The sequence below is a fragment of the Lampetra fluviatilis genome, chromosome 59 (genome assembly GCF_964198595.1).
Source record: "Lampetra fluviatilis chromosome 59, kcLamFluv1.1, whole genome shotgun sequence".
NCBI classification, from domain to species: Eukaryota; Metazoa; Chordata; class Hyperoartia; order Petromyzontiformes; family Petromyzontidae; genus Lampetra; species Lampetra fluviatilis.
This window is the reverse complement of record NC_136333.1, coordinates 3715676-3787764: the sequence shown is the minus strand read 5'-3', so window position 1 is coordinate 3787764 and position 72089 is coordinate 3715676. Positions and strand designations below refer to the sequence as shown.

Sequence of the window (72089 nt, the reverse complement as noted above, 5' to 3'; positions counted from 1 at the left end):
TTATTCAACATCGCCTTGCTAGGCATGCTGAGGAGAGGCTTGCGGAGCCCCAATGTGGTTTCAGGAAAGGGCGGTCCTGCACAGATGCCATATTTTCTGTCCGTCTGCTACAGCAGAGGTGTAGGGAATTCCAAAAAGACCTACATCTCTGCTTTATTGACCTGGTCAAGGCCTATGATACCATCAGTAGGACTGGGCTCTGGGTTGTTCTTCGTGCTTTCGGAGTCCCTGACCCTCTGCTCACGATCATTAAGGACCTTCATGATGGTGAGCGGGCCCGGGTAAAACTACGTGGCCGGGAGTCGGAGCCTTTCCCTGTACACCTTGGGGTGCGACAGGGATGTCCTCTGGCTCCCACATTATTTAACATCTATTTCGACTGCGTAGTTCGTGAAGCCTTCAATAGCTGTACCGGGGGAATTACCATTTGGTACAGATACAATGGGAGGCTGATCGACGCCCGGGTGCGATCAAGGGATGGCTCCCTATTGGTCAACCACGTTATGTATGCCGATGATTTGGTAATAGCTGCTCATTCAGAAGAGGAGTTGGAGACGCTGCTGCTGAGACTGGAGCGTGCCACTAAGAGGTGGGGCCTTACCATCAGCCCCACCAAAACTAAGCACCTGCCTGGGTATTTTGTACCATCGGGCACTCCGCCCCCACAACTCCCAATCGGTGATGGGGCAGTTGTGGAGAGAGTAGAGAGTTTCCCATACCTGGGCAGTGTGCTCATGACCGGCTCCAGTTTATCAGCAGAGGTCTCACTCCGAATCAGTCGAGCGGCAATATCTTTTCATCGGTTGCGTAACGCTGTGTGGAAGCTACCTGGTCTGTCGCTCCGCACGAAGCTTCAGGTCTTCTCGGCCACGGTCATTCCCTCCCTTCTCTATGCTTGCGAAACGTGGACCCCCCTAGTGGAGCATCTTCGCCGGTTGGAAACATTTAGGCTGGCCTGCCTACGATCCATCCTGGGTTTAACCAGGCTGGATTGTGTGAGGAGCTCACAAGTCCTTGAAAGATCTGGGCAAAGTCCCATCAGTGAGCTCCTCCGGCAGGCAAGGCTGCGTTGGCTGGGTCATGTAGCCCGCATGCCCAGCCACCGCATGCCTAAACAGCTTTTGTTCGGCCGGATCGAGGGGGCTAAACGGGCGCGGCACGGGCTAGAGAAGAGATGGAGTGATGTGGTACAGGAGGACGTGGAGCTGAGTGGACTTGCCGATGACTGGTACCAGCGGTGTCAAGATCGGCCTCAGTGGAGGAGGCTCGTGAAGGACGCTACTGGGCAGTTGGAGGCAGTCGCCCTCCAACAACAACGGAGGGCGGAGGAGCGACGCTCACAACAACGAGCGGAGCGCCGGGTGGCTAAAGCACAGCAAGTTGGCACAGTAGGGGGCACAGGTGGTGCATCAGCCAGTCATCTCGGTCATCTCGGTCAGTCGACCCGTGGCACCTGGGTCTGCCCCGTGACCTCCTGCCAGCGGGCGTTCGACACTTCACGTGGCCTCAAGGTGCACATGGCCTGGCACAAGCGTCGTGGTGACGTCACCGCCACTTAGTGGCGAATGGCGGTTGTTGTTGTCAGTGTGTGTGTGTCAATGTGTGTGTGTCAGTGTGTGTGTGTCAGTGTGTGTGTGTCAGTGTGTGTGTGTCAGTGTGTGTGTGTCAATGTGTGTGTGTCAGTGTGTGTGCGTCAGTGTGTGTGTGTGTCAGTGTGTGTGTCAGTGTGTGTGTGTCAGTGTGTGTGTGTCAGTGTGTGTGCGTCAGTGTGTGTGTGTGTCAGTGTGTGTGTGTCAGTGTGTGTGTGTCAGTGTGTGTGTCAGTGTGTGTGCGTCAGTGTGTGTGTGTGTCAGTGTGTGTGTGTCAGTGTGTGTGTGTCAGTGTGTGTGTGTCAGTGTGTGTGCGTCAGTGTGTGTGTGTGTCAGTGTGTGTGTGTCAGTGTGTGTGTGTCAGTGTGTGTGTGTGTCAGTGTGTGTGTGTCAGTGTGTGTGTGTCAGTGTGTGTGTGTCAGTGTGTGTGTGTCAATGTCTCAGTGTGTGTCAGTGTGTGTGTGTGTCAGTGTGTGTGTGTGTTAATGTCTCAGTGTGTGTCAGTGTGTGTGTGTGTCAGTGTGTGTGTGTGTCAATGTCTCAGTGTGTGTCAGTGTGTGTGTGTGTCAGTGTGTGTGTCAGTGTCTCAGTGTGTGTCAGTGTGTGTGTGTGTCAGTGTGTGTGTGTGTGTCAATGTCTCAGTGTGTGTCAGTGTGTGTGTGTGTCAGTGTGTGTGTGTGTCAATGTCTCAGTGTGTGTCAGTGTGTGTGTGTGTCAGTGTGTGTGTGTCAATGTCTCAGTGTGTGTCAGTGTGTGTGTGTGTCAGTGTGTGTGTGTGTCAATGTCTCAGTGTGTGTCAGTGTGTGTGTGTGTCAGTGTGTGTGTGTCAATGTCTCAGTGTGTGTCAGTGTGTGTGTGTGTCAGTGTGTGTGTGTGTCAATGTCTCAGTGTGTGTCAGTGTGTGTGTGTGTCAGTGTGTGTGTGTGTGTCAATGTCTCAGTGTGTGTCAGTGTGTGTGTGTGTCAGTGTGTGTGTGTGTCAATGTCTCAGTGTGTGTCAGTGTGTGTGTGTGTCAGTGTGTGTGTGTGTCAATGTCTCAGTGTGTGTCAGTGTGTGTGTGTCAGTGTGTGTGTGTCAATGTCTCAGTGTGTGTCAGTGTGTGTGTGTGTGTCATTATGTGTGTGTCAGTGTGTGTGTGTCAGTGTGTGTGTGTGTGTCAGTGTGTGTGTGTGTGTCAGTGTGTGTGTGTGTCAGTGTGTGTGTCAGTGTGTGTCAGTGTGTGTGTCACTACACGCACGGTCTACGTGCGATGTGGGGTAGTGGTGGTGGTGGGTGGGGAGAGCGGTGGCGCAGCGGTTAGCGCTACGCCGCTCACGGCCACCGACAGAACACCCGGTGACGATCGTCCGAACACAGTCCTGGGCCTCCCCTAGGTCGACTCGGCCTCAAATGAGTACCCGGTGCGATGTGCAGTAAGCATCGCCACTAGGAAGACAAAGGCGGCCGGGCGTGGGGTCGGCCACCCTCCCACCTCGTGTGGCGTGCCGGCCTTCATAGGCGCTCCCCGCTAGCAGCACTTGCACCCAACACTCTGTCTTGGCTACACGGGGAGTCTTGAGTTGAAGCTTTCGTGACTGCGGGAATCCACGCTCCTTGGTTCTTTCGGTAAAGTCCACGTAGGTAGAACAATACAATAACCTCTTGTTGTGACAGCTCTCTCGCTGTGTTTCTTCCCGGTTCAGCAATTCAACTGCTGGATTATTATTTTTCCCGTCTGAGAACGACCGCTTGTGTTGCGATCGAAACTTTGTGATTTGTAATTTTGTATTTTTTTTTTCTACCTACGTGACTTTACCGAAAGAACCAAGGAGTATACACGGGGAATGTTTCGTCTCGATCGCTCTGGTGGTGCATCTGTCGGCCGTGTCAATCAGTCAACCCGTGGCACCTGACCGGTTCTTCTCTCCTTTGTACGCGTGGCAGAGGCTACGACCACGACCTTCACACTCAGCTGCTCAAGCCCAGGCAACCGCGTCGGGTGCAAGCGGAGAAGCAGTGGTGCATCGTCGTCATCATCATCATCGTCGTCATCATCATCGTCGTCATCATCGTCGTCATCATCATCGTCGTCATCGTCGTTATCATCGCCATCATCGTCATCGTCATTATCAGCATCGTCATCATCGTCGTCGTCATCATCGTCGTCGTCATCATCGTCGTCGTCATCATCGTCGTCGTCATCATCGTCGTCGTCATCATCATCGTCATCGTCGTCAGCATCATCATCATCGTCACCATCATAGCCGCGATGTCTCCTTCTCGTATTTGTGGACCGGGGCATCGCGTCGCTTGCGCGTTGCGCTCCGGTCTGCCCTGGACGATCACAGTCGCCACACCGCCACTGCTGGAGGATTCACAAAATAAGTCCACGTGTGCATCACCAGATATACGCATCTGCTGTTGCTGCTGCTGCTGCCATGGTTTGTGCCAAGGCCGTAGCCATGGAGTCATCATTGGTGGGGACCAAATCTTCCAGAGTGTCTGGGGTTCCCAATCCAGAAAAATATCTAAATTTGAAAACTCATTTCCTGCCTGAAAATATTAAAACATTCACTAACACACGGGATGGACGTTTTATTTACTTTTTACAATAATGTCTAATAGTGTATTGTATTACATTGCTCTGTTTCTACTTTTTTTTACCTTTTCTTGTTTCATTGTACGTAATGGCAGAGATTAGGGATTAATAAAGTACAACCATAACCACAATCATATAAACATAAATCTATGCATTGATTTATATGAAGTCCAGATATTGTGGCCAAGGTTTAGCAAATTGTTGTTTTTTATTTACATAGCATAGCAATTATTATTATTTTAATAGCAATATATTGGGTGGGACATTTTGAGCATGGGTTTCACACCTGATGACGATTGCTTGTGTTGCGATCGAAACGTCGTGATAATGTTATTGTTTTATAGTTTAATTATTTTATTACTTCCCTTCTACGTGACTTTACCGAAAGAACCAACGATAACAACCACAAGACAGTTTAGATTCAAGTTATCAGTCCAACTCTGTACAACAACAAACTTATATGGCCGAACCAAAACCTTTTCGAAATCACCAAAATAAAGGGATGAAAACAACGTGATCATAGGAACCGCGAGCGGGAGTCGAACTTGATATTGCCTTTGTCCGGTGTCTCGTGGCGCGGCGTCGCTAACCACTGGGCCACCGCTCCTCGCTTGCCACCCACGTGATACGCACCAAAGACAAAGATCCCCCGTGTAGCCTTCAACACGCTGTTGGGGGCAAGTGCCGTTAGCGAGTAGCCAAATAAAGACAAAAGGCACACGCGCACACGCGCGCACGCACCGTCGCTTACTGTTGAAACGAAGACAAATGAAAAAAAGAAAATCGAATTCACACAATTTTGTACTCAGAATTAATGACAATATCATTGAATTTCCATTTAAAGCTTTCGTGACCGCAGGGATTCATGTTCTTGGATCTTTCGGTAAAGTCACGTAGAAGGGAAATAATAAAATAATGAAAATAAAACGTAATACAATTCTCACGACGTTTCGGCCACAACACAAGCAGCCGTCCTCAGGTGAAGAAACAGAGATGTCGGAAAGACAGCGTCCTAATGAACGCTGTTTTCTTCTCCGTTTCTTCACCTGAGGACGGCTGCTTGCGTTGTGGCCGAAACGTCGTGAGAATTGTATTTTATTATGTTTTATTTTTTATTATTTTATGATTTCCCTTCCACGTGACTTTACCGAAAGATCCACGACTATCGTTGAAGTGGACCTAGCTTGGCACAAGCGCAGCGGTGACGTCACCGCCGGTACATATGCACAGGGCGCATGTATTGACTATTTAATAAATGTACATCGCGTGAAACTTCTCTCAAATCTTCTCTGTGAAAAATCATACACATACATGTAACATGCGTGTTATACATACACACACATTACAAATCATACACATACATGTAACATGCGTGTTGTACACACACATTACAAATCATACACGTACATGTAACATGCGTGTTGTACACACACATTACAAATCATACACATACATGTAACATGCGTGTTGTACACACACATTACAAATCATACACGTACATGTAACATGCGTGTTATACACACACATTACAAATCATACACAACATATAACATGCGTGTACACATTATATATCATACATATACCATGTGTGTTATACACACACGTTACATATAACATACGTGTTATAATTCGTTATGATTCATACACATACATATAACATGTGTACTATACACACATGATATATAATAGACATACATATAACATGCGTGCTATACACACATGATATATAATAGACATACATGTAACATGTGTGTTATGCGCGCCTTACACATAATACACGTGTTATGAATCGTTATTTATAATATATGTGCCTTATGTAACACGAGTGTTAGACACACATATACACATACTCTACACGTGGTAATAATGAATTATAATCTATCATGTGTGTGTGTGTGTGTTATGCACGCCTTATGCACGTGCTATAAACGCGTTGTGTATAACATCGGTATGTATCATACACATACATGTAACGCACGTGTCATAAATAGCTACGTATGGAATTTTTTGCACTTTCTTGGTATTTTTTGCACTTGCTTTTGTCTGCCGGATGTTATCGTTTACGTAATGCGACGTTCAGATTTGTGTACAATGCATTATAGGCGTATCTTGTAATTGTATTGTTCGTTGTGGTTGAACCCAAACCAAGAGCCGAATGGCTCACGGGGTAAATCCTAATAAATTAAACTGAAAACTGAAATCTGAAACGTATAACGCACGCGTTATGTACTCGTCACATACAACGCACATGCTACATGTGAGTGCCGTACAACGCACACACACACACACACGTGGACGGAGATGAACCCTCCACGTTACACACACATATATATAACGATTACAAATATATGATGAACGTGATGTCATATCTAAGGATGAGTGTATCGCGCGGAATTATTTGTGGACGGCTTAAAGGGCGCACTGATCATACACACAGAGTTGCTACTGCGTTCCGTTGTCTATGATCAGTAAGAAGGGCAGAGTTGTTGTCAGACGCGATTGTAATTCGTCGATGAATACGAGCGGCTCGATTGATGAATTATTTCGCGTCCTTGACGTGAATTTGTGAAATCGACATTCGCGTTCCACGATTCAAACCTCAAACTAACCAATTATAGTATTGGTTCTTTCGGTAAAGTCACGTAGAAGGGAAACAATAAAATGATAAAAATACAAAACAATAAAATTCTCACGACGTTTCGACTGCAACACAAACAATCATCATCAGGTGTGAAATCCACAGCTGATTATGATTGCTGTGGATTTCACACCTGATGATGATTGCTTGTGTTGCAGTCGAAACGTCGTGAGAATTTTATTGTTTTCTATTTTTATTATTTTATTGTTTCCCTTCTACGTGACTTTACCGAAAGAACCAAGAATATGAATCCCTGTGGTCACGAAAGCTTTAAATCAAAATGTAACAAATTGTAGTTGAGCAATGTCGGTGATTATGGGTGAATATATGATTCGTCTTTGTCGACCGCGACAGTTACTGCAGAAGACGACGGTGACGATCGTAAAGCTACTGCTGATGATGATAATGATGTTAGCAATGCTGCTGATGATGCTGCTGATGATGATAATGATGTTAGCAATGCTGCTGATGATGATAATGATGATAATGATGTTAGCAATGCTGCTGATGATGCTGCTGATGATGATAATGATGTTAGCAATGCTGCTGATGATGATAATGATGTTAGCAATGCTGCTGATGCTGCTGCTGATGATGATGATAATGATGTTAGCAATGCTGCTGATGATGATGCTGATGATGATGGTGTTAGTGATACTGCTGATGATGATAATGATGTTAGCAATGCTGCTGATGATGCTGCTGATGATGATAATGATGTTAGCAATGCTGCTGATGATGATAATGATGTTAGCAATGCTGCTGATGATGCTGCTGATGATGATAATGATGTTAGCAATGCTGCTGATGATGATAATGATGATAATGATGTTAGCAATGCTGCTGATGATGCTGCTGATGATGATAATGATGTTAGCAATGCTGCTGATGATGATAATGATGTTAGCAATGCTGCTGATGCTGCTGCTGATGATGATGATAATGATGTTAGCAATGCTGCTGATGATGATGCTGATGATGATGGTGTTAGTGATACTGCTGATGATGATAATGATGTTAGCAATGCTGCTGATGATGCTGCTGATGATGATAATGATGTTAGCAATGCTGCTGATGATGATAATGATGTTAGCAATGCTGCTGATGCTGCTGCTGATGATGATGATAATGATGTTAGCAATGCTGCTGATGATGATGCTGATGATGATGGTGTTAGTGATACTGCTGATGATGATAATGATGTTAGCAATGCTGCTGATGCTGCTCCTGATGATGATAATGATGTTAGCAATGCTGCTGCTGATGATGCTGATGATGATGGTGTTAGTGATACTGCTGATGATGATAATGATGTTAGCAATGCTGCTGATGCTGCTCCTGATGATGATAATGATGTTAGCAATGCTGCTGCTGATGATGCTGATGATGATGGTGTTAGTGATACTGCTGATGATGATAATGATGTTAGCAATGCTGCTGATGCTGCTCCTGATGATGATAATGATGTTAGCAATGCTGCTGCTGATGATGCTGATGATGATGGTGTTAGTAATGCTGCTGCTGATGATAATGATGTTAGCAATGCTTCTGCTGATGATAATGATGTTAGCAATGCTGCTGATGATGCTGATGATAATGATGTTAGCAATGCTTCTGCTGATGATAATGATGTTAGCAATGCTGCTGATGATGATGATGGTGTTAGTAATGCTTCTGCTGATGATAATGATGTTAGCAATGCTGCTGATGATGCTGATGATGATGGTGTTAGTAATGCTGCTGCTGATGATAATGATGTTAGCAATGCTGCTGATGATGATGATGATGTTAGCAATGCTGATGATGATAATGATATTAGTAATGCAACTGATGCTGCTGCTGATGATGACGATTACGGTTCTAGTGACGATGATCATGCAGCTGATGCTGCTAATGCTGCTGCTGATGATGCTGATGATTGTGGTTTTAGTCACGCTGATCATGCTGCTGATGCTGCTGCTGATGATGATTGTGGTTTTAGTCACGATGATCATGCTGCTGATGCTGCTGCTGATGATGATTGTGGTTTTAGTCACGCTGATCATGCTGCTGATGCTGCTGCTGATGATGATTGTGGTTTTAGTCACGATGATCATGCTGCTGCTGCTGCTGCTGATGATGATTGTGGTTTTAGTCACGCTGATCATGCTGCTGATGCTGCTGCTGCTGATGATTGTGATTCTAGTGACGACGATCTTCATGCTGCTGATGCTGCTGCTGATGATTGTGATTCTAGTGACGACGATCTTCATGCTGCTGATGCTGCTGCTGATTATTGTGATTCTAGTGACGACGATCTTCATGCTGCTGATGCTGCTGCTGATGATTGTGATTCTAGTGACGACGATCTTCATGCTGCTGATGCTGCTGATGCTGATGATTGTGATTCTAGTGACGACGATCTTCATGCTGCTGATGCCGCTGCTGATGCTGATGATTGTGATTCTAGTGACGACGATCTTCATGCTGCTGATGCTGCTGATGCTGATGATTGTGATTCTAGTGACGACGATCTTCATGCTGCTGATGCTGCTGATGCTGATGATTGTGATTCTAGTGACGACGATCTTCATGCTGCTGCTGCTGATGCTGATGATTGTGATTCTAGTGACGACGATCTTCATGCTGCTGCTGCTGATGCTGATGATTGTGATTCTAGTGACGACGATCTTCATGCTGCTGCTGATGCTGATTATTGTGATTCTAGTGACGACGATCTTCATGCTGCTGATGCTGCTGCTGATGATTGTGATTCTAGTGACGACGATCTTCATGCTGCTGATGCTGATGATTGTGATTCTAGTGACGACGATCTTCATGCTGCTGATGCTGATGCTGATTATTGTGATTCTAGTGACGACGATCTTCATGCTGCTGATGCTGCTGCTGATGATTGTGATTCTAGTGACGACGATCTTCATGCTGCTGCTGCTGATGCTGATTATTGTGATTCTAGTGACGACGATCTTCATGCTGCTGATGCTGCTGCTGATGATTGTGATTCTAGTGACGACGATCTTCATGCTGCTGATGCTGATGCTGATGATTGTGATTCTAGTGACGACGATCTTCATGCTGCTGCTGCTGATGCTGATGATTGTGATTCTAGTGACGACGATCTTCATGCTGCTGATGCTGCTGCTGATTATTGTGATTCTAGTGACGACGATCTTCATGCTGCTGATGCTGATGATTGTGATTCTAGTGACGACGATCTTCATGCTGCTGATGCTGCTGCTGATGATTGTGATTCTAGTGACGACGATCTTCATGCTGCTGATGCTGATGATTGTGATTCTAGTGACGACGATCTTCATGCTGATGCTGCTGATTATTGTGATTCTAGTGACGACGATCTTCATGCTGCTGATGCTGATGATTGTGATTCTAGTGACGACGATCTTCATGCTGATGCTGCTGCTGATTATTGTGATTCTAGTGACGACGATCTTCATGCTGATGCTGATGATTGTGATTCTAGTGACGACGATCTTCATGCTGCTGATGCTGATGATTGTGATTCTAGTGACGACGATCTTCATGCTGCTGATGCTGCTGCTGCTGCTATCCACGCTACTTTATTGCGGCTTAATGAGTCACCGCACCTGCCAGTCTATATTCACAGCGGATCAAACTCCACACGTGAGCGCTTCACACATTTAATTAGACTTTCACACCACTCACATGAACATATATTATCCACACAGTAGCATGCATATATAGATATGCCGAGATAGAAATATATATGTGTACATATATACTTAGAGGGGGGGGGGGGGTCAGACATTTGTGACGATGTGTTACGAGGGGAGGGGGGGGTGAGAAATGTGACGTCACATCAAAATGCGCAACTTTAAATAAATATAGACAACACGTTCCACTTAATTAAATAGACTTTGTAATAAATGTTTTCTCCTACAACATCAGAGTGCAGCGCCACATTAAATACGCACTACAATGGCAATAGTTGAAAGTGATTTGAAGCATGTTTTATTTTATTGGGGGGGGGGGCGGGGGGGGGGGGCAGAGCTTTGTGACGTCATATTTGAGGGGGGGGGGGGTCTGAGTTTTTGTGACGCCGTGTGACGAGGAGGAGGGGGGGGGTCAAAAATCGTCCAAAATCGCGTGACGTCATTTATGGACGGCCCCTAACCCCCCCGTGAACGCCACCCAGAGCCGGATAAAGATGTTGTAAGGCCCCAGTGCTGCAGGAACTGGTGAGCCCCCCCCCCGCCCCCCCCCGCCCCCCACAGTAATATTTTCAAAAGGAAAAACAAAATTAAAGAAATATTGAGATTTTAAACTTTCGTGACACGCAGCAATTTATATTCTTTGCTTTTAATTTTGATTTTTGCTTTTCATTTTGATTCTTGTTTTCTATCTACGCGACTTTACCGAAAGAACGGAGAATATTTAAAGAAAGATAACATTTATTTCGATTTAAAGCTTTCGTGACTGCAGGGATTCATCTTCTTGGTTCTTTCGGTAAAGTCACGTAGATTTGAAATAATAAAATAATACAAATCAAACATAATAAAATAATTCTCACGACGTTTCGGCCACAACGGACGGCTGCTTGCGTTGTGGCCGAAACGTCGTGAGAATTATTGTATTATGTTTGATTATTTTATTATTTCCATTCTACGTGACTTTACCGAAAGAACCAAAAAGATAACATTTATGCTTCTTACAAGGCTAACAACAAATGCAATTCAGCGTTCACAGCAAGTGAAACAACTTTCAACTTCATCTCTGGAGGGGCTTGCAGCCCCACTAAAGCCCCCACGCCTTGAGCCGGCCCTGCCACCCATTCCCACCCAACTCACTCGGCCAGTCACCTTGGCCAGTCACCTTGGCCAGTCAACCCACGGCGCCCGCTGGGTCTGTCTCAGCGTGACCTCGGCAATCCGCGTGGCTCTCTTCGTGCACCTAGCCTGGCACCAGCGCCGCGGAGACGTCACCGCCACTTGCTGGTGAACGGCTCGTGTTGTGGTTGTTGTGGTTGTTGTTGTTGTGGTTGTTGTTGTTGAGTGCGGGTCGGTGGTGTTAGAACGGTGGTTCTCAGCCGGGAGTTGGTGGCGATGCCCCAGCCCAGAGGGGTAACGTCGGGTGGTGATTCGTAACGGTGTGACGTCACGATCTTGATTTGAAGTTTTCGTGACCGCACGAATCCATCCCCTTTGCTTCTTTCGGTGAAGTCCACGCGCCTGCCTACGGAGTGTGATAGCACATCGTGCACGAGAGCCATTGGGTCGTGTGATGAGTCTGCCGGTGTCAATTAACTAGGAGAACGCATTGGCATCCGTAGGCGAACCGAGCGCGATATGAAAGACCGGTTCTTTTTCTTCTTTTTCTTTCTAAAACCATCGTATCGTAAACACAGCGAGGTTCACGTGAGTTAGCCACGCGTAGCACGGCCGTCGTTGGAATTAGTTGTTTTTTTGTTAAATATAATTAAAACAATTCGCGTGCGGTTGCCTAAACGTGGTGGGGATGCCACATGGAATGGACAATCGGTAAAAGTAAAAGAAAAATCGATGGTCATTATTCATGCATTTATTTCTCAGGACAAAGGGGGTGATTTGGTTTGAAACAAAGTTTAATAAAGGTGGGAGGAGAGGACGGGGGGGGGGGGGTATGGAAGGTTTTGAAAGTTTCATAAAAAACTGCGTTAAAGTTTTTTTTATATATACACAAAGACAAACATCCCCCGTATAGCCTGTAACAGACTGTTGGGGCAAGTGCTGTCAGCGAGTAGCACCTATGAAGGCCGGCACGGCACACGAGGGGGTGGGTAGCCAACAACACCACGCCAGACCGCCTTTGTCTCCCCAGCGGCGATGTTTAAAACACACCGGGTACTCATTTGAGGCTGAGTCGACCTAGGGGAGGCGCAGGACCGGCTCAGATAATCGTCACTGGGTGTTGGCAGCCGTGAGTGGGAATCGAACTCGGGTCGTATCTCAACGCGGAGTGGGAATCGAACTCTGGTTCTGTCGGGTTCATAGCGCAGCGCGCTCACCGCTACACCACCGCTCCCCGCTATAAATCCACACATGCACATACATGCACATACATACACACGCGTGAGCGACGATCCGTCCAAACGTAATATAAGAGACAATGTATAATTGTATCGCAAGCCTCTCTCGCCACGTCTCAAACCCATCTCAATGCATCTCGTTTGTCGCGCGACACCACCACCACCCTCTCGGTCTCTCTCTCTCTCTCCTGTGAGATGTAGAAGCCATTCGCTTCCCACGACAACCCGATCAAATTCCACTCTCCCTGCCCCTCCCACCAATGTGAAATTTATTTAAAAAATCCTGCTACTATTTTTCGATTTAAAGCTTTCGTGACTGCAGGGATTCATCTTCTTGGTTCTTTCGGTAAAGTCACGTAGAATGGAAATAATAAAATAATAAAACATAATAAAATAATTATCACGACGTTTCGGCCACAACGCAAGCAGCCGTCCTCAGGTGAAGACCAAGTCTGTCGGGGAGACAGCGTCTGAATGACGGCTTGCGTTGTGGCCGAAACGTCGTGATAATTATTTTATAATGTTTTATTTTATTATTTTATTATTTCCATTCTACGTGACTTTACCGAAAGAACCAATAAGATGAATCCTGCTACTAACCATAATATTTCATATTTTTGTAGCAGGACTTGTCCCCACTAAGCAATGTAGCTCATTATCAGAAACAACGTGGGCTATCACAAATGATATCTTAACGAAGTGGGCGATCATCGTCACCACGTGTACATTTATAACAGCAGCCAAACACTCTAAACGCGTGGTGATGTCGATTCTAAATGTGGAGGGGAAAACCGGAAGACCCGGAGAAAAATCCAGGCGACCACGGAAAGAGAGAGAGACACGCAAATTCCAAGTATACAGCAGCAGGCGTCAGTGTCGGGATCGAACTCACGACCTCCTGTAGACCAGGCGAGGTAGTTAACATCTCCTAGCCACCGTGATGATGATGAGAGAGATACACGCAAACTCCAAATATACAGCAGCAGGCGTCAGAGTCGGGATCGAACCCACGAACTCCTGCATACCAGGCGAGGTAGTTAACATCTCCTAGCCACCGTGATGATGAGAGACACGCAAACTCCAAATATACAGCAGCAGGCGTCAGGGTCGGGATCGATCCCACGACCTCCTGCGTACCAGGCGAGGTAGTTAACATCTCCTAGCCACCGTGATGATGATGAGAGACACGCAAACTCCAAATATACAGCAGCAGGCGTCAGGGTCGAGATCGAACCCAGACCTCCTGTGCACCAAGCGAGGTAGTTAACATCTCCTAGCCACCGTGATGATGAGAGACACGCAAACTCCAAATATACAGCAGCAGGCGTCAGGGTCGGGATCGATCCCACGACCTCCTGCGTACCAGGCGAGGTAGTTAACATCTCCTAGCCACCGTGATGATGATGAGAGACACGCAAACTCCAAATATACAGCAGCAGGCGTCAGGGTCGAGATCGAACTCACGACCTCCTGTATACCAGGCGAGGTAGTTAACATCTAGCCACCGTGATGATGATGAGAGAGAGAGACACGCAAACTCCAAATATACAGCAGCAGGCGTCAGGGTCGGGATTGAACTCACGACCTCCTGTACACCAGGCGAGGTAGTTAACATCTCCTAGCCACCGTGATGATGACAAGAGAGATACACGCAAACTCCAAATATACAGCAGCAGGCGTCAAAGTCGGGATCGAACCCACGAACTCCTGCATACCAGGCGAGGTAGTTAACATCTCCTAGCCACCGTGATGATGAGAGACACGCAAACTCCAAATATACAGCAGCAGGCGTCAGGGTCGGGATCGAACCCACGACCTCCTGCGTACCAGGCGAGGTAGTTAACATCTCCTAGCCACCGTGATGATGATGAGAGACACGCAAACTCCAAATATACAGCAGCAGGCGTCAGGGTCGAGATCGAACCCAGACCTCCTGTGCACCAAGCGAGGTAGTTAACATCTCCTAGCCACCGTGATGATGAGAGACACGCAAACTCCAAATATACAGCAGCAGGCGTCAGAGTCGGGATCGAACCCACGAACTCCTGCATACCGGGCGAGGTAGTTAACATCTCACAGGCATCGTGGCGCGGTGTTGAACAGAGATGAGCGATGAAAAAAAATTGGTGGGTTTGCGCCCGGCGTGGGGCAGTTTCCACGTCTTGAATTTGACTTTCTGACGTTCGCAATTACGAGCGACGCCCCGTCTACGCCTGCGCAAAGTTGCAGCTCTCCAGCCCGTCCAGAACATCGGTACACATTTACAAACGTCACTCACGATTTTCTATTGTATATATACATATATGTGTACATATATGTGTGTGTAGATACATACATATACACACACATATATACATATAAAACAACAACAACCGCCATTCGCCACGAAGCGGCGGTGACGTCATCTCGGCGCATGTGCCAGGCTAGGTGCACTTTGAGGCCACGTGAAAGTGTCGAACGCCCGCTGGCCGGAGGTCACGGAACAGACCCAGCAGGTGCCCGTGGGTCGACACACTGAGATGAGTGGCCGATGCACCGCCTGTGCCCCCTACCGTGCCAACTCGCTGCGTTTTAATCCACCCGGCGCTCCGCTCGCTGTTGTGAGCGTCGCTCCTCCGCCCTCCGTTGTTGCTGGAGGGCGACTGCCTCCAACTGCCCAGTAGCGTCCTTCACGAGCCTCCTCCACTGAGGCCGATCTTGACACCGCTGGTACCAGTCATCGGCAAGTCCACTCAGCTCCACGTCCTCTCGTACCACATCACTCCATCTCTTCTCTAGCCCGTGTCACTCACCCACCCACTCACCCATCACTCCAACTCTTCTCGAGCCCGTGTCACTCACCCACCCACTCACCACTCACCCACTCACCCATCACTCCATCTCTGCTCTAGCCCGCGTCACCCACCCACCCACTCACCCATCACTCCATCTCTTCTCTAGCCCGTGTCACTCACCCATCCACCCACTCACCCAGCACTCCATCTCTTCTCTAGCCCGCGCCCTTTGGGCCCCCTCGATCCGGCCGAACAAAAGCTGCTTGGGCAATGCGGTGGCTGGGCATGCGGGCTACGTGACATCAACATATCTGCGTGACTTTACCGGAAGAAACAAAGAATATGGACTTATTTGAACCTATCTGCGTGACTTTAACGAAAGGCACAATAATGTGCACACACACACCCCCCAATGCGTTCACTTGTCCGTGACGACACTGTGGCCATGAAAGTAACAACAACAAAAACACTTACATATGCAATCGGCAACGTTTCTCGCGAATGTCCTTCTTCGTAGGCCAGGGCCATTGCCCGAAACGTCGCCGATTATCTATATTTATTTTAAGACCACACACACGGCGGCGTTGTTGTTGTTGTTGACACGGCACGTGTTGAGTTGTTGTTGTTGTTGTTGTTTGTGCACCACTGCCAACGCAACAGCGTGTATGACAGTCTATGCAGAGTACTGTATTGGTTACACTACTGGAAGTATGCATCCGAATAAATGTTTCTTTTAATATCCTGGAGGAATCCGATGAGCTATGAAGTTATTTATCACAGGGTTCCTTTGATACGAGTCAAAGACACTGATCCGGAATAACAGACTGTTCGTGAAACCTAAGGGGCCGTCCATAAATGACGTCATGCACCTAGGGGGGGGGGGGGGGGTCAGACATTTGTGACGAGGGGGGGGGGGTTTGAGAAATGTGACGTCACATCAAAATGCGCAACTTTAAAGAAATATGGAATTATATATTCTTGGTTCTGTCGGTAAAGTCACGTAGAAGGAAAATAATAATCATAATCATCATCAGGTGATGATCGCTTGTGTTGCAATCGAAACGTCGTGAGAATTTTATTTTTATTATTTTATTACTTCCCTTCTACGTGACTTTACCGAAAGAACCAATAAGATGAATCCCTGCAGTCACGAAAGCTTTAAATCGAAATATAGAATTGTTATATTAACACTCCTACAACATCAGAGTGCAGCGCCACATTAAATACGCACTACAAAGACGATAGTCTAAAGCGATTTGAAGCATAAATTTCGATTTAAAGCTTTCGTGACTGCAGGGATTCATCTTATTGGTTCTTTCGGTAAAGTCACGTAGAAGGGAAGTAATAAAATAATAAAAAGAAAACATAATAAAATATTTATTTTAATTATAAAAAAAGAATGATTTCATTATTGTTTTATTATTCCTTTCTTATGTTTTATTTTTATTATTTCCATTCTACGTGAACCAAGAAGACGATTTGAAGCATGTTTTATTTTCAAAATAGAAATATGGTTTTGGGGGGGGCAGAGCTTTGTGACGTCATATTTAAGGGGGGGGGTCCTGACTTTTTATGACGCCGCGTGACGAGGGAGGGGGGGTCAAAAATCGTCCAAAATCGCGTGACGTCATTTATGGACGGCCTCTTACAAAGGCCGCACACGAGGGGGTCGGCTTGGTCAGCGCCGCGCCCGGCCGCCTTTGTCTCCCCAGTGGCGACGTTTACACATCGCACCGGGTTACTCATTCGAGGCTGAGTCAACCTAGGAGAGGCCCAGGACCGGTTCAGATCACCGTCGCTGTTGGTGTTGGGGCCGTGAGCGGGGGAATCGAACTCGGGTCGAATCGCCACGCACTCACCGCTACTACACAAAGACAAAGATCCCCCGTGTAGCCTTAACAGACTGTAGGGGCAAGTGCTGTTAGTGAGCAGCACCTACGAAGGCCGTCTCGCCGAATGCGCATCAGAATCTTCATTGATCCTTGGAGAAATCCGATGAGCTACTAAGCTCTTTCACCCCTCTCCCCCCAGTAGGGGCACCGGGGGGGGGGGGGGGTCAGAGAGTTACTTCAACAACAAAACGCACGAAACACAAACAACACGAGTGCAAAGAACAGGGAAAGGTGAACACATCAAGGAAAGTTGAAGAGGTTTGTCTCTTGATGAGACGACGTAGAAAGAAGACTACCTGATGATGATGGTGATGATGCACACCTGTTACTCACCACCACTCACCACTCACTCACCACCACTCACCACTACTCACCACTACTCACCTGCCACTCACCTGCCACTCACCACTACTCACCACCACTCACCACCACTCACCTGCCACTCACCACCACTCACCTGCCACTCACCTGCCACTCACCACTACTCACCACCACTCACCACCACTCACCTGCCACTCACCACTACTCACCTGCCACTCACCACTACTCACCACCACTCACCACTACTCACCACCACTCACCACTACCCACCACTACTCACCATTACTCACCTGCCACTCACCATCACTCACCTGCCACTCACCTGCCACTCACCACCACTCACCACCACTCACCACTACTCACCACCACTCACCACCACTCACCACTACCCACCACTACTCACCACCACTCACCTGCCACTCATCACCACTCACCACTACCCACCACTACTCACCACCACTCACCACTCACTCACCTGCCACTCACCACCACTCACCACTACTCACCTGCCACTCACCACTACTCACCTGCCACTCACCACCACTCACCACCACGACTCACCACCACTCACCTGCCACTCACCACCACTCACCTGCCACTCACCTGCCACTCACCTGCCACTCACCACCACGACTCACCACCACTCACCTGCCACTCACCACCACTCACTCACCACCACTCACCACCACTCACCTGTTAACCAGTGCCCTACCTAATTACAGACCAATTCAGACCTTATCGGTCAACCCGTGGCCCTTATAAACCTCAAAGTTCATCCTACAAAGTCACCACCACGAGGGAGAAACACAAACAGACAGACAAAAAATTACGTTACTAAACACAAACGGTGTTATGTATTAATTGTGATTACTGGTGTCAACGATGCTACTTATCATGCTGCTGCTGTCTGTGATCTTGCATGCCAATAGCTTGCTTGCTACGTGCATGCACACACACACAAGTTGTAAATGTACAACCATTAACACGGAACATCACGAAGGGTTAAACGATCCACTATCATTTTATTTCGCCGTATGATTAATAAAAAAACACGTGTGCCCGTATTGAAACGGCTGTTATGCTGCATGGACCAGAAAACTCAATTTCCCGGGACAAGAATACGGCGCTAAGCCGTGTGGGTTGTCACAGGGAGGAGGATGATGATGATGATGATGCAGGCCAGAGACGAGAAGGCAACTGTGGGCACTATTTGGACGAACTTATGTAGCGGGATGGACACCAACGTGGACATTCAAGGTGTGGCGGTGGTCGGGAAAAAATGGAAGGGCTCTGACAGAAGATGGCTGAACGACGACGTCACAAGTGGCAGAAAGACGTGGCCACTCCTATACACTATACACTACACTATACACTACACTATACACTACACTATACACTACACTATACACTACACTATACACTACACTACACACTATGCACTACACTATACACTACACTACTATACACTACACTATACACTACACTATACACTACACTACTATACACTACTATACACTACATAACTATACACTACACTATACACTACACTATACACTACACTACTATACACTACACTATACACTACTATACACTACACTACTATACACTACACTATACACTATACTATACACAACTATACACTACACTATACACTACACCATACACTATTACGATGTGGCCACTATCGCTTGAGCCACATTGGCGCTGCGAGACGCGAGTTGAAAGTGGAACCCGGCAAGTCACGGAATGCTGCCAGTGTCCGCACCAACAACAACTTCCGGTCGGATATCTGCCGACTGGGATTGTGAGGACGACGAAGTCATCTCCTCCCCCCCCCCCCCGCTGTGTGTGGAGGGTGCCGCGTGTTGCTATCTGGCGGCCAACATTCATCAGTAGACAAAGGTCTGGGGCTCACCCGGGGGACCCCTAGCTGCCACTGCAATTCAGTGGCCTAAAATACAATGTTTCGCTCCGGATGATCGCTGCAAACTATGATCTGTATTCTTAGGTGTTTCGGTAAAGTCACGTAGGTAAAAAATTAAAATGAATCATCTCTTTAGGAAGGCCAGCGTCTCGAGAAGCTGTGACTTCTTGTCTCGTTGTATGTAATGCCCTCTACGGGGAGGAATTCCACCGATCTGTTAGAGTTTTTAACAGACAACGAGACAAGAAGTCACAGCTTCTCGAGACGCTGGCCTTCCTAAAGAGATGATTCATTTTAATTTTTTTACCTACGTGACTTTACCGAAAAAAACCTAAGAATATGAATCCTTGCAGTCACGAAAGCTTCAAATCTAGAAGTATGATCTGTGTTTTGATTTAGTGTGTTGATCTTAAAGGTGCATTGAAAAATGTTGACACTCCGACTGATGCTCCTACTGCTGTTGTGGAGTGACTCATGCAGATTGTTTTGGTGGTACATGTTGTTGACGTCGTTTATTGTGAAAATTCGGTCACAGTTCCTATGATGTCTGTTTCATTGCTTTTATGGCTTTATTTTGGTGATTTTCGAAAAGTTTCTTGGTTTGGCCATGTTTGTTTGTTGTAGTACAGAGTTAGACTGATGGCCTTAATCTAAGTTGTCTTGTGGTTGTTGTTGTTGTTTGACTTGAATCCCACTGGGATTTTTGCACACAGCGTTGGTGTACGGTGCTTTTTCTGCAATATTTTGCTGTCTTTTCTTGGTTTTTCTGTTTGCACTTAGTCACATATTCACTTTAAGATGTTTTCTTTTTCATGTTTTTGTTTTTTTTGTTTGTTGCGGTTGCACCCGATTCAAAAGCCGAATGGCTCACAGGGCTACACCTAATAAATGAACTTGAACTTGAACCTTCCGCTAAGCGTGTGGGGCCTTTGGGAAACCGATTTGCGGGGTGATCGCGCCCTCTCGTGTGCTCGTGACGGTATTACAGCTCCGACCGGCTCGTCCAGGTAAGATGAACCACGCCCGGCCGCCTTTGTCTCCCCAGTGGCGATGTTCACACACCACAGCAGTTACTCGTTTGAGGCTGAGTCGACCTAGGGGAGGCCCAGGAGGGGTTAAAATGATCGTCACCGGTGGTGGCCGTGAGCGGGAATCGAACTCGTGGCCCACCCTGAGCCACGGCAGCGGCAGCAGCAGCAGCTGGCGATGCACCAGTGGAGGAATGAAAGACGACAAAAATCTTGAGGAGCGGCGGTGCACGAGTGCGGCTCGTCCAGGGCAGGCCGGAGCGCAACGCGCTAGCGACGCGGTGCCACGACCCACAAATACGAGGAGGAGGCGATGATGATGATGACGACGATGATGATGACGACAATGATGATGACGATGATGACGACGACGACGATGATGATGACGACGACGATGATGATGATGACGATGCTGATGACAATGATGATGACAATGATGATGACGATGACGACGATGATGACGATGATGATGACGATGATGACGACGATGACGATGATGATGACGATGCTGATGACAATGATGATGACAATGATGATGACGATGACGACGATGATGACGATGATGATGACGATGATGACGACGATGACGATGATGACGACGACGACGATGATGATGACGACGACGATGATGGTGATGACGATGCTGATGGCGATGATGACGATGCTGATGATGACGATGCTGATGATGACAATGATGATGATGACGATGATGATGATGACGACGATGATGACGACGATGATGATGATGACGACGACGATGACGACGACGATGATGATGACGATGATGACGATGACGATGGTGATGACGACGACGATGAAGCTCCACTGTCACTCCGCTTGCTCCTGACGCGGTGGTCAGGGCTTCACCACCTGATTGTGGGTGCTACGGGAGCGAGATGTTAACGACCTCGCCTGGTGTACACGAGGTCGTGGGTTTCGATACCGACCCTAACGCATGTACGCTTGGAGTTTGCTTCTCTCTCTCTTTTTTTACGATCAGAGGAAACAAGAAGATGCTCGGTGTAGTCGGCACTTTGCTTCGTTCATTATTTAGTTTTTTTGTTTTTTTATGCTTTGCTTTATGTGCCCCCCACCCCTTTTTCAATCAAAGATTTCACAAAAGATTTCACGCTCTCTCTCTCCCCCCGTGGTTCGCGTGGATTTTTCCCAGCGCCCTCCGGGTTTCCCCTCCGCATTCAGTCAACATCTCAACATCACGCGTTTAGAGTGATTTGTGTGCGATACATTTCCACACGGTGATGACGATAAGCCATCATTAGACCTCCTTTGCCAGTTCCAAAATGTAATAATAGGGTTTTCCCCCTTTTTTCTGCCAACAAAACTGAAACCTTTTTACGAGGATTCATGTCTGCATTGACCACAATACTTGCAGTCAAAATGCAAACAAAAACACACTATGAGAATATATTGGCATTGTCCTTGAAACTGATTGGTCCACACCAAGGGACGGCTTTCTTTTGAGCCTCGACCCAATTGGTGCTAGGACCAGAGGACGCCAAAAGGCGTACAGCTCAAAGACAATGCTGCACTATCAAAGTAATGAGGGCTCGGGGTGAGCATCTACATCATGAGACCTCCTTTGCCAGTACCAAAATATAAAAATAGGGGTTTTCCCCTTTTTTCTGGCAACAAAACTGAAACCTTTTTACCAGGATTCATGTCTGCATTCACCACAATGCTTTCAGTCAAAATGCATTTTGATTGCAAGACGTGTGGTTAATGCAAACATGAAGGGGAAATACCATCAGCCACTTCTTTGAAATAAAATGTCAGTGGCCTGGTCGCTTCCGAAAAAGAACTCTATACAGCTCAGTGGACCCTACCTGGTAAAATAAAAATTAACCCGTAAAAACAAAGTTTTTCACTATAAATCCTTTATATGCGTGGCGGCTAGAGTCCTCTCGTCCTCTGGCTTGAGATGGCTGCCACCTATGGGTCAGATGATTGCCTGCCGCCATTAAGCAATTGGTAATTAAATATAAAAAAAAATTCCTAAAAAGTGTAAAGTTATGGACATTTTTTTTCACGAAAATAAATTGTCACGCACAACGAGTCTGTGTGCAAAATGTCAGCTCGGTTGGATCACGGGAAGTGGGTTAAAAAACGACCGAAAGATTTGCATGGTCGTAAGCTCGCAAGCAAGCAAGCAAGTGAACTTAATATAAAGGATTTTAAAAAGTAGCTTAGTTTAGAATGTGAAATTGTGGTTGTAGCTTTACAACTCAGAATCACAATATTGTATTTATACTGCAGGAGGAATCCGAAACGCTACAAAGCTCTTTTTCACAGATGTCCAGCAGGGACGGGTAAGAGCTTTACAACAACAACAACAAAACACGACAGCAGCGGAACTTACAAGAAAGGTAAACATATCACCCAAACAAATAAAAACAAAACGAACCCACCCCCATCATTCTACCAGGCACAGCCCACTGAGGTATTACATTCTTTTCAGAAGCAGCCTGGTCACAAATGACAGCTCAACAAAGTGGCCAATCATTTGGACATTTACAGCACCAACATAATCTAAATTATACTCTTAGGTTTTTTCGGTAAAGTCACGTAGGTAAAAAAGAAATAATACTAAATAATAGAAAAAATTATGGAAATAAAATGGGACTTCTCTTGACTTCTAGATTTGAAGCTTTCGTGACTGCAAGGAATCATATTCTTAGATTTTTTCGGTAAAGTCACGTAGGTAAAACATCAAAATTAATGAAAATAAAATAAAATAAAAACAAAAATCACGACGTTTCGGAGGCAACACAAGTCTCCGTCATCAGGTGGGACCGTCACAGCCGAATTAGCTGCAGTACGAAACGCAAAAGAGTTAGAACCACCAGGGGCCGCCCGAGACATTTGGCGAGCTAATTCGGCTGTGACGGTCCCACCTGATGACGGAGCTGCAGCTAATTCGGCTGTGACGGTCCCACCTGATGACGGAGACTTGTGTTGCCTCCGAAACGTCGTGATTTTTGTTTTTTGTTTTTATTTTATTTTATTTTCATTAATTTTGATGTTTTACCTACGTGACTTTACCGAAAAAACCTAAGAATATTCTCTTGACTTGATACAGCAATTGTGCTGTGACGGTTCCACCTGAAGACGGAAGCTTGTGTTGCCTCCGAAACGTCGTGATTTATTATTTTATTTCCGTTATATTTTTTATTGTAATGTAATATTTATTTTTATAATTTATTTTTTACCTACGTGACTTTACCGAAAAAAACTTAAGAGTATGAATTATTGCAGTCACGAAAGCTTCAAATCTAGAATCTAAATCATCTCAATGCATGTTTCTAAATGTGGAGGTAAAACCCGGAGGACCCGGAGAAAAATAAATCCACGCGACCACGGAGAGAGAGACACGCAGACTTCAAATATACAGCAGGCATCAGGATCGAGCCCACGACCTCCTGTATACCAGGCGAGCTAGTTAACATCTCCTAGCCACCGTGGTGATGATGAGAGAGAGACGCAAACTCAAAATATACAGCAGGCGTCAGGATCGAACCCAAGACCTCCTGTGTACCAGGCGAGGTAGTTAACATCTCCTAGCCACTGTGATGAGAAAGAGACGCAAACTCCAAATATACAGCAGGCGTCGTCAGGATCAAACCCACCACCTCCTGTATACCAGGCGAGGTAGTTAACATATCCAAGCCACCGTGATGATGATGAGAATGAGTGAGACACGCAAACTACAAATACTGTATACAGCAGGCGTCGTCAGGATCGAACCCACGACCTCCTGTGTACCAGGCGAGGTAGTTAACATCTCCTGGCCACGGTGATGATGATGATGATGAGAGAGAGACGCAAACTCTAAATATACAGCAGACGTCAGGATCGAACCCACGGCCTCCTGTGTACTAGGCGAGGTAGTTAACATCTCCTGGCCACGGTGATGATGATGAGAGACGCAAACTCCAAATATACAGCAGGCGTCGTCAGGATCGAACCCACGACCTCCTGTGTACCAGGCGAGGTAGTTAACATCTCCTAGCCATCGTGATGATGATGAGAGAGAGAGACGCAAACTCTAAATATACAGCAGACGTCAGGATCGAGCCCACGACCTCCTGTGTACCGGGCGAGGTAGTTAACATCTCCTAGCCATCGTGATGATGAGAGAGAGAGAGAGAGACGCAAACTCTAAATATACAGCAGACGTCAGGATCGAGCCCACGACCTCCTGTGTACCGGGCGAGGTAGTTAACATCTCCTAGCCATCGTGATGATGAGAGAGAGAGAGAGACGCAAACTCTAAATATACAGCAGACGTCAGGATCGAGCCCACGACTTCCTGTGTACCGGGCGAGGTAGTTCACATATCGCCACCGCAGTTCAGCAAACCAACCGCGTGGATCTCGCGCACTCCAGGGGCCTTTAACCACGTCGAGCAACCCGTCCTGGGTTCACAGACACCCACGTGAGCACGTCGGTGTCTGTAAACCCAACGCACAAAGTCAGGTCAAATTGCATCGTCGGATCCCACCGTACGAAACGCAAAAAAGTTAGAACCACCAGGGGCCGCCCGAGACATTTGGCGAGGAAACCCCTCGCCAAATGCTTCCGCAAACTTCGCGGCATTTGTCGCGCCGGGAGGCAGATCCTCACCTTTCATACTCCAATGAAAATAGCTGTTACGAAAAAAATCTGATGAAATAAATATTAAGATTGTTCCACTGATCAGTGTTATTAATGTTATCTCTGTACGATTCCAATCATTTTTATAGTCAAAATCGCCAAATTTGCGGAGCTCCGCTGCAAATACAGGAAGAGACGAGAGGTGAGGCAGCGACGAGCTCAGCCTCCCCTCTGATTGCGCAACCCCTCAGTAACTGTATGGAGCGCGGGCAATAAGCGCGTGCCTGTTACTATCTCAGTATGTCACCAACGTAATGTTTGTAGACCCCTTCATTTCATGTCCTCGCCTTCCATACTCCAGGTAACTTATTTCCCGTACAGTATGTGTATACAAGATATTTAGGCTCGCTGGTCTCGTCATGAAACTGCAATGAAAAAGCACCAGGGGAGGCAGCTATCACATCTGCCTCACTGAGGGGGATGTGTCCCCATCAGTGAGGGCACGCCCCCTCCGTGAGGCCACGCCCCCCTCCGTGAGGTCACCGCCGCTGAGTGGCAGAACAGCGATTGATGTCGAGTGGAGTTTGTGAAGTTTTACAGGTAGGAACAATGTCCCACACTGCCCACCAGGGATTATTTGTCTGTCTGACTGTCTGTCGTGCATAAATATATATATAATACAAACAGTGCTTTGATTGGTGGAGACCTACTGCCGGGTACGAAGAGGGGAGGGGCCTAAGGGAGGAGGGGAGGGGGAGGGGCCTAAGAAAGGGGGGAGTCAGGAGAGGGGCCTGAGGGGGGGTGGTCAGGAGAGGGGCCTAAGGATATGGGGGGGGGTAGTCAGGGGAGGGGCCTAAGGGAGGGGGGTTCAGGGGAGGGGCCTGAGGGAGGGGGTGGTAAGGGGAGGGGCCTAAGCAAGGGGGGGGGGGCAATAGTTAAGGGGGCTGGCTACCTGGCTGGCTGCCTGGCTACCTCAAGTGTTGCATTACATTACATTTCGATATTTTGCTAGGTTATTTAATTTAGTGTGTCTCTCTCCCGTTCTCCTAATTTTCAAGCTTGCGCACCTTACCACGCGTCGTCCTACTCATTGACATGCTAATTTTCTCTAACCCCTCCCTCTCTCCGCCCCGCCCCCGCCCCCTGTCTCTATTTAAGGCCTCGTCACAGAGACGTTCTCTCTCTGTGTGCCTATGTGTGTTCTCTCTCTATGTATCTCTGTGATATCTGTCTGCTTATATGTCTGTCTATAGTTTTCTGGTTAGATTTTTTTGTTGCTATTTAATTTATACCTGATGATGATGATTGCTTGTGTTGCAATCGAAACGTCGTATGCTATTATTTAATTTATTATTTTATCTTTATACGTGACTTTACCGAAAGAACCAAAGAGTAATTCCTGCAGTCACGAAAGCTCCAAATTAAGATTATCTCAAGTCAAATTATCTTTTATACAGGTAAGAACAACAGGTTCCACACTGCCCACCAGGGATTAGTTGTCTGTCGTGCACGAATGCGCTGTCCAACCAAGTTCCTACCTGTCCACTCCGAAGGAACGTGTTCTCTTCCTCTGTCCTGCGTGGGTTTTTTTGTTGTTGCTCCGGTTTTTCGAGTTCCCTGCCATTGCTAAACCTACACACCCGGTAGAACTGGTACTGGCCAACTTATTTCAATGCTGAACAAAAAAAAACTACCTGCGAATCATACATTTGAGATAACGCAGCAGCAGCATCACTCGGCGACAGTGAACACGTGGCAGGACTCTCCTTACACACGAGGCTTGAGACTCCAGCGAGCCTTACTAAAGTTATCAGCGACAAGGGCTGTTGGGTTATCTCAGTAAACATGCCAACAACGTTGGGCCCATCCCAGTTAACAAGCCAACGTTGATTCTAGATTTGACGTTTTCGTGACTGCAAGGAATCCATACTCTTTGGTTCTTTCGGTAAAGTCACGTAGGTAGAAAATAAAAATTGAAAATTAAGTTATTTTCATTTTTATTTTATTACTATTTTAGTTATTTTCATTTTAAATATTTTTTTAAAATCAAAATGAAAATAACTAAAGTTAGTTATTTTCATAATGAAATAACATGAAAATAACTAAATTTTGTTATTTTAATTTTGATTTTATTTTATTATAATTTTTATTTTCACCTACGCGACTTTACAGAAAGAACCAACGAGTATGCCAACGTTGGGCTAACGTTGGCCCATCCCAGTAAACATGCCAACAACGTTGGGCCCATCCCAGTAAACATGCCAACGTTGACCCAACGTTGGCATGTTCACTGGGATGATTTCCGGCCACGCTCAGAGTGACGCACACACAGACAACACGTGCCAACCCACGTGGTGCCCCTCCTGTGTGACGCATCCACGACGCTAGACTCGGCACGTGTCCCAGTCAACCCGGCGATCCCGGGATTCGATTCCCAGGGCCAACACCACCGGTGACGATTTTTCGGAACCGGTCCTGGGCCTCCCCCTAGGTCGGCTCAGCCTCAAATGAGTACCTGGTGGCCAGCGTGGTGCTAGCCACCCACCCCCTCGTGTACCGTTCCCGCTTTCATAGGTGCTGCTCGCTTAACAGCACTTGCCCCTACAGTCTGTTAAAGGCTACACGGGGGTTCTTTGTTTTGCCTTTGTGTGGGTACACCTCGCTTGGCAAAAGCGCCTTTGTGACGTCGGCTCGGTGACGTAGTTGTTGTCGTTGTGTGTGTGGGGAGCGGTGGCGCGGTGGTTAGTGACCGCTGCGTTACGAATCCCGGCAACATCAGTGGGGGAGTGATTTTGTGAATGTGAACGGCTCCTGGCCCTCCGCCTAGGTCGACTCAGCCTTGAACGATTTGAGTGGCCGGTGCGGTCTGTTGTTGACGACACCACGTGTCGGCCTTAATAGGTGCTCGCTAACAGCACTTGCAGGCTACACGGGGGACCTTTGTCTGTGGTTGTGCACGCTGCACTACGAACCCCGGCTCATATCAGTGGTATCTGAACTGCCCCTCGCCCAACTCGCATTGACCAGCGTGGTGAAGTATGGTCAATCACCCCCCGTGACTGGCGTTGGGAAGGCTTTTTCATTGAGCAGTGGTGGTGTCAATTGCAGAGATGTATCGATTAATAATCGTCAGCCATGGCCTATCTACTGCTGGATGAAGACATGGCCACGCCATCCTATTAAGCCGATCACCACTCTCGTTACTCAATACACCTGCGTGGAATCGTTTGTGCCAGAATCGAACGTTTACGATTACTCCGTGTGCGATTACGGAGCCATTCAAGGGCCAATAGGAGTCGATTCCTGAATCTAAGCGATGCTCCAAATCGCGAAGATTCGTTTGAGAATGTGCTGATTCATCACATCATCCACGATTCGATTAAAGTGTATCGATCCAGAGCTTCGATGCGATTTAAAAAAAATTGATTCCTTTTCCTGTGCGTTCGCTTTCGATGTTAAACTCTAGTTCTTACTGTGATTCAATTTACACGCAATGCTCAACGTACTAAACAAATTGAATGCATTTTAATTGCTGGTTATATTCCGTTAACTATAAATGGATTGTTATGGGAGTCGATACACCGGCGAGGAATCGGTGAATCGACACGCCCTTTAAAGAATCACGTTGTCCCTTTAAATACAGGAATGTCCCTGTCGGTCACGTGCCCCGCCGGGGGGATGGCGGGGGGGGGGGTGACGGGAGCGGTGGGGGCGCGGGGGAGTGGGGGGGTGGGTGCGAGGGTGGGGGCAGGGGGGGAGATTGTGCAATCGTACGGCCTCTCTGATTGGCTGACGCGTCGCGTCTCGCGCTCACCTTGACCAATGGGAAGCGTTCGTATCGCTGGGGCCCCCCCCCCATTCTCTCACCCGGTGTGCGCATGCGCAGTAGGGGCGGGGTTTCCGTGTTGTTTGATTTCCCGGCGTGCAGCGCGCGGGGACAAGGGGAGGGGAGCCGACAGAGACAGCAGCTGGGAGAGACACAGAGACACACAGAGACAGAGACACACACAGACACACACAGAGACAGAGACACACAGAGACACACACAGAGACAGAGACATAGAGAGACACACAGAGACACAGAGACAGACAGAGACAGACAGAGAGACAAACACAGAGACAAACACAGAGACAAACACAGAGACACACACAGAGACACACACACAGAGACAAACACACACAGAGACACACACACAGAGACACACACAGAGACACACAGATACACAGACACAGAGAGACACACAGACACAGAGAGACACACAGACACAGAGAGACACAGACACACAGACACAGAGAGACACAGAGAGACAGAAACACAGACACAGAGAGACAGACATAGAGAGAGACACAGAGACACACACAGACACACAGAGACAGACAGAGAGAGACATAGAGACAGAGCAGCTGGGAGAGAGAGAGAGAGACAAGGCGGGGGGGGGGTAGAGCATCTGAGAGAGACAGGAAGAGGAGGGGAGAGAGGGCGGGGAGAGGCAGCTGCTACAAAAGCGAGAGCGGGGAGAGAGACACAGCGAGAGAGAGAGAGACAGACACAGAGAGACACACAGAGATAGAGACACAGAGACAGCGAGAGACAGAGAGAGAGAGAGACACACACACAGAGAGAGAAGGGCGAAACATCGACCACAGCAGATCGGAGTGGGGAGAGACACACACAGAGATTGGAGGCAGCTGCCACAGCAGAGAGGAGTGGGGAGAAGAGACGCAGGAGACGTCGACGGCAGCTGACACGGGGGACAGCAGCAGCAGCAGACGTCGTTGAGCGGTAGCGCCTCACCACCACCCTCACCACCACAACCACCACAATCACCACCCTCACCACCACAATCACCACCCTCACCACCACCACCCTCACCACAACCACCACCCTCACCACCACCACCCTCACCACCACAGCCCTCACCACCACCCTCACCACAACCCTCATCACCACCCTCACTACCACCCTCACCACCACCACCACCACCCTCACCACCACAGCCCTCACCACTACCCTCACCACCACCCTCACCACCACAACCACAACCCTCACCACAACCCTCACCACCACCACCCTCACCACCACAACCACAACCCTCACCACAACCCTCACCACCACCCTCACCACCACCCTCACTCACCACCACAGCCCTAACCACCACAACCCTCACCACAACCCTCATCACAGCCCTCACCACCACAACCACCATCACCACAACCCTCATCACCACAACCCTCATCACCACCCTCATCACCACCCTCACCACAACCCTCACCACCACCCTCACCACCACAACCCTCACCACCACAACCCTCACCACCACAACCCTCACCACCACCCTCACCATCACCACCACCACCCTCACCACCACCCCCACGCTTTGGCTCGCAGGGTGCTGCGAGTGTACGATGGCGAGGTGGTTCAGGGAGAGGTTCGGGTTCGTGCTGGGAAACAGGAAAAGCGACTGTCCTCAGCCCAAACCCGATCACCACCAACACCACCATCAGCAGCAGCAGAATCATCATCAGCAGCAGCAGCATCAGTCTGATCTTCAGGGAGATTCTACTGGTGGCAGCGTCCGAGTGAACGTGGGCAGCATTAAAAAGACACCGCAGGTTCAACAACAACAACAACAGCAGCAACAACAACAACAGCAACAACAGAAGCAGCAACAACAGCAGCAGCAACACTGCGCGGAACTTAGCACGGAGCGAAGCGTGGCGAATCTCCTCCCCCCTCAACCTCCACATTTGTCGACATCAAACAACGCCACCAACACCTCCTCCACTTCAGCACCACCACCACAACAACAACCATCATCATCATCAACAGCAGCGGCGGCGTCGTCATCGTCATCCTCGTCATCATCCTCCCCTTGTGTCCAAGACCACCACCATCATCAGCAGCAGCAGCATCAGCAGCAGCATCATCATCAGCAGCAGCAGCAGTCCTACTACCCTCCTGTTGGAGCCTCGGCACTGGAACGTCTCAAGGCTGTGTGTGACAGCGAAGAGCAAGATAATGATGGTGGTGGTGTTGGTGGAGGTGTTGGTGTTGGTGGTGTTGGTGGAGGTGGTGGTGGTGTTGGTGGTGGTGGGATCGAGGGGGGCAAGGGCCCCCCTCCAGCCGAAGTCAAGTATCTGAGTCCCAGGCAGAGGCTGATCAAGGTGGAAGCGACTGAGAAGGCGACCTCCGCTCCGGGGTCCAGTGGTGGAGGTGGTGGAGTGGGCAAAGCGGTGGACGAGCAGGGCAAGGGTGGTGGAGGTGTTGGAGTCAAGGGAGACAAGGTAACATCAACATTACTATTGGACGTTTTCGCCCGTCAATTACAGCGAGATTCGTGGAGTAATCCTCCCTTCTTCGTTCTTTAAAACAACAGAGGTGGTCCGATACGATTGCGTGGCTTGTGATGGGCCACGTGTGGGCATTGCATCGTTGCCGGCATCACCTTCAACGTTGTAATCACAGTAACAATCATGGATCACAATCAGCAGCACCATTGCATTTGTGAGACGCGGTGGAACACACCACACACAGCCTTGAGATGGCATGGTCTCTCAAAGCTGTCAACACATCCCGTTTAGCTGGCATTCTTGTACAGAATAGTGGTGAGTGTGGTAGTGGTGAGTGTAGTGGTGAGTGTGCTAGTGGTGAGTGTACTAGTGGTGAGTGTGATAGTGGTGAGTGTACTAGTGGTGAGTGTAGTAGTGGTGAGTGTACTAGTGGTGAGTGTACTAGTGGTGAGTGTACTAGTGGTGAGTGTACTAGTGGTGAGTGTACTAGTGGTGAGTGTACTAGTGGTGAGTGTACTAGTGGTGAGTGTACTAGTGGTGAGTGTACTAGTGGTGAGTGTACTAGTGGTGAGTGTACTAGTGGTGAGTGTACTAGTGGTGAGTGTACTAGTGGTGAGTGTACTAGTGGTGAGTGTACTAGTGGTGAGTGTACTAGTGGTGAGTGTACTAGTGGTGAGTGTAGTGGTGAGTGTAGTGGTGAGTGTAGTGGTGAGTGTAGTAGTGGTGGTAAGTGTACTAGTTGTGTGGTGAGTGTGCTAGTGGTGAGTGTACTAGTGGTGAGTGTACTAGTGGTGAGTGTACTAGTGGTGAGTGTACGTGTGGTGAATGTACTAGTTGTGTGGTGAGTGTAGTGGTGGTGAGTGTACTAGTGGTGAATGTTTATGTGTTTGTGTTTCTCCCCTGTGATGCGACTTTGCAGGATGAACGTTGAGATGTATAAGTGGCACGGGGTGACCACTTAGGTCTGAATGGGTCTGTAATTAGGTAGGGGCACTGATAAGGTGGTGACAGGTTTGGGACTTATTGTGCTATTAGAAGCAGTAGGAGCAGTAGCAGCATCACCATCATAAGCGTCATCATCATCATTATCGGCGTAATGATAATCACAAATCTGAATAATAATCATCTGCAGTTGCATCGCTACCCGGACGAGGTTTCATTCGTGACTTTGACTAAGCCAGAGAGTGATTTCATCAGCAAGTTTAGTCATCATCAGAATCTTAATTATTGTCAGGAGTGTCATCATCACCACCACGCGTTTGTCAAGAGGCAGTAGCAAGAATGAGTGTCAAGGTGATCATTCACTTTGTAACACGGTTTTTGTTCCTGGGTAGTAAGTGTTATTTTCTAATTGCTTACGTCTCATAAGTATAGAAAATGGCAATTATTCCCCACAAACTTTGCTTTTGTGACTAGGACTTTATGTGAAGGAATGACACATGCACACGTTTTCTCATTGAAAATAGTCTGTGTGAGTCTATGGGTCTCTGTGCGAGTCTATGGGTCTCTGCGTGAGTCTATGGGTCTCTGTGTGAGTCTATGCGTCTCTGTGCGAGTCTATAGGTCTCTGTGTGAGTCTATCGGTCTCTGTGTGAGTCCATTGGTCTCTATGAGTTCATGGGTCTCTGTATGAGTCTGTGGGTCTCTTTGTGAGTCCATCGGTCTCTGTTTGACGCCATGGGTCTCTGCATGAGTCTATGGGTCTCTGTGTGAGTCTATGGGTCTGTATCTGTATCTATGGGTCTATATCTGTATCTATGGGTCTCTATATGAGTGTCTATGCGAGTCTGTGGGTCTCTGTGTCAGTCTATGGGTCTCTGTGTGAGTCTATGGGTCTGTATCTGTATCTATGGCTCTGTGTGAGTATATGGCTGTGTATCTGTATCTATTGGTCTCTTTATGAGTCTATATGCGAGTCTATGGGTCTCTGTGTGAGTCTATGGGTCTGTATCTGTATCTATGGGTCTGTATCTGTATCTATGGCTCTCTATATGAGTGTCTATGCGAGTCTATGGGTCTCTGTGTCAGTCTATGGGTTTGCACCCACAACCTGCTTCTATGCTTCGGCTCGGTCGACTCAGCCCTTGGACGAGTACCTGGTGTGGTGTGTAAAAGTAGCATTGGCATTGGGGAGACAAAGGCGGCCGGGCGCTTGACCCCGGCCGGCCCGTGTCAAGCTACGCAGGGCATGTTCACGGGGGGGCCTTTTCTGTGCGAGAATCCACAATGATGATAACATGAGAAGGTTTCGTTTGACCCTTGCTTGCAATAAAACAGGAGGTTGTTGAGTTGTTCAAGCACCAAATCGATGCCTTTTACAAGGCATGAAGTCTGCGTTAGCCACGAGCCTTACTTGTGGCAAAACGTCAGAGGTCGCAACCGGGTACCCGATACCCGTACCCTACCCGATACCCGGCTACCCGTACCCGGCTGGGTACGGGTAGGCCGTGAGTCACTGGTGAGTCACCGTTTGTCACTCATTTCGGGTAGGGTACGGGTAGGGAACGGCTACCCATACCCGGCCGGGTACGGGTACCCCTTTGCGACCCTGGTGCGGCCGGGTACGGGTAAGGAATCAAAACCCGTTTGCGACCTCTGCAAAACGTGCAAATAAACTTTGACGCCTTGCGAAAGGGATCCGTTTGGTGTTTGAACGTCTTAAAACCTCCTGTTTGATTGCCAAAACGGGGGGAACCCCCCCCCCCCTATAATGATTACACAGGGCATCTTGGTCTGTGTGTGTGCGTGGTGGTTTTTCAGGACTAGGGGCTTTACCTGGGTTTATTCGGAGCTTGTCCCTCTCCACCCACCCACCAACCCCCCGTGTGGTTAAACGTGGAATTTTCTGCGTGTCATACGGTTCTTTCCCTCCACGTTGAGAACCGGCGTCACGCGTTTTAGAGTGTTTGGCTGCTTGCACTCTGGTTCTTTCGGTAAAGTCACGTAGAAGGGAAATAATAAAATAATAAAGTAAAACATAATAAAATAATTCTCACGACGTTTCGGCCACAACGCAAGCAGCCGTCCTCAGGTGAAGAACAGGTCTGTCGGGAAGACAGCGTCTGACGGTGATGATGATGATGATAAAGCGTCTTTCCGACAGACCTGTTCTTCACCTGAGGACGGCTGCTTGCGTTGTGGCCGAAACGTCGTGAGAATTGTATTTTATTGTTTTATTTTTATTATTTCCCTTCTACGTGACTTTACCGAAAGATCCAAGAAGATGAATCCCTGCAGTCACGAAAGCTTTAAATCGAGAAATGAAATCAATCGCGACGTTTCGGTTGCAACACAAGCAACCTTCATCAGGAGAAAACATTGCCGAAGTGTACTGCTACTATAAATGTCCACGTGGTGACGACGGTGACGATGATGATGATAAGGCCACTTCGTTGGACTATCATTTGTGATGGTCCCACGTCGCTTCTGAACACATTCCTGCTGCGGAGGGAGCTGGTAGGAACGTTGGGTTGCTCGGTCAATGGCCTGCAGGGTCAACGGCGGCGTGGTGTATTCCGCAAATATGCCCGACTGTGAGGGCGGGCACAAGCCGGCGTGAGTAGGTTAAACGTTGAGTTTTATAAGGGCATCACGGGGTGACCAGCCCCTCCCCACCCAGCCCCACCCAGCCCCTCTCCACCCTCCCCACCCAGCCCCTCCCCACCCAGCCCCTCTCCACCCAGCCCCACCCCTCCCATATTTGGATGCACAACGGACGGACACAATAATCCCCTGTGGGCTGGTGGAACCAGGTGGTTCCTACCGGTATAAAGAGCTCTACTACATAGCAAACTCAGTGGGGTGTCTTACCTGGTAAAAAAAATAATAATAGTGAATGGCCCACGTGGGGTTATGGGTGTGTGTGCGCGTATGCGTGTGTGTGCGTGCCCGAATATTTGTGTGGAACCGTAACCGGGTCTCCGGATGAATGCTACTTTTTTTTACTGTTGTTGCAAAATCACCCCGTCCACCCTTCCTCTCCCTTGAGTGTTGTTCCACGGCTACGAACAGCGGTTGATTTAACGCCTCCCAGCTACGATTGGGAGCGTGAATGAGTTAGATCTGCCCGTGTGTGTGTGTGTGTCCGTGTGTAAACGTGGAGAGCGGTGGTGTAGCGGTTAGCGCCGCTGCGCTACGAACCCGGCGACCCGGCTTCGATTCCCGCTCACGGCCAACACCAGCGACGATTATTTGCACCGGCCCTGGGCCTCCCCTAGGTCGACTCGGCCTCAAATTAGTAACTGGTGCGGTGTGTGAACATCGCCACTGGGGAGACAAAGGTGGCCGGGCGTGGTGAATCCAAGTCCCGGGCGAAGCCGGGTCTTACAGCTCGTATATTATAACGGCATTTGTCCATGGCGCGGTATTCTTTTCGGGAGAGCGCAACAACTACCACCAGGAGGACAGGCCGTGACTCTCCGTCGTTATGGAGACCGACCGCCGGGTTCACGTGGCAACGGCTCCTCACCGCTGCGCCACCACTCCCCAACTTTCATTTACCCCAAGCCTAATCGGCCAGTTCCGGTCGTGGAAAAACAAAAAGCCACATCTGAGTCACCACCACCCCCCCCCAAACGCAAACGCGAGTGAAAAAAGAAATAAATCCACAAACGCTCGTCGATTTTTTTAAATTTCAGGTTTACCGTTGCCCTTTCTGGTTTACCGCGATTGCAAAACCGCCGATGCGGTTCTCCGCGCGGCTCTTCCTACAGAAGCGTGGCTCGCGTCCGGAGCGTGCCTAGGCCCATCATCATCATCTCTCCGGGGTAGCGGATTTGGGGGGGGGGGGAGGCCTGGGGTTTGGGCGGCATGGATTGGGGGGGTGATATTGCGAAGCATCCGTAGCGCTTTGGAAAGCGTCTTTGCAGATGGTTCGCGGTTGGAATCCGCCGGGCCGTCCCGGGTAATACCGCGGGGTCTGTGCGTGTTAACCGTGAGGATACTACGATACTGCTGCTACTACTACTGCTGCTGCTGTTGCTGCTGCTGTTGCTACTGCTGCTGCTGCTACTGCTGCTACTGCTGCTGTTGCTACTGCTGCTGTTGCTACTGCTGCTGTTGCTGCTGCTCCTGCTGCTGCTGCTACTGCTGCTGCTGCTACTGCTGCTGCTACTGCTGCTACTGCTGCTACTGCTGCTGCTGCTACTGCTGCTGCTGCTGTTGCTGCTACTGCTGCTGCTGCTACTGCTGCTGTTACTGCTGCTGCTACTACGACGACGACGCGTCGTCTGTTTCGACTGCGTTGGAGGTGTTGGGGAGCCCGCGGAGTGTCTCGCTCGAAACTCGTAGACGCCCAACTGTGACGATCTAAACGTTGACTCGTGCGCTTTATTTCAATATGCTTTGCTCCGTCTGTGTCGACCGCCGAGGGGGCTTCTTGCTTCATCACTCTCGCTTGGTGCCCTGCCGCCCCGTTCCCGTTCGGCCGTAACGTCGCCCCGATGCCTACTTCATTGGGGGCGATGTTAGCACGTAAAATTCTGACCGATTGATTGATAATAATTTTAACTTTCTACGAGTACAATTGTAGCCGTCGCCTGCCGGCGTCATGGTGGTCACAGCAGCGGCAAACGTCGCCGCCCCGCAGCGAAACTTTCCCGCACGCTGCGGCTGTGAAACGTAGCGAAGCCCCCCTTCCTCTTCGGCATAGAGCGTTTCCCCCTCGCGCTCGGGGAGTGTTCGTCTGAAAAATCTCGATATGTGGAGGACCGCAGAGTTTGGGAAATTGTCGGTAGCGTCGGCACCGTCTGACTGCTTTTCTTGCCTTTCCTCTCGAACCCAGTGGCTAGGAGATGTTAACTCCCTCGCCTGGTATGCAGGAGGTCCTGGGTTCCATCCCAACTCTGACGCCTGCTGTACGTTGCAAGTTTGCGTGTCTCTCTCTCTCCCGTGGTCGTGTGGATTCCCCTCCGGTTCCTCCGGTTTTTCCCCCTCCGCATTTCGAAGCGACGTCACGCGTTTATGAGTATTCGGCTGCTGTAAAGTCCCACGTGGTGATGGTTAACCACTTCGTTGAGCTATCATTTGTGCTCTTTGGTTCTTTCGGTAAAGTGACGTATGAAGAGAAAATAATAAATTAAATACTAGCATACGACGTTTCGATTGCAACACAAGCAATCATCATCAGGTATAAATGAAATAGAAACACAAATCTGGTATACTTAGAAATATAATTTTCGATTTAAAGCTTTCGTGACTGCAGGGATTCATCTTCTTGGTTCTTTCGGTAAAGTCACGTAGAAATATAATGTAATACAACAGAGAGTCGGATAACATAACAGTCAACACCCTACCTGGTTGATTACGTTCTTCCTGAGAATGCTAAATTTGACAGAGAGAGATAAAACATCATTTGTGGGCCGGGTTGTTCCTGAAAAAAAGGCGCTTCATAGCTCAGTGTGGCCCTTACCCGGTAAGAAATCAACGAGTTTCATTTCACCTGCCCGCGGTTTGCCCACGCGATCGTGAGAGAACAACAACCGCGAAAAATAAAACCCCTAAACTTTTATCGCCGTCACAGGTTACGATAAGAAGGGCCTCCCAAAAAACCTCGCGTGGCGATGGGGGGTGATGGGGGATGACTCGCCGGGTTTTACGAGGGAGTCTGGGAGGGGGTCGGGGGTCGGGGGGGGGGCGTGGGGGCGAAGGGAAATTTTGACGGAAGGTAAAGCAGCAGAGAGGTGATTCCCCATCCGACCGCAATCGTGATCACCGTAGAGTTCACGATCACTTCCTCTTGCTGCTGCTGCTCCTGCTGCTCCTGCTGCTGCTCCTCCTGCTGTTCCTGTTGCTGCTCTTCCTGCTGCTGCTCTTGCTGCTGCTCCTGCTGCTGCTGCTGCTCCTGCTGCTGCTACTGCTGCTGCTGCTCCTGCTGCTGCTGCTGCTCCTGCTGCTGCTGCTGCTGCTGCTGCTGTTCCTGCTGCTGCTGCTGCTGTTCCTGCTGCTGCTGCTGTTCCTGCTGCTGCTGCTGCTGTTCCTGCTGCTGCTGCTGCTGTTCCTGCTGCTGCTGCTGCTGTTCCTGCTGCTGCTGCTCCTGCTGCTGCTGCTCCTGCTGCTGCTGCTGTTCCTGCTGCTGCTGCTGCTCCTGCTGCTGCTGCTCCTGCTGCTGCTGCTGTTCCTGCTGCTGCTGCTGCTGCTGCTGCTGCTCTTCCTGCTGCTGCTCCTGCTGTTGCTCCTGCTGCTGCTCCTGCTGCTGCTGCTGCTGCTCCTCCTGCTCCTGCTGCAGCTCAAACGAGTCCACCTCGAGGCGTTGGCGGCTTCTCTCCTGTGCGCTGTGCGCTGTGCGCTGTGCGCTGTGCTCTGTGCGCTGTGCGCTGTGCGCTGTGCGCTGTGCGCTGTGCGCTGTGCGCTGTGCTCTGTGCGCTGTGCGCTGTGCGCTGTGCGCTGTGCTCTGTGCGCTGTGCGCTGTGCGCTGTGCGCTGTGCTCTGTGCGCTGTGCGCTGTGCTCTGTGCGCTGTGCGCTGTGCGCTGTGCTCTGTGCGCTGTGCGCTGTGCGCTGTGCGCTGTGCGCTGTGCGCTGTGCGCTGTGCGCTGTGCGCTGTGCGCTGTGCGCTGTGCGCTGTGCTCTGTGCGCTGTGCGCTGTGCGCTGTGCGCTGTGCTCTGTGCGCTGTGCGCTGTGCGCTGTGCTCTGTGCGCTGTGCGCTGTGCGCTGTGCGCTGTGCTCTGTGCGCTGTGCTCTGTGCTCTGTGCGCTGTGCGCTGTGCTCTGTGCTCTGTGCGCTGTGCGCTGTGCTCTGTGCGCTGTGCTCTGTGCGCTGTGCGCTGTGCGCTGTGCGCTGTGCGCTGTGCGCTGTGCGCTGTGCTCTGTGCGCTGTGCGCTGTGCGCTGTGCGCTGTGCTCTGTGCGCTGTGCGCTGTGCGCTGTGCGCTGTGCTCTGTGCGCTGTGCGCTGTGCTCTGTGCTCTGTGCTCTGTGCGCTGTGCTCTGTGCTCTGTGCGCTGTGCGCTGTGCGCTGTGCGCTGTGCGCTGTGCGCTGTGCGCTGTGCGCTGTGCTCTGTGCGCTGTGCGCTGTGCGCTGTGCTCTGTGCTCTGTGCGCTGTGCGCTGTGCGCTGTGCTCTGTGCGCTGTGCGCTGTGCGCTGTGCGCTGTGCTCTGTGCGCTGTGCGCTGTGCTCTGTGCTCTGTGCTCTGTGCGCTGTGCGCTGTGCGCTGTGCGCTGTGCGATGGCGGTGGGGGGGGCGCTCCAGTGGTGGAAATTCCACATTCCATGAACGACTGAAACCCATTCTAGATTAGAAATTTTCGTGACTGCAAGGATCCATACTCTTTGGGTCTTTCGGTAAAGTCACGTAGGTGAAAATAAATAAATAAATAAATAAAAAAGTCTAAGAACATTTAAATAGAAAATAGATACAAAAAAATGTGAAATAATCAAATTAATTGCCAATTTGATTATTTCATTTTTTTATTCTTATTTTTTATCAATATTTTTTCACCTTTCAGCTACTTCAATATGAAAGGCGCTTCAGAAAATCAAGCTGATTATTATTCTCTCTCCTGCACCAACTCCACTGCACCCTCTGCTCTCCTCCTGTTCCTCCGCTCCTTGTCCGTTCCTTCCCTCCCTCGCCTCTCCCGTTCCTGTCTTTCTCCTCTCCCGCGCGTTACCACCTTCTTGACTCCGCTCCCCTCCCCGGGTCTCAACAGTCGCTTGGAAAGTAATACAACCGCTACGAATCGGCGTTACGATCATCATCATCATCGTTGTGAGGATGAACCGGGAGCCGCGTGGCCGTAGCCAACCGAGGATTTTTGGCGAGCGCGCGTCGCCCTCGGGATGAACACATCAAAGTGCGATTTTACTCGGCGCTCGGCTTTCCTCCTCGTCCGTCGTTCCGCGCCAGATGCCGCCGCAGCCGCAGCAGCCACAGCAGCCGCAGCAGCCGCAGCCGGATTTGGTAACAAAAAAAAACCGCAGCCCTGGGCTCGCAAAATTAGTTCCGTGTCTCTGTCGGCCGCGGTCCTCTTGCAAGTCGACATCGATTCTAATCCGTCCGTCACGCCCCGCGGAACCGCTCCGCTTTCGCCCTCTTGCGTGCGTGGGTGTGTGGGTGTGTGTGTGTGCGGGTGTGTGGGTGTGCGGGTGTGTGTGTGTGCGGGTGTGTGGGTGATTGCGGGTGTGTGGGTGCGCACTTGTGTGTGTATGTCTGTCCACGCGCGTGTGTGTATGTCCACGTGTGTGTGTGTGTCCGTCCGTGCGTGTGCCTGTCCGTGCGCGCGTATGTGTATGTCCACGCGCGCGCGTGTGTGTATGTGTGTGCGCGCGTGTGTGTGTGTATGTGTGTGTGTGCGCGCGTGTGTGTGTGTGTGCGCGCGCGTGTGTGTGCGCGTGCGTGTGTGTGTGTATGTGTGTGTGTGTATGTGTGTGCGCGTGTGTGTGTGTATGCGCGCGTGTGTGTGTGTGTGTGTGCGCGCGCGTGTGTGTGTGTATGTGTGTGTGCGCGCGCGTGTGTGTGTGTATGTGTGTGTGTGTGCGTGTGTGTATGTGTGTGTGCGCGTGCGTGTGTGTATGTGTGTGTGTGTGCGCGTGTGTGTATGTGTGTGTGTGTGTGTGCGTGTGTGTGTGTGTATGTGTGTGTGTGCGTGTGTGTGTGTATGTGTGTGTGCGCGTGCGTGTGTGCGCGTGTGTGTGTGTATGTGTGTGTGTGTGCGCGTGTGTGTGTGTATGTGTGTGTGCGTGTGTGTGTGTGTATGTGTGTGTGCGCGTGTGTGTGTGTATGTGTGTGTGCGCGTGTGTGTATGTGTGTTTGTGTGTGCGTGTGTGTGTGTGCACGGTGGTGTAGCGGTTAGCGCGCTGCGCTACGAACCTGGCGACCCGGGTTCGATTCCCACTCACGGCCAACACCAACAGTGACGATTATCTGAACCGGTCTTGGGCCTCCCCTAGGTCGACTCAGACTCAAATGAGTAACCGGTGCGGTTGTAAACATCGTGGCTGGGGAGACAAAGGCGGCCGGGCGTGGTGCTGGTTACATCCACGCACTCCTGTGCCACAGTGCCAGCCTTCGTGGGTGCTACTCGCAAACAGCACTTGCCCCAACAGTTTGTTACAGGCTATACGGGGGATATTTATCTTTGTTGTGTGCGCTCGTGTGTGTGTGTGCGTGTGCGTGCGTTTCTGTGATACCGATATCAAAGAGTGCGTGTTTATTATCGCTCCGAGCACTTGCTCCAACAGTCTGCTAAGGCTATACGGGGGATCTTTGTCTGTGTGTTTATTAGCGCTCGAAGCACTTGCCCCAACAGTCTGCTAAGGCTATACGGGGGATCTTTGTCTGCGTGTTTATTAGTGCTCGAAGCACTTGCCCCAACAATCTGCTAAGGCTATACCGGGGATCTTTGTCTGTGTGTTTATTAGCGCTCGAAGCACTTGCCCCAACAGTCTGCTAAGGCTATACGGGGGATCTTTGTCTGCGTGTTTATTAGTGCTCGAAGCACTTGCCCCAACAGTCTGCTAAGGCTAGACCGGGGATCTTTGTCTGTGTGTTTATTAGCGCTCGAAGCACTTGCCCCAATAGTCTGCTAAGGCTATACGGGGGATATTTGTCTGCGTGTTTATTATCGCTCTGAGCACTTGCCCCAACAATCTGCTAAGGCTATACAGGGGATCTTTGTCTGTGTGTTTATTAGCGCTCGAAGCACTTGCCCCAACAGTCTGCTAAGGCTATACGGGGGATCTTTGTCTGCGTGTTTATTATCGCTCCGAGCACTTGCCCCAACAATCTGCTAAGGCTATACAGGGGATCTTTGTCTGTGTGTTTATTAGCGCTCGAAGCACTTGCCCCCCAACAGTCTGCTAAGGCTATACAGGGGATCTTTGTCTGTGTGTTTATTAGCGCTCGAAGCACTTGCCCCCCAACAGTCTGCTAAGGCTTTACGGGGGATCTTTGTCTGCGCGTTTATTATCACTCTGAGCACTTGCCCCAACAATCTGCTAAGGCTATACAGGGGATCTTTGTCTGCGTGTTTGTTATTGCTCGCAGCACTTGCCCCAACAATCTGCTAAGGCTACATGGGGGGGGGGGGGGGTAATCTTTGGTTTTGTTTTTGCTATCGGCAAGTGTAGCGGTAGAGTTGAGCGGTGCTGCAGCGGCCAGAGCCCCGCGCTACAGACCCCGGTCCCGGGCCTCCCCTAGGTCGACTCGGCCTCAAGTGAGTACCTGGTTGCGGTGTGTAAAAACATCGCCGCTGGGGCGAAGCCGCTGCAGTCAAGCTTTCGTTTAACGAGGGCTGCCAAAATTGAGAGTGACAGCCCGCGCCATCGTATCGCACCACCTGTCGGGGCTGCACCAGCTGTGCGCAGACCTCTACTGCTGCCCGCGCACTCCCCCAAACGTGCCCCGCGTGGGACTCATTAGCAGCGGAATTCCACGACTTTTTAAAAAACATTCACGCAGCAAGAGGGGGGGTCCGGGGGGGGGGGGGCCGGGGTGGTGGGTGGGAAGCTCTCGAGTGGCAGGGACTCCGGAACAGCCGGCACCGCTAGGAGCCTCGCTTCGAATCGGCGTTGCGAACGCCAAAAAGCAGCTCTGGTCGCACCGCGTCTCCCAATGACTCTCGTGCGTGGAGATCCGCGGACTCACGTGGAGACTCACATGGAGACCCACAGACTCATGTAGAGACCCACATACTCAGAGACCCACAGACTCACATAGAGACCCACAGACTCAGAGACCCACAGACTCAGAGACCCACAGACTCACGTAGAGACCCACAGACTCAGAGACCCACAGACTCACATAGAGACCCACAGACTCACGTAGAGACCCATAGACTCACATAGAGACCCACAGACTCACGTGGAGACCCACAGACTCAGAGACCCACAGACTCAGAGACCCACAGACTCACATAGAGACCCACAGACTCACGTGGAGACCCGTAGACTCGCGTAGAGACCCACAGACTCACGTGGAGACCCGCATACTCACGTAGAGACCCACAGACTCAGAGACCCACAGACTCACGTAGAGACCCACAGACTCACGTAGAGACCCACAGACTCACGCAGAGACCCACAGACTCACGTAGAGACCCACAGACTCACGCAGAGACCCACAGACTCACGTAGAGACCCACAGACTCACGTAGAGACCCACAGACTCGGAAACCCACAGACTCATGTAGAGACCCACAGACTCACGTAGAGACCCACAGACTCACGTAGAGACCCACAGACTCATGTAGAGACCCACAGACTCATGTAGAGACCCACAGACTCACACAGAGACCCACAGACTCATGTAGAGACCCACAGACTCATGTAGAGACCCATAGACTCACGTAGAGACCCATAGACTCATGTAGAGACCCACAGACTCATGTAGAGACCCACAGCCTCAGAGACCCACAGAGACCCACATACTCAGAGAGACCCACAGACTCACATAGACCGAGTTGTGATTAAAGCGGGATCTCAAGACTCTTTCCCGAGGGTTCTGGCAAGCGTTCCCCGAGTCGGAGTGAGGGGTGATTGCTGGTGCGTGCGCGATCCCAATTGAGTCAATTTGCGGTGTAGTTTTTCTTTTATTTTAGGGAGACGTTTGGGTCAATTCCATGCACATTTTGTGGTGGGCTTTGTTGTTGCTGTTAAGCTCTGGGAAGAAACACACCACACACCACACTAACACCACACTCACACCACACTCACACCAAGCTTACACACACACCATACTCGCACTCAATCATTCACACCACACTCGCATCACACACACACACCACACTCACACCACACTCACACCACGCTTACACTCACCCCACACTCACACACACTCACACACACTCACACCGCACTCACACCACGCTCACACACATTCACACAACACACACACCACACTCACACCACACTCACACCACACTCACACACACCACACTCGCACTCACTCACACCACACTCACGCGCTGCAGAACAGGGGGAGAACATACAAACTCTACGCACTCGCACACATGAAGAAAGATCCCCCATATAGCCTTCTACATAATTTAGGGGCAAGTGCTGTTAGCGAGCACCTATTCAGGCCATAGACGGCACACAAGAGGGTGGGTGGCCAGCACCACGCCCGGCCGCCTTTGTCTCCCCAGTGGCGATGTCTCCACACCGCACCAGGTACTCATTTGAGGCTGAGTCGACCTAGGGGAGGAGGCCCAGGACCGTTTCAGACAATCGTCACTGATGTTGGCCGTGAGTGGGAATCAAACTCGGGGTCGCCGGGAAACGCAGCGCAGCGCGCTAACCGCTGCACCGCCGCTCCCCACAAAAGGCAACGATCCCCCGTATAGCTTTCAACAGACTGCCGGGGCAAGTGCTGTTAGCGAGCACCTATTGAAGTCGACTCGGGCGCTCCTATTGCACACAACAACAACAACAACCGCCATTCGCCACTAAGTGGCGGTGACGTCACCACGACGCTTGTGCCAGGCCAAGTGCACCTTGAGGCCACGTGAAGTGTCGAACGCCCGCTGGCAGGAGGTCACGGGGCAGACCCAGGTGCCACGGGTCGACTGACCGAGATGACTGGCTGATGCACCACCTGTGCCCCCTACTGTACCAACTTGCTGTGCTTTAGCCACCCAGCGCTCCGCTCGTTGTTGTGAGCGTCGCTCCTCCGCCCTCCGTTGTTGTTGGAGGGCGACTGCCTCCAACTGCCCAGTAGCGTCCTTCAAAAGCCTCCTCCACAGAGGCCGATCTTGACACCGCTGGTACCAGTCATCGGCAAGTCCACTCAGCTCCACGTCCTCCTGTACCACGTCACTCCATCTCTTCTCTAGCCCGTGCCGCCGCGCTCGTTTAGCCCCCTCGATCCGGCCGAACAAAAGCGCACACGCGCACACATTCTCTGCAGACTCGCGCTCGGTTGAACACGGGGCGAAGAGACGAAACGCCCTGGGTGGGAATCGAACCCAGGTCCACCTCCCCCACCACGAGCGTTGTTCACGCCACTACGCTGCCGTCCGCGCGGTGTGGATTTCTATTTACATTTCTCCATGAAACCAAAATTGCGATGGATATACATTTTTCTTCTTGGTTCTTTCGGTAAAGTCACGTAGAAGGGAAATGGTAAAATAAAAAAAATAAAACATAATAAAATAAAATAGTATTTTTATTATATTATTATTTTCCTTCTACGTGACTTTACCGAAAGAACCAAGAAGATGAATCCCTGCAGTCACGAAAGCTTTAAATAGGGATATAATTTTTTTTATATTTCTGTTTCGTTACTTTTTCTTTTTATAACGGCCGGCGCGGCCGGCGCCCATTCTCAATTTCCCTTTGTCTTTGATCCAGGAGCCAGCCAGACAGACGGTGTCACGTGACGGGGGGGGGGGTCATTGGGGGATGGTGGAGGGGGGGGGGTCATGGGGCGGTGGTGGTGGTTTTCTGGGGTCACCCGGGGTGAGTCTCGGAGCCCCCACAAATTCCCAGCTGCGATCACGGGGCTGCCCCCACCCCCTCCGGGTACCGTGATCTGTGATGTCTCTCGCTGTGGCCGCGCGTGCGTCTGTGTGTCTGTGTGTGTGTGTCTGTGTGTGTGCCTGTGTGTGTGTGTCTGTGTGTGTGTCTGTGTGTGCGTGCGTTTGCGTCTGTGTGTGGGGAGGGTAGTGTAGCGGTTAGCGCGCTGCACTACGAACCTGGCGACCCGGATTCGATTCCCGCTCACGGCAAACACCAGTGACGATTATCTGAACCGGTCCTGGGCATCCCCTAGGTCGACTCAGCCTCAAATGGGTACCTGGTGCGATGTGTAACCATCGCCGCTAGGGAGACAAAGGCGGTCGGGCGTGGTGCTGGCCACCCACCCCCTCGTGTGCCGTTCCGGCCTTCATAGGTGCTCGCTAACAGCACTTGCCCCTACAGTCTGTTAAGGCTATACGGGGGATCTTTATCTTTGTCTGTATGCGTCTATGTGTGCGTCTGTGTGTGCGTCTGTGTGCGTGCGTGCGTGGGTGCGTGCGCGGGGAGCGGTCCGGTTGTGGGCCTCCCCTAGGTCGACTCAGCCTCAAGCGAGTACCTGGTTGCGGTGTGTAAAAACATCGCCGCTGGGGAGACAAAGGCGGCCGGGCGTGGTGCTGGCCACCCCACCCCCCCCCTCGTGTGCCGTGACGTCCGTCCTAGATCCGAGATGCTCGCTAACAGCACTTGCCCCAACAGTCCGTCGCAGGCTGCACGGGGGATCTTTCTCTTCGTGTGAGAGCACCGTGCTACGAACCCGCCGATGACGATTATCTGAACCGGACCTCGGCCTCCCCTAGGTCGACTCGGCCTCAAATGATTACCTAGTAGGATGTGCTAACAACGCCGCTAGGAAGACAAAGGCGGCCGGGCGTGGTGCTGGCCACCCACCCCCTTCGCGTGCCGTGCCGGCCTTCATAGGTGCTACTCGCCAACAGCGCTTGCCCCATCGCTGGCCACCCCGCACCCCTCCGCGTGCCACCGGCGGCCTTCATCGACGCTGCGACTTGCAGCTGCAGCAGGGCGGGTGTCACCGCCGCCGTCGCGTCGTGCGACTGCCGTTTCTTTTCTTTCTAAACGGCTCCTGCGCATCCCCCCCCCATGCTCCGTGCCAGGAGGAGAGGGTCACAGATTTGGACTCCCAGGGGGGGAAGGGTGGATGTAGGGGGGGGGGGGTCCCTCCGTGTCCCCAAACCCCCTCCCCCCTGCCCCCCCCCCCACAGATTTTGGAAACAATGGACTTGGGGGTTGGGGGGGGGGCAGGTGGCTTGGGGGGAGGGAGGGTTGGGCGGGGGGGGGCTCACGATGGCTGTGTCGGAGACACTGAACAGGCAACACTTGAGAGCCCTGGGTTCGATTTCCCGGTTTGAGCGATGACACCGGATAGCCATGGACTCGCACAGAGACCCGTAGACTCACACAGAGACTTGTAGACTCGCACAGAGACCCAGAGACTCGCATAGAGACCCACAGACTCGCACAGAGACTTGTAGACTCGCACAGAGACCCGTAGACTCGCACAGAGACCCACAGACTCACACAGAGACCCATAGACTCGCATAGAGACCCACAGACTCACACAGAGACACTTAGACTCACATAGAGACCCATAGACTTACATAGAGACCCATAGACTCGCACAGAGACCCGTAGACTCACACAAAGACCCATAGACTCACACAGAGACCCGTAGACTCGCACAGAGACCCGTAGACTCGCACAGAGACCCGTAGACTCACACAGAGACCCGTAGACTCACACAGAGACCCGTAGACTCACACAGAGACTTGTAGACTCGCACAGAGACCCAGAGACTCGCATAGAGACCCACAGACTCGCACAGAGACTTGTAGACTCGCACAGAGACCCGTAGACTCGCACAGAGACCCACAGACTCACACAGAGACCCAGAGACTCGCATAGAGACCCACAGACTCGCACAGAGACCCGTAGACTCGCACAGAGACCCGTAGACTCGCACAGAGACCCACAGACTCACCCAGAGACCCGTAGACTCGCATAGAGACCCGTGGACTCGCATGGCGTGGCTGTGGAAGTCCTCCATCGCCGCTCCTTTACAACAACAACGAAAACAACTCCTTGGCGCGCGTTGGCATAGAGAGGTGGTGGGGTGGGTCGGGAGTTGGGGGGGGGCCCAGACTCGAGGTGGGGCCGCGTAGGTGCGGCCCTCGTGGTCACGTAACAGCGGCACCTGCCAGCGTGTGGTTTTCGTGGTTTTCTCGCCGTGCGCTTGGCGTGTGACACCGCCGGCGACACCGCCAGTGACCACCGCCGCGATCCGGAGCTCGCGGGTTCGACTCCATCTCCCGGTCGACGTGGCCGTCGAAACGATGGGGGCCCCGTTTCTCTTAAATCCCCCCTCCCCTTCACCCCCCCACACCCCCCCCCCTCCCACCACTGCCTCTGTCCACCCAGCAGCGGCGTGAATCGGTCCACTCACAGTTGGCCGATGGGCGGCTGATCCCTCGTGTGTCCGTTGGGGTGAAGTGTGGCCTTGCTTCCTCGCCTTTTTCTAGGTCGACTCGGCCTCAAATGAGTACCTGGTGCGGTGTGTAGTAAACATCGCCACTAAGGAGACAAAGTTGGCCGGGCGTGGTGTTGGCAACTCACCCCCTCGTGTGCCATGCCGGCCTTCATAGGTGCTTCTCGCTAACAGCACTTGCCCCTACAGTCTGTTACAGGCTATACGTTTTTGCATTCTGGAGTTCCTGAATTGAGAGGGTGAGAGTGAGAGGCAGGGTGAGCGTGAGAGAGAGGGTGGGTGAGGGTGAGAGAGGGTGAGTGGCAGGGTGAGAGTGAGGGGTGAGAGTGAGAGGAAGGGTAAGAGAGGGTGAGAGTGAGAGAGAGGGTGAGAGGGTGAGAGTGAGAGGCAGGGTGAGAGGCAGGGTGAGAGTGAGAGGCCGGGTGAGAGAGAGGGTGAGAGAGGGTGAGAGGGAGTGAGAGTGAGTGAGAGGGTGAGAGTGAGAGGCAGGGTGAGAGTGAGAGGCAGGGTGAGAGTGAGAGAGAGGGTGAGAGAGAGGGTGAGAGAGAGGGTGAGAGAGAGGGTGAGCGGCAGGGTGAGAGAGAGGGTGAGAGAGAGGGTGAGCGGCAGGGTGAGAGAGGGTGAGAGGCAGGGTGAAAGTAAGAGGAAGGGTGAGAGAGTGAAAGTGAGTTAGAGGGTGAGTGAGAGGGTGAGAGAGAGGGTGAGAGTGAGTGAGAGGGTGAGAGAGAGGGTGAGAGAGAGGGTGAGAGTGAGTGAGAGGCTTTGCCTGGACATGCCCTTTCAGCCTCTCTATTTGCACAGACCCAGTGATGCGTGTGCCGCTCTCTTTGCCGAGGTCTCTTGGTTCGGGTCGCCCTGGTTAGTAACAATAATAATAATGCTTGTTCTTCTTGTGATTCAGCATCATAATGTTTATTTACACGGCATGAGCAATCCGACGAACGATAACAAACAAAAAACACGATGTGAGCGCAAATTATCGGAAAGGTAAAGCAATAAGAAAAATCAAGCTGAACTACTTATTTACGTTTTACCAGCTAGAGCCCACTGAGCTACGAGCTTTTTCAGAAGCGAACGTGGCCACAGGCGAAAACGAAAACAAAACTTGCGACGCGCCAACGCCACCCGACGCTTTGTTGAAGGTTCAACACTGGGCCACTTTGCCGGCAGTTTGCGGCAAAAGCAGCCGCAGCCACCACCGTCACGGCCCTCTTCGCTCGACAGAGCGTGCGGAAAGCGAGAAAGGACGACCGCTAGTCACCCCACCGCCCCCCCCCCCCCGTTGGGATGACGCACGCCGGTGGTGATCATCAATCATCGCCCGCGACACCACGCGCCACCCCGCGCCCGACCCAGAAAACTTGGCAGGACCCTCTTGAAAACGAGTCGCGGGGACCCCCCCCCCCCCCCGGCGGCGAGGCGCTCTTGGGTGAAACGGGCGCAGTCGTCGCAAACGTCACGGCCGCAACCGTGGGGGGTTAGATCTCGCGGACGTGAGTGTGTGTGTCGTAGAAACCCTCCACCAGCACTCGACGGCAGCCGACTTGGTGATGTTCGTCACGTCAGCAAAACGTGGCCAGTTGGTTACCATTTCGATTTAAAGCTTTCGTGACTGCAGGGATTCGTCTTCTTGGTTCTTTCGGTAAAGTCAAGTAGAAGGTAAATAATAAAATAATAAAAATAATACATAATAAAATAATATTATTATTTAAATTATATTATATTATTACGTTATTTTATTATGTTTTATTTTTAAATAATAAAAATTAACCCGTAAAAACAAAGTTTTTCACTATAAATCCTTTATATGCGTGGCATCGGTTTTATTTTATTATTCATTTCTGTTTTTCTTGAGTAAGAGTTTCATTTTTATCACATTGGTATTTTAAATAAAATATGAATTATTTTTTCCTAAAAAGTGGAAAATTTTTGAAAACATTTTCACGAAAATAAATTGTCACGCACAACGAGTCTGTGTGCAAAATGTCAGCTCGATTGGATCACGGGAAGTGGGTTGAATCCTTGCAGTCACGAAAGCATCAAATCTAGAAACCTTTGCTAACTGGCCGTGTCCGGTGGCAGCGGGGTTCAACGGCACATTTATCTTAAACGCGATCTGACCCCCAAAAAAAACCTCGATTATGGATAATGACGGCTGCGAAAGCCTCCGTGTTAATCGAACGATGATAACCACAGCGTCACTCGCTCGCGATCGGCCCTAGCCCGGCCAATCCACTTTTCGGAACGACTCGCGGGAACGAAGCTTGGGAAACTTTTTTTTTTTAATCGGTCATTTATGTTGCGTCGTTTAGGCCACCACCCAATGATTGGAGCAACATTGTGTCGTAGTAACCCTCCACCACCCGACGCAGCCAAACCAAACAAACCCGTGGCATGTGGCAGCGTTGAAGAGCGCGCCGATTGCTCTTGCTGCGGTCTGCTGCCCGGTGAGATGTTAACTACCTCGCCTGGTATGCAGCAGGTCGTGGGTTCGATCCCGACCCTGACGCCTGCTGCTGTATATTTGGAGTTTGCGTGTCTCTCTCTTATCATCACGGTGGCTAGGAGATGTTAACTACCTCGCCTGGTACGCAGGAGGTCGTGAGTTCCATCCCGACCCTGAAGCCTGCTGTATATTTGGAGTCTGCATGTCTCTCTCTCTCTTATCATCACCACGGTGGCTAGGAGATGTTTAACTACCTCACCTGGTATACAGGAGGTCGTGGGTTCGATCCCGACCCTGAAGCCTGCTGTATATTTGGAGTCTGCGTATCTCTCTCTCATCATCATCATCACGGTGGCTATGAGATGTTAACTACCTCGCCTGGTCTACAGGAGGTCGTGGGTTCCATCCCGACCCCGAAGCCTGCTGTATATTTGGAGTCTGCGTGTCTCTCTCTCTCTCCCCGTGGATTTTCCCCCGGGGTCCTCCGGTTGATCCCCTCCGCATTTAGAATCAACATCAACGTTTATAGAGTATCAGGCTGCTGCTCTACGTTTCCGCGTGGTGACGACGACGACGACGACGATGATGATGATGATGATAAGCCACTTCGTTGAACTATCATTTGTGATGGCCAGGACACTTCTGATGAAGGGCTGCCGAGCCCAGTGGTGGGCCTCAACTGGTAAAATAAAATAAAAATAGCTTTGAAAGTTTACTTTCAACGCTCTGCACACTTGACGGCCTGTTCAAGGCTACGTGGGGGGGGGGGGCTTTGTCTTTGCATCACCCGTGCGTGTCATCTCCTCCCCCACCTCCTTGTGTTTACACAGTCCGCTTCTTTGTGTCATCTATCCTGTGTGCACGTGTGTGTTTGTCCTTGTGCGCGTGCATGTGTCCAGGGGAGTGGTGGCGCAATGGTTAGCGCACTGCATGACAATAACCCGCCGGCCCCCAGTTTGAATCCCGCTCACGGCCAAAATCGGTGATGTTTATCTGAACCGGTCCTGGGTCTTCCCGAAGTCAATTCGGCCTCAAATGAGGACCTGGTGCGGTGTGTGAACATCCCCACTAGGGAGACAAAGGCGGCCGGGTGTGATGCTGGTCTCCCACCCACTCGTGTGACGTCCTGGCATTAATAGGTGCTCGCCAACAGCACTCGCCCCTGCAGTCTGTTGAAGGATATACGGGGGATCTTTATCTTTGTATTCATATTTTCCGTGTGTCATCTCCCCCATGTGTCTGCGTGCGTGTGTGTCTGCGTCTGGACGTGCGTGTGTCTGCGTGTGTCCATGCGTGTGTCTGCGTGTGTCCATACGTGTGTCTGCGTGTGTCTGCGTGCTGCGTGTGTGTGTCTGGGCGTGCGTGTGTCTGCGTGTGTCCGTGCGTGTGTCTGCGTGCGTGTGTGCGTGCGTGCGTGCGTAGTTTGCGATTGTGGACGACTACGCCGACCCGTACGATGCCCCGCGGGGGTCATCGGCGCGCTCCACCGCCACCGCCACGGCCGCCACCGCCGCCACGGGGGAGGAGCGGCCCGGCCCGGACAACGATGGCTACATGGAGCCCTACGAGGCACAGAGGCTCATGGCCGGTACGCCGGGCTGCGTCCGTCCCACCACTCTGCAGTCATCCCACCACTCCACAGTCGTCCCACCACTCCACCGTCATCCCACCACTTCACAGTCATCCCACCACTCCGTGGCCGTCCCACCACCCCACGGCCATCTAATCACAGCACCCTGTATCCTTGTACACCCCCCTGCACCCTGATACGAGACTCGGAGACCGCACGGCCTTGTGCATTGTGGACTCCCCTCAAAAACGCATTCCTGAGGCCCAGCGAAGGCTGCCCTCAATTGATAACTCGGGGAGGATAGGTAAAGGTGCAGCCCTGCAAGTTCCTTGCTCACGCCACTGCCGGCAGAAGGTGGGGGGGGGGCGGGGCTCCTTTTCCGCGCCGGCTTTGAACGTCTTGGACGAGTTTCAGAGGTTGCAACCGGGTACCCAATACCCGTACCCTACCCGATACCCGTTTGCGACCCTGGTGTGGCCGGGTACGGGTACGGGTAGACCGTGAGTCACTGGTGAGTAACCGTTTGTCACTCATTTCCCAACGTCTTGTCTCTTCTCACAATTCAAGTTCCTAGAATCAACCCACCCGCGCCTGCAACATGGCTTCATCCCAGAGGTCGCAATCGGGTACCCGTACCCTACTCGATACCCGGCCGGGTACGGGTAGCCGGGTATCGGGTAGGGTACGGGTACCCGTTTGCGACCCTGGTGCGGCCGGGTACGGGTAAGGAATCAAAACCCGTTTGCGACCTCTGACGAGTGTGTGGGGAGCACCCCCACACTTTATCCCACCGCACGAGACCTGCCGGTCGTAGACTGAGTTGACGCGTACGCTGCTGCTGGGTGGGCAGTGCCGGGCGCTGTGGCGAGGAGATGGAGTCGAACCGGAACCCTCTGGATCGCTAGTCTGGCACTGCTGCTGACGATTAAGGGCGCCACGGTGGCTAGGAGATGTTGACTACCTCGCCTGGTAACCCAGGAGGTCGTGGGTTCGATCTCCGACCCTGACGCCTGCTGCTGTATATTTGGAGTTTGCGTGTCTCTCTCTCATCATCACGGTGGCTAGAAGATGTTGACTACCTCGCTTGGTATGCAGGAGGTCGTGGGTTCGATCTCAGACCCTGACGCCTGCTGCTGTATATTTGGAGTTTGCGGTGTCTCATGATCACGGTGGCTAGGAGATATTAACTACCTCGCCTGGTATCCAGGAGGTCGTGGGTTCGATCTCCGACCCTAACACCTGCTGCTGTATATTTGGAGTTTGCGTGTCTCTCTCTCTCCCCGTGGTAGCGTGGATTTTTCTCCAGGGTCCTCCGGTTTATCCACTCCATACTTAGACTCAACATCACCACGCGTTTAGAGTTTACTTGACTGCCATACATTTCCATGTCATGATGATGAGCCACTTCGTTGCGCTATCATTTGTAGCCAGGCCGCTTCCGAAAAAGGGCTGTCTAGCAGCTCAACAACTGAGCCTTACCCGGTAAAATGAAAATAATTTCGCTTTTAGTCCGGTGGTATATCTCTGCCACTGCTGTGGTGGCATCTTGCCATACGTACTCCATCACAGCAGCAGCAGCAGCAACAACAAAAGTTCAACGGAGAGACTAATTATTTGTCATTGAAATAATAATTGGCGGTGGGTTTAACGCCACCTTTATAGATTCCCGCAATCTCGCCCAAGGACCGCGATTGTGAATGACATCGGACACGAAAGCCGCCTCTGCGTGTGTGAAGTTAACCTTGACGTGATTTGCGGTTGAAATCATTTCCGTTCACCGCTCACGGAGCGATAACCAAAAAACCGCTCGCAATCCGCAGCCTCCGCCGCTCGGCAAATCACACTTCTTTTTTTAACAATCTTTCCCCCACCCTACCAGAAAAATAAATAAAAAGTATCGTTCTCCGCGCTGCCGACAGCTCACCGAGGCGTGAGCTCACCACGTCGTTGTCGGCACTCGCCGCGGGAAGTCACGGGCGGTCCTCTGCAACGGAGAAAGTCATTTGACGCCGCAAATACCAGCTCGGTCACTGAGCTCCGAGTTCCTGGTGGTGGTGGCGGCGTTGGCGGCGGTGGTGGCGACGGTGGTGATTTTGGTGATGGTGGTGGTGGCGACGGTGGTAGTCGTGGTAGTGGTGGCAGTGCCAGCGGTGATGGTTTTGGTGATGGTGGTGGCAGTGGTGGCGACGGTGGTAGTCGTGGTAGTGGTGGCAGTGCCAGCGGTGATGGTTTTGGTGATGGTGGTGACGGTGGTAGTCGTGGTAGTGGTGGCAGTGCCAGCGGTGATGGTTTTGGTGATGGTGGTGGTGGTGGCGGTGGTAGTGGTGGCAGTGCCAGCGGTGATGGTTTTGGTGATGGTGGTGGTGGCGGCCTTGCCACACGTGGCTGCCTGTGATACAGCGCTGTGGAGGCAGCAGCAGCACCAGCGAAGGGCTTGGTGGATCAGGCATTGATGTCGTGGAACTCCCTTCCTCCTGGACTCTCTCTCGACACGGGCTGGGAGTGAGGGCATGCCCACACACGTGGGGAGTGGAAGTGTGGCCATGTGGGGGATGAGGTTGGTGCCCTGATGGTGGGATGGTGGTGGGTGGAGGAGTGGTGTGGGTGGGGGAGCGGTGGGGGAGCGGTGGGGGAGCGGTGGGGGGAGCGGTGGGGGGAGCGGTGTGGGTGGGAGAGTGGTGTGGGTGGGAGAGTGGTGTGGGTGGGGGAGCTGTGGATGTGGGGGAGCGGTGTGGGTGGGGGTGGGGGGGGCGGTGTGGGTGGGTGGGGGAGTGGTGGGGGTGGGGGAGCGGTGTGGGTGGGGGAGTGGTGGGGGTGGGGGAACGGTGTGGGTGGGGGTGTGGGAGCGGTGTGGGTGGGGGGGCGGTGTGGGTGGGGGGGCGGTGTGGGTTGGGGGAGCGAAACGCCGGACAACAAATATCAAGATCCCCCGTATATCCTGTAACAGACTGTTGGGGCAAGTGTTGTTAGCGAGCAGCACCTATGAAGGCCGGTGCGGCGCCCAAGGGGGTGGGTGGCAGCACCACGCCCGGCCGCCTTTGTCTCCCCCAATGTTGATGTTTGCACACCGCACCGGGTACTCGTGTCAGGCCGAGTCGATGGCTATGACACACGTGACATCCACGTTGGCCCCTCCCGTCCACCACCAACCCAACAGATTTTGGCTGCGAGCGGGAATCGAACTCGGTTTTGCCGGGGTTCGCAGCGCAGCGCTCACCGCTCGGCTATGACACACGTGACATCTCCGCCCCCCCTCCCCCGCCCCCTCCCGTCCACCACCAACCCAACAGAAATCCGCAAGCAGTCTCTGAAGGACCAGAGAAGCCGGGGGGGGCGGTGGCGGCCAGCCGCTCTACGACAACCCCTACGAGCCTCGCGAGAACGGGGGAGTCCCGCCCTTCTTGGCACGGGGGGCCGCCGCCGCCGGCACCGCCGCCGCCGCCGGCTCAAGATCGACCGGCGCGGCGACGTTGCCGGAGCCGAGCGGAGGCGACGAGGGCGGGGGGCCCGCGGCGGCGGCGGGAGGGGGGGCGGCTCACGCTGCCGCCAGGGACAGCCGCCTCCCCCAGGACGACGAGAGGCCCCCCGACGAGTACGAGGAGCCCTGGGAGTGGAAGCGAGGCCCGCTCAGCAAGGCCCTGCAAGGTGAGCTCACGTCGTGGGGTGGGGGGGGGGTGAGGGGGGTGGCCGTCGATGGGGGGGAGGGGGGGGGGGAGATTGCCTCCTCGTTGGCCGCGGTTGGCGATGGTCGTGGTCGGATTCTCGTGGCGTCGGCGATCGCCGCGCACGGAGCCGCCGGCGCTGCGACTGGTGGACACTGCGGCCCTGCGGCCTCGCAGGAGGCGGAGGAGGAGGAGGGTGGGGGGGGCGTGTTGCCGTGCGGACCGGCCCAGGGGCACCCCGGGAGTGAGCGCCGCCCCACGCGTCACGTGGCGGCGTGGCGTGATGGCAGCGTGACAGAGTGGCGGCGTGGTGACGTGGCGACGTTGTGGCGTGGCATAGTGGCGGTGTGTTGGCGGTGTGTGGGCGGAGTGGCGGAGTGTTGGCGGTGTATTGGCGGAGTGTTGGCAGAGCCGTTGCCGTGTGAGCAGGAAGGAGATCTTCCCCGCACCGCAGGGCGACAGGGATCCGCGCCAACGACATTCGGCACTCCCCTCCCGCTGACGCGCGCGTGCGCGTTCTTGTTGACCGGTGTTATTGACGACGCGCGGCGCGTAACGCGTCGTGAGAGGCCGACTAATCGCCGTCGTGCCATCGCTGCCCGCTACGTCGGCTTCCCCGGTTGCCCGGTGGCGCTGCCGCCCCCCCCCCCAACACCCCCCCCCCCCCACCCCCCAGTTCAGCTGGACGGAGGGGACGGCCGTGCGGCGCCCGGCGTCTCGGCGACGGCAGCGACGACGGCGTCGACGCTGCCCGGCGGCGGCGGCGAGGAGCGCCTGCTGTGCCACCCGCGGCACCTGAAGGGCGGCGGCGGCGTGCGCATGAGCCCCGAGCACTACGGCCCCATCGGGGAGAAGATCGACCCCGGCCTGCCGCTCGACAAGCAAGTGTACGTCGCCGCCCCCCACCCCACCCCTCCTCCAAGGGCACAGACAAAGTCCTCACCGCCCCCCGCCCCCCGTGTGGCCTGGACAGACTGTTGGGGAAAGGGCTGTAGCAGCTGTGAAGGCCGCCGGCACGGTGAGTGCCCGGTGGCGATGTTCTCCACGCAACCATCACCTGTGGCAGCCCAGGTTGTAGATCAGCATGGACATTGCCTGGTAACATTAAACAAATTGTTGAGTCGTCCCTCTCTTACCGGGGGATCTGCGTCTGTGCCCCCCCTCCCTGCTGCCGCCCCCCCTCCCCCCAGCTGGTACCACGGCGCCATCGGCCGCGTGGACGCTGAGAACCTCCTGAGGCTGTGCAAGGAGTCGAGCTACCTGGTGCGCAACAGCGAGACCAGCAAGAACGAGTACTCCCTCTCACTCAAGTCAGTCTCCCTCGCCCTCCCTCTCCCTCTCCCTCCCTCTCTCCCTCCCTCTCACTCTCCCTCTCACTCTCCCTCTCACTCTCCCTCTCACTCTCCCTCTCACTCTCCCTCGCTCTCTCTCTCCCAAGTCAGTCTCCCTCTCTCACCCTCAAGTCAGTCTCTCGCTCTCTCTCACCCACACATCGTTCTCACGGGTCGTAGACTCACCCACGGACCCATTTACTCACAATAGGACCTGTAGACTCGCGCAGAGACCCATAGACTCGCACAGGGACCTGTAGACTCGCACAGGGACCCATAAACTCACACAGGGACCTGTAGACTCGCACAGGCACCCGTAGACTCGCACAGAGACCCATAGACCCACACAGAGACCCATAGACTCACAAAGAGACCCATAGACGGTACACACACACACACCGTACACACACACACCGTACACACGCACACCGTACACACACACACCGTACACACACACACACACCGTACACACACACACACCGTATACACACACACCGTACACACACACACCGTACACACACACACCGTACACACACACACCGTACACACACACACCGTACACACACACACACACCGTACACACACACACACACCGTACACACACACACCGTACACACGCACACCGTACACACACACACACACCGTACACACGCACACCGTACACACACACACACACCGTACACACACACACCGTACACACACACACACCGTACACACACACACACCGTACACACGCACACCGTACACACACACCGTACACACACCGTACACACGCACACCGTACACACGCACACCGTACACACGCACACCGTACACACGCACACCGTACACACGCACACCGTACACACACCGTACACACACACACCGTACACACACACACCGTACACACACACACACCGTACACACGCACACCGTACACACGCACACCGTACACACGCACACCGTACACACACACTACACACACACACCGTACACACACCGTACACACACACACCGTACACACACCGTACACACACACACCGTACACACACCGTACACACGCACACCGTACACACACACACCGTACACACACACACCGTACACACACGCACACCGTACACACACGCACACCGTACACACGCACACCGTACACACGCACACCGTACACACGCACACCGTACACACGCACACCGTACACACGCACACCGTACACACGCACACCGTACACACGCACACCATACACACACACACACACCGTACACACGCACACCGTACACACGAACACCGTACACACACGCACACCGTACACACGCACACCGTACACACGCACACCGTACACACGCACACCGTACACACACACACACCGTACACACGCACACCGTACACACGCACACCGTACACACGCACACCGTACACACGCACACCGTACACACGCACACCGTACACACGCACACCGTACACACACACACCGTACACACACACACCGTACACACACACACCGTACACACACACACACCGTACACACGCACACCGTACACACACACACACACCGTACACACGCACACCGTACACACGCACACCGTACACACGCACACCGTACACACGCACACCGTACACACACGCACACCGTACACACACACCGTACACACACACACACCGTACACACACACACACCGTACACACACACACACCGTACACACACACACACCGTACACACACACACACCGTACACACACACACACCGTACACACTCCGGGGTTCACCGAGCGGTCGGCCGGCCTGGCGGGCGGAAGGAAGGAAGGAAGCCGAGGGCTCGGCCATTGTTCCCGGCGCTGCCGACAGAAAGCGCTCACCACAAGCGCCATCGCGGCGTCCACCGTGATGGATCGCCGCTCGGCCCGCAAAGTGGGGGGGGCCTCCCTGGGGGGCCCCCTCTCTCGTTCTCTCGCTCGCTCTTCTTCCCAGCTAACTCTCTATATCTTTTGCCCGCCATCTTTCGCTATCTCTCTCGCTCACTCTCTCTCCCTCCCCGTCTCTCACTCTCGCCCCCCGTCTCTCTCTCGCTCACTCTCTCTCTCTCTCTGTCTCTCACTCGCTCTCTCCCCAGCTCACTCTCTCTCCCTCCCCGTCTCTCTCTCTCGCTATCTCTCTCGCTAACTCTCCCTCACTCTCTCACTCTCGCCCCCCCGTCTCTCTCTCGCTCACTCTCTCTCTCTCTGTCTCTCACTCGCTCTCTCCCCAGCGAACTCTCTCTCGCTCCCCGTCTCTCTCACGCTCTCAACAGCTGTAATAATAACAATAACAACAACAGTAGTAATGATGCGGCTAAAGTATGCATTCACAAAGGTGTGATACCATGCCAAACAAAAAGTTTTGCTGGCTGGCGCATGGGCGGGTGTTGGCTGCACCCACGAACAAAGGCGGTGGTCACCGCATCGAACGGCGCTTTCAGATGCGTCGAGATTGACCAATTAATTTATTTGTGTTTAGTTTGTTGACCATTCCACCCCCGCACCTCCTATTAGCACGGTTGGCTACGTACGGTGCGAAAATAAGTTCAGTACACACAACAACAACAACAACCGCCATTCGCCACTAAGTGGCGGTGACGTCACCACGACGCTTGTGCCAGGCCATGTGCACCTTGAGGCCACGTGAAGTGTCGAACGCCCGCTGGCAGGAGGTCACGGGGCAGACCCAGGTGCCACGGGTCGACTGACTGAGATGACTGAGTCAGTATACACACGCACACACACACGCACACACACAAGGTACGGAACATCTGTTGACAAAGAGCTTCATAGCTCATCGGATTCCTCCAGTACAAATAAAGATTCTGATTCTGGCAAAGGGGCAGCCCTGCGATTTGCCGGCACGCAATGCCGCCGCTGATGCCGGAGGAGCCTCCGTGAGAGGGGCGCTCCGGAGCTCCCAGAATGAAACTCTCTCCTCTCTCTGTTTCTATCTCACTTATTTTTTTTACGATCAGAGGAAACAAGAAGATGCGCGGTGTAGTCGGCACTTTGCTTCATTCATCATTTAGTTTTTTGTGTTTTTTTCAATGCTTTGCTTTATGTGCCCCTCTCTCTCTACCCCCTCTCTCTACCCCCCTCTCTCTCTACCCCCTCTCTCTACACCCTCTCTCTCTCTACACCCTCTCTCTACACCCTCTCTCTCTCTGTACCCCCTCTCTCTACGCCCTCTCTCTCTCTACCCCCTCTCTCTACCCCCCTCTCTCTCTACCCCCTCTCTCTCTGTACCCCCTCTCTCTACGCCCTCTCTCTCTGTACCCCCTCTCTCTACGCCCTCTCTCTCTCTACCCCCTCTCTCTACACCCTCTCTCTACCCCCTCTCTCTCTACCCCCTCTCTCTACCCCTCCTCTCTCCCTACTCTATGTCTATGTTCCCCCTGTTTTCTATGTAAATTTTTTTTCACGACGACAAGTGCTGCATCTGCACCCAGACCTCCTCGCAGTCCTACGGCCTCCGACGGGTAGCTCAGATCTGCATGCAGAGCTCTCTGTCATCTGCCACCGAGCACACGGCCTCCTCCATCGCCCCCACTGCTCTCTCTCTCCTCTTTCAGTTTCTCTCTCCCTACTCCTCTCTAAATGTCTCTCTTCATCTCCCCAGTAGTGGTGTGCGACTGTGGTCATCCAGAAACAGGGCGTGGTACGACGTGTAACGACGCAGCGTCCCCTATCCACAAATACGAAGGAGACATCACAGCGATGATGATTACACTTTGCTCGGTTGTTTGCACGTGACCACCTGAATGTCAGATTGTGGTCGTTGGCTCTGCGTTGACGTCAGCAGCCGTACGACAAAAAGACGACCCCCCCCCCTGCCCCCCCCCCCTGCCCTCCCTCCCCCCCTGCCCTCCCTGCCCCCCCCCCCAGTGGCATGTGGCCGGGGTTAATGTGGCGTGTGGATCTCACTCTTTGTGTTTCCCTGCCCTGGCGCAGAGCCCCATCATCACCCCCCACCCCCCGTGCTGCGAGCGCCGGGAGTTCGATTACCGGCCCCATTGTGGCTGGGCGCATACTCTTGACCGCGGCACACGCTGCTACCACCATCACCACCATCACCACCCTCGCCACCACCACCACCACACCACCACAACAAGACACCGCCAGCCACCACCGCTACCACCATCTCCAGAATAAGCCACGACTATCACCACCACCACTACCACCACTACCACCATCACCACTACCGCTACCACCACTACCACCATCACCACCACTACCACCATCAACACCACTACCACCATCAATACCACCGCCTCCACCACCTCCAGAATAAGCCACCACTACCACCATCACCACCACTACCACCATCACCACCACTACCACCATCAACACCACCACTACCACCATCACCACCACTACCGCTACCACCACTACGACCATCACCACCACCGCCTCCACAACCTCCAGAATAAGCCACCACTACCACCAACACCACCACCACCACTACCACCAATCACCACCACTACCGCTACCAGCACTACCACCATCACCACCACTACCACCATCAACACCACCGCCTCCACAACCTCCAGAATAAGCCACCACCACCACTACCACCATCACCACCACCACTACCATCAACACCACCACCACCACCGCCTCCACCACCTCCAGAATAAGCCACCACTACCACCATCACCACCAGAGGGGAAGAGAGTGGGAGAGTGGGAGAGCGCTAAAAGGAGATTGAGAGCGGGAGAGAGAGAGTGGGAGGGAGTGGGAGCGCGTGTGAGAGAGAGATGGAGTGGGAGCGCGTGTGAGAGAGAGATGGAGTGGGAGCGCGTGTGAGAGAGAGATGGAGTGGGAGCGCGTGTGAGAGAGCGTGAGGGCGTGAGGCCGGCCCGCGTGTTTGGAGCAACCTGATATCGCGTTCTGCGTAGCGACGCCGGCTGTTTTCCACGTCGCACGCAACACCCCCCCCCTCCCTCTGCGTTGCTTCACGTTCCTTCGTTTGTTTCGCTTCACCATTTTCTCCCTCCCAGCCTCTTTTTTTCCCCCTCCCCGCCCCTCCCCTCCCTCCCTCCCTCCCCGGTCGTCGATCTACAGGGTGTCACCATAAGTCGGAAATCGTCGGAAAAATGCAGCTCTGTGTTGTTGGCTCGTGGTCTGGATGCAGTCTGTTGACTTCCACAGCGACCTCCTCCTGACTCCGATTTCCGACGGGTAGAATTATCTGGACTCCGTTCTTCCTCGCTCAGAGATGTCTTGGGTCTACAGAAACCAAAAAAATTTAAATCTGAATTGGTTATTTCCCCCTCTGATTCCACACTTATGGGGGCCGCCTTGTAACATCTCCTAGCCACCGTGATGATGATGATGATGAGAGAGAGACACGCAAACTCCAAATCTACAGTAGCAGGCGTCAGGGTCAGGATCGAACCCACGACCTCCTGTACACCAGGCGAGGTAGTTAACATCTCCTAGCCACCGTGATGATGATGATGAGAGAGAGAGAGACACCGCGAACTCCACATATACAGCAGCAGGTGTCAGGGACGGGATCGAACCCACGACCTCCTGTACACCAGGCGAGGTAGTTAACATCTCCTAGCCACCGTGATGATGATGATGATGAGAGAGAGAGACACGCAAACTCCAAATATACAGCAGCAGGCGTCAGGGTCGGGATCGAACCCACGACCTCCTGTGTACCAGGCGAGGTAGTTAACATCACCTAGCCCCGTCCCGCGGCACCACGAGGTGCTGTGGCCAGAACCAATTCTCGGCCGCACCGTCACCGTCCCCCCAGCGCCGATGTTTACCCCGCGCCCCCCCCTGCCCCCCGCCCCCCCCGGCAGGAGCAGCCAGGGCTTCATGCACATGAAGCTGACGCGCACCAAGGAGGGCAAGTACATCTTGGGGCAGAACAGCCCCCCGTTCGACGCCATCCCCGAGGTGATCCACTTCTACACGAGCCGCAAGCTGCCCATCAAGGGGGCGGAGCACATGTCGCTGCTCTACCCGGTGCCCGTGCGGACGCTCTGACCCAACACGCGACGGGCGCCGTCGCCTCGCTTCCAACGCATTTCTCACGCCGGCGCCGCCGCGACCGCCCGGACCACGTCGGCCGCCGCCGTCTTCCTCCCCGACGGTGGCGCCGCTGGCGGCGCTCCGCGGTTGCCGTCGTCGTCGTCATCTCCTCCCAACGGCGGCGCCGCCGGCGCTCCGCGGTTGCCGCGGCCGCCGGACCCCTGTCGGCCATCGCCGCCGACTCTCAACGGCGGCGCCATCGACCGCCGCCGTCGTCGTCTCCTCCCGACGGCGGTGCCGTCGCCCCGCGGTTGCCGTGGCCACCGAACTTTCGTCGTGTGGGGGTGGGGGGGGCCTCCTCCGCGTCGGAGCCCGAGGGAGACCGTGCGACGTGCTTCCTCTCCTCGGTGCGCTCGTTGGATTACAAGAGTGGGGGTGGGTGAGTGAGTGGGTGGGTGGCTAGGTGAGTGGGTGGGTGGCTAGGTGTGTGAGTGAGTGGGTGAGTGGCTAGGTGAGTGGGTGGCTAGGTGAATGAGTGGGTCGCTAGGTGAGTGAGTGCGTGAGTGGGTGGCTAGGTGGGTGGGTGAGTGCGTGAGTGGGTAGGTGAGTGAGTGGGTGGCTAGGTGAGTGAGTGAGAGAGTGGGTGGCTAGGTGAGTGAGTGGGAGAGTGCATGAGTGGGTGGCTAGGTGGGTGGGTGGCTAGGTGAGTGAGTGGGTGGCTAGGTGAGTGGGTGGCTGGGTGAGTGAGTGAGTGCGTGAGTGGGTGGGTGAGTGGGTGGCTAGGTGAGTGAGTGGGTGGGTAGGTGAGTGAGTGAGTGGGTGAGTGGGTGGGTAGGTGAGTGAGTGAGTGAGTGGGTGAGTGAGTGAGTGGGTGAGTGGGTGGCTAGGTGGGTGGGTGGCTAGGTGAATGGGTGAGTGGGTGGCTAGATGGGTGAGTGAGTTAGTGAGTGAGTGGGTGGCTAGGTGAGTGAGTGGGTGGCTAGGTGAGTGAGTGGGTGGCTAGGTGAGTGAGTGGGTGGGCTAGGTGAGTGGGTGGCTGGGTGAGTGAGTGGGTAGGTGCGTGAGTAGGTGGCTAGGTGAGTGGGTGGCTGGGTGAGTGAGTGGCGGGGGGGGGGCACGCCGGCTGCCCCATGCCCCCACTGAGGTCTCGTCACTGAATTCGTTGCGGGGGGTGAAGGGGGCAGCCGCGAGCAGCCCCCGGCACGCCGGTTAATTTAAATCAGTATTTCCGTTTTGTTGTTGTTGTTACTGTCCGTTGTTTGTTTGTTTGCTGACCGCGTGTTCGTTCGTTCGCTCGTTCGTTCGCCGCCGTTGAACAAATGCCGCCAAAAGCAAAGAGCGGCGTTGCAGCGCCGCCGCCGCCGCCGTGCTGCGTTTTTATATTCCCAAAGCGCCAGGCTGCGGCCCGGCCACGTCGGAGGACCGCTTCAATCTCCCGGCGTGGCAGGCGAACAGTTTGGGGGGGGGGGGGGGGTCGGGTTTCTTAACCCCCCCCCCACCCCTCCCATCGCCTCCACCCACCCACGCGGCCTACTTGGGATGGGGCAGGTGTGGTGGGTGAGGCCGCCCCACAACTTTCCAACGGCTTGGTTTCGACTCGAGGCTCGATACTTGTCCCGCGTGGAAGAGTAGGCCAAGCGCCGTTTAGTGGGGGGGGGGGGGTGGTGGGTGGGGGGGGGGGGTCTGTGTAGAACTCGTAGCGACATGATGCTCTTCCTTCCGCCAGCGGAGAGCGGAGCAAGTTGCAGGGGCTGCACCACTACCTTTGTGAGCGTGAGAGTGCGAGGGCGAGATTGTGAGAGAGGAGTGAGAGTGAGCGAGGGAGAAAAGTGAGAGGGAGCAAGAGACGAGTGAGTGTGTGAGTGTGAGAGAGAGGAGCGAGTGTGAGAGTGGAGTGAGAGAGTGAGAAGGTGAGAGTGAGTGAGTGTGAGTGAGTGTGAGTGTGAAAGTGTGAGAGAGAGTGGGTGTGAGAGTGGAGTGAGAGAGAGGAGCGAGTGTGAGAGTGGGTGAGAGCGTGAGAAGGTGAGAGAGTGAGAAGGTGAGAGTGAGTGAGTGTGAGTGAGTGTGAGTCTGTGAGTGTGAAAGTGTGAGAGTGTGAGAGAGAGTGGGTGTGAGAGTGGAGTGAGAGAGAGGAGTGAGTGAGTGTGAGAGTGGGTGAGAGCGTGAGAAGGTGAGAGAGTGAGAAGGTGAGAGTGAGTGAGTGTGAGTGAGTGTGAGTCTGTGAGTGTGAAAGTGTGAGAGTGTGAGAGAGAGTGGGTGTGAGAGTGGAGTGAGAGAGAGGAGTGAGTGTGAGAGTGGGTGAGAGCGTGAGAAGGTGAGAGAGTGAGAAGGTGAGAGTGAGTGAGTGTGAGTGAGTGTGAGTCTGTGAGTGTGAAAGTGTGAGAGTGTGAGAGAGAGTGGGTGTGAGAGTGGAGTGAGAGAGAGGAGTGAGAGAGAGGAGTGAGTGTGAGAGTGGGTGAGAGCGTGAGAAGGTGAGAGAGTGAGAAGGTGAGAGTGAGTGAGTGTGAGTCTGTGAGTGTGAAAGTGTGAGAGTGTGAGAGTGTGAGAGTGAGGAGTGAGTGTGAGAGAGAGGAGTGAGTGAGTGTGAGAGAGAGGAGCGAGTGTGAGAGTGGAGTGAGAGAGTGAGAAGGTGAGAGTGAGTGTGAGTCTGTGAGTGTGAAAGTGTGAGAGTGTGAGAGAGAGTGGGTGTGAGAGTGGAGTGAGAGAGAGGAGTGAGTGTGAGAGTGGAGTGAGAGAGTGAGAAGGTGAGAGTGAGTGAGTGTGAGTGAGTGTGAGTCTGTGAGTGTGAAAGTGTGAGAGTGTGAGAGAGAGTGGGTGTGAGAGTGGAGTGAGAGAGAGGAGTGAGTGTGAGAGTGGGTGAGAGCGTGAGAAGGTGAGAGAGTGAGAAGGTGAGAGTGAGTGAGTGTGAGTGAGTGTGAGTCTGTGAGTGTGAAAGTGTGAGAGTGTGAGGGAGAGTGGGTGTGAGAGTGGAGTGAGAGAGAGGAGTGAGTGTGAGAGTGGGTGAGAGCGTGAGAAGGTGAGAGAGTGAGAAGGTGAGAGTGAGTGAGAGTGAGTGAGTGTGAGTCTGTGAGTGTGAAAGTGTGAGAGTGTGAGAGAGAGTGGGTGTGAGAGTGGAGTGAGAGAGAGGAGTGAGTGTGAGAGTGGGTGAGAGCGTGAGAAGGTGAGAGAGTGAGAAGGTGAGAGTGAGTGAGTGTGAGTGAGTGTGAGTCTGTGAGTGTGAAAGTGTGAGAGTGTGAGGGAGAGTGGGTGTGAGAGTGGAGTGAGAGAGAGGAGTGAGTGTGAGAGTGGGTGAGAGCGTGAGAAGGTGAGAGAGTGAGAAGGTGAGAGTGAGTGAGTGTGAGTGAGTGTGAGTCTGTGAGTGTGAAAGTGTGAGAGTGTGAGAGAGAGTGGGTGTGAGAGTGGAGTGAGAGAGAGGAGTGAGTGTGAGAGTGGAGTGAGAGAGTGAGAAGGTGAGAGAGTGAGAAGGTGAGAGTGAGTGAGTGTGAGTGAGTGTGAGTCTGTGAGTGTGGAAGTGTGAGAGTGTGAGGGAGAGTGGGTGTGAGAGTGGAGTGAGAGAGAGGAGCGAGTGTGAGAGTGGGTGAGAGCGTGAGAAGGTGAGAGAGTGAGAAGGTGAGAGTGAGTGAGTGTGAGTGAGTGTGAGTCTGTGAGTGTGAAAGTGTGAGAGTGTGAGAGTGAGGAGTGAGTGTGAGAGAGAGGAGTGAGTGAGTGTGAGAGAGAGGAGCGAGTGAGTGTGAGAGAGAGGAGTGAGAGAGAGGAGTGTGTGAGAGTGTGTGTGAGAGAGAGGAGTGAGTGTGAGAGAGTGAGAAGGTGAGAGTGAGTGAGTGAGTGTGAGTAAGTGTGAGTCTGTGAGTGTGAAAGTGTGAGAGTGTGAGAGAGAGGAGTGAGTGTGAGAGAGAGGAGTGAGTGAGTGTGAGAGAGAGGAGCGAGTGTGAGAGAGGAGTGTGTGAGAGTGTGTGTGAGAGAGAGGAGTGAGTGTGAGAGTGTGTGAAAGTGAGTGAGTGTGAGAGTGAGTGAGTGTGAGTCTGTGAGTGTGAAAGTGTGAGAGTGTGAGAGAGAGGAGTGAGTGTGAGAGTGGAGTGAGAGAGAGGAGTGAGTGTGAGAGTGGGTGAAAGTGAGTGAGTGTGAGAGTGAGTGAGTGTGAGTCTGTGAGTGTGAAAGTGTGAGAGTGTGAGAGAGAGGAGTGAGTGTGAGAGAGAGGAGTGAGTGAGTGTGAGAGAGAGGAGTGAGAGAGAGAGGAGTGTGAGAGAGAGGAGTGAGTGTGAGAGTGTGTGAAAGTGAGTGAGTGTGAGAGTGAGTGAGTCTGTGAGTGTGAAAGTGTGAGAGTGTGAGAGAGGAGTGAGTGTGAGAGAGAGGAGTGAGTGAGTGTGAGAGAGAGGAGTGTGTGAGTGTGTGTGAGAGAGAGGAGTGAGTGTGAGAGTGTGTGAAAGTGAGTGAGTGTGAGAGTGAGTGAGTGTGAGTCTGTGAGTGTGAAAGTGTGAGAGTGTGAGAGTGAGAAGGTGAGAGTGAGTGAGTGTGAGTCTGTGAGTGTGAAAGTGTGAGAGTGTGAGAGAGAGGAGTGAGTGAGTGTGAGAGAGAGGAGTGAGTGAGAGGGAGCGAGAGAACGAGAGCGAGGGGAGCGCGAAGGTTTCGATCGCGGATCACAAGCAGCGCGCTCCGTGTGTCGAGAGGCGGTGGACCGCTCACTCAGCGCACCCTCTCCGTTACACGCAATCTCTCTGTCACTCTCTGTCACACTGTCACACTCTCACACGTTCTCTCACATGTTCTCTCACACTCTCACACTCTCACACTCTCTCACACTCTCTCACACTCTCTCACTCTCACACTCTCACACTCTCACTCTCTCACACTCTCTCACTCTCTCTCACACACACTCTCACACTCTCTCACACTCTCTCACTCTCACACTCTCTCTCACACACTCTCTCTCACTCTCTCACACTCTCACACTCTCTCACACACTCTCACACTCTCTCTCACTCTCTCTCTCACTCTCTCTCTCACTCTCTCACACTCTCACTCTCTCTCACTCTCTCACTCACTCACTCACTCTCACTCTCTCTCTCACTCTCTCACACTCTCTCACTCTCACACTCTCTCACTCTCTCACACTCTCACTCTCTCTCACACACTCTCTCACACTCTCACTCTCTCACACTCTCTCTCACACTCTCTCTCACACTCTCTCTCACTCTATCACACTCTCTCTCACACTCTCTCTCACACTCTCACTCTCTCACACACTCTCACACTCTCTCTCACTCTCTCACACTCTCTCACTCTCTCTCACACTCACTCACTCTCTATCACACTCTCTCTCACACCCTCACACCCTCTCTCACTCTCTCTCACACACTCTCACTCTCTCTCTCACTCTCTCACACTCTCTCACTCTCTCACACTCTCACTCTCTCACACTCTCACTCTCTCTCACACACTCTCTCACACTCACTCTCTCTCACACTCTCACTCTCTTTCACACTCTCACTCTCTCTCACACACTCTCTCTCACACCCTCACACACTCTCTCTCACACACTCTCTCTCTCACACACTCTCTCTCTCACACCCTCACTCTCTCTCACACTCTCTCACGTCCTCCGGTGCGAGATCGACACCGGCTCGTCTCTGGCAACGCGGCATTGCCCGCGACACGAGGGGGTGGACGGGTGGCCGCAGCGCCACGCTTCTTTTTTGTATCCACGTGGTGGTCATCGCGTGACACTTTGTACTGTGGGCACGCGCGCGCGCAACGCGCGTGCATGGAATAAAATTAAATAAAATGAACATTGTGAACTATGGTCTTGCTGGTAGCCGTGCCTGTGTGTATGCTCGGTCATCTCGGTCAGTCGACCCGTGGCACCTGGGTCTGCCCCGTGACCTCCTGCCAGCGGGCGTTCGACACTTCACGTGGCCTCAAGGTGCACTTGGCCTCAAGGTGCACTTGGCCTGGCACAAGCGTCGTGGTGACGTCACCGCCACTTAGTGGAGAATGGCGGTTGTTGTGTATCTGAACAGGTCCTGAGCCTCCCCTAGGTCGACTCAGCCTCAAAGGTGTACCTGTTGTGGTGCGTTAAAACATCGCCACTGGGGAGACAAAGGCGGCCGGGCGTGGTGCTGGCCACCCACCCCCTCGTGTGCCGTTCCGGCCTTCGTAGGTGCTCGCTAACAGCACTTGTCCCTACAGCCTATTAAGCTATACGGGGGATCTTTGTCTTTGTGCGTGCGTACGGCGCGGTCTGTTGCCATTGCATTGAACTCGTGTGTCTGTGTGCGTGTCATGGCGGCCTCGCTGACAGAACTTCGCCCAAAATTCCGTTCGGAGCTATCTGGGTGTTCTTTTTTACACGCTTTTAGTTAACTCTGTTTTTGTTGTATTCTCAAATCTTGTAACTCATTTTTAACCCACTTCCCAATGTGGTATCGACTGCAAACTTGGTATACTTATGTCACACTGATGACAATACTATATTCTATAAAAAAAAAGTATTTTTAAACATTAACTTTTACATGTTATGTTTCGGCTTAAATTGTCCACGCTCAACTGACGTTGGCTGTAAATCACCACGGTCCCTTACGTTGTGGCAAGCTTCAGGCCACTTCCTGGAGTCGTGGCATTCTGTCATTACGAGTAGGGTACATTTCATTACAGCGTATTTAAAAATATATATTCTTAAATATTAATGATTTTTTAATGTCACCAGGTAATGCCCCACTGAACTACCGTAGGGCTTCTTTCAGAAGCGACCCTGGCCCATCCCAAATGATCGCTCAACAAAGTGGGCTCATCTCGTGGACTTTTATGGCAGTTGCGAAATGTTGATTCTAAACGTGGAGGCAAAACAACGGACAAGGAGAACAATCCACGCGAGGAGAGAGAGAACCCCCCAAATATACAGCAGCAGGCATCGTCAGGGATCGAACCCACGACCTCCTGTACACCAGGCGAGGTAGTTAACATCTCCTAGCAACCGTGATGATGATGATGAGAGACACCGCAAACTCCAATAATACAACAGGCATCGGGTCAGGGATCAAACCCACGACCTCCTGTACACCAGGCGAGGTAGTTAAACATTTAGCCACCGTGATAATGATGAGAGAGACACGCAAACTCCAAATATACAGCAGCAGGTGTCTGGGTCGGGATCGAACCCACGACCTCCTGTATTCCAGGCGAGGTAGTTAACATCTCCTAGCCACCGTGATGATGATGATGAGAGAGAGACACCGCAAACTCCAATAATACAACAGGGATCGAACCCACGACCTGTACACCAGGCGAGGTAGTTGACATCTCCTAGCCACCGTGATGATGATGATGAGAGACACCGCAAACTCCAAATATACAACAGGCATCGTCAGGGATCGTCAGGGATCGAACCCACGACCTCCTGTACACCACGCGAGGTAGTTAACATCTAGCCACCGTGATGATGATGATGAGAGACACGCAAAACTCCAAATATACAGCAGCAGGCGTCTGGGTCGGGATCGAACCCACGACCTCCTGTATTCCAGGCGAGGTAGTTAACATCTCCTAGCCACCGTGATGATGATGATGAGAGACACCGCAAACTCCAATAATACAACAGGGATCGAACCCACGACCTGTACACCAGGCGAGGTAGTTGACATCTCCTAGCCACCGTGATGATGATGATGATGAGAGACACCGCAAACTCCAAATATACAACAGGCATCGTCAGGGATCGAACCCACGACCTCCTGTACACCACGCGAGGTAGTTAACATCTAGCCACCGTGATGATGATGATGAGAGAGAGACACGCAAACTCCAAATATACAGCAGCAGGCGTCAGGGTTGGGATCGAACCCACGACCTGCTGTACACCAGGCGAGGTAGTTAACATCTCCTAGCCACCGTGATGATGAGAGAGAGAGACACGCAAACTCCAAATATACAGCAGCAGGCGTCTGGGTTGGGATCGAACCCACGACCTCCTGTACACCAGGCGAGGTAGTCTATAAGTACAAGGTGGGCGACGCCATCTTGTGTACAAGGAGGGTGACGCCCTCTTGTGTACGAGGGTGACGCCCTCTTGTGTACCAGGTGGGTGACGCCATCTTGTGTACGAGGGTGACGCCCTCTTGTGTACCAGGTGGGTGACGCCATCTTGTGTACGAGGGTGACGCCATCTTGCGTACCAGGTGGGTGACGCCCTCTTGTGTACGAGGGAGACGCCATCTTGTGTACCAGGTGGGTGACGCCCTCTTGTGTACGAGGTGGGTGACGCCCCTCTTGTGTACGAGGTGGGTGACGCCATCTTGTGTACCAGGTGGGTGACGCCCTATTGTGTACGAGGGTGACGCCCTCTTGTGTACGAGGTGGGTGACGCCATCTTGTGTATCAGGTGGGTGACGCCATCTTGTGTACCAGGTGGGTGACGCCATCTTGTTGTACGAGGTGGGCGACGCCATCTTGTGTACCAGGTGGGTG

At 52.5% G+C, this 72089-nt stretch overlaps 2 protein-coding genes across 2 annotated transcripts; both read left to right on the top strand.

Annotated features, from left to right (window-relative positions):
* Window positions 1–29350: 29350 nt before the first annotated feature.
* On the top strand, window positions 29351–64271 carry LOC144950788 (SH2 domain-containing adapter protein B-like). Its single transcript, XM_078880878.1, is given in 8 exon segments — window positions 29351–30181; window positions 30788–31683; window positions 52508–52673; window positions 55946–56160; window positions 56162–56300; window positions 56994–57204; window positions 57508–57627; window positions 63458–64271. Coding segments are annotated over 7 exon segments (1917 nt in total). The 5' UTR covers window positions 29351–30181; window positions 30788–30804; the 3' UTR covers window positions 63645–64271.
* Window positions 64272–67196: 2925 nt separating this feature from the next.
* Window positions 67197–69417, top strand: LOC144950787 (uncharacterized). The gene is made up of 2 exons (XM_078880877.1): window positions 67197–67238; window positions 68126–69417. Exon 2 carries the CDS (start codon window positions 68390–68392, stop codon window positions 69407–69409), a length of 1020 nt encoding a protein of 339 aa, XP_078737003.1. The 5' UTR covers window positions 67197–67238; window positions 68126–68389; the 3' UTR covers window positions 69410–69417.
* Window positions 69418–72089: the final 2672 nt, after the last annotated feature.

Bases quoted from the DNA above. Each gene is read 5' to 3' on its own strand.
- LOC144950787 (XM_078880877.1), top strand. From the start codon at position 68,390: ATGTTCTCTCACACTCTCACACTCTCACACTCTCTCACACTCTCTCAC.